We start from the raw sequence: 72,089 nt of genomic DNA on the forward strand, positions 1-72,089 counted from the left end.
TTGTCTTAAACATATATGGATTTATGGGTGTAACAATTTCAAGGCTTGTTTCCAATTATTGTTGCCTATTCTCTTTCAAAACTAAAAAATATCGAAAGTAATTTGGCTTCCAAATCAAAGCAAGTTTTTGGGTATCAAAGTGAATTAAACTTGAGATAATAGAAAAGGAATAGTATTCCTTAAATTAAAAAGATTGAAACTTTTAGAGCTTTTAAGCTTAAATACCTTCATCCAAATAGGTTATCATTTTGGATTCCCTTCTTTGTGTTATTTTGGAGTAAAAAGGATGTCCCAATTTGAGTACAAGTTTTAGTAAAGACTCAAAACACATTTTCATGCCATAAAAATGGTACCTAACCAACTTTTTCTTTACTTATGCTTAATTTCTTGTTCTTGATGGTTTTAATTATCAAAATGAAGTGTTCTTATTCTTAATGAAAACAAAAGTCATATCTATTTTTTTGTTCTTAATGGAATACTTGAATATATACACACATGAAATGTTCAGTCCATCACCTAGTTATATAGAATCAATTAATTAACTAATATATTTTTTTTTAATTGAAGCTGTCAAATATTAAATCTAATTAATTAAATTAAAAATCTAACTATTATGGGTATTTTTAGGTCCAAAGGTTATTTTGGTCATCTTTTCTCATTAGAGACTACCAACAGATAGCCAGGGATATTTTAGACTTTTAAACTAACCTTACATGTTTGATTGACTTAAGGTTATAGTACTACGTTAGCTCAACCACCTTACTAATCTGCCCAACGAGCTCCCTTCAATGTTGACTTGTCGTCCTCTTGGTGGACAATCAATATCTAAGTTAACTTGATACTTTAGGTCATCTTTAACCATGTGACTAACCTTTGGTAGCCTAAGTTGCCCTAAACCCTTACTTTCAAATTATAACTAAAGTCATGCAAGTACTATCTAGACATGACATGTCTTTCTATCTTCTCTATTCTCTTTTCTATTTTCCTCTTTGGCTAATCTTTGACTTGAGCATCAAAGCACAAACTTTAAGGACACTCATAGTATTTAATCGTAATCGCTTTCTTTCTTTCCTTTGTGATTTTAGAGTCTTACCTCTCCAACTTAGCTTGACACAAGCATTTGATGCACCAGGTAGGGGAATTTCTTTTTCTAACTGAGCTAAAACACCATGCCACCAAGCAAGAAAGTTGTCAAGGAAGTAAAACCAACTGCCATAGCTAGAATAAAACCTAAGCCAGCCAGCCAACCAACAAACTGGCCTACGTTAGCAGGCCCTATAATGGATTTGTTTATTATGAACAGAATAACATTACAAACTTAGTTAATACCGATGGAATTTTTTTGTCTATAAATCAGTCAATAATGTTATCATTGACAGAAATTTGGCTTTTACCAATGAAAATTTTCACCAATAAAACCCATTTTTCTAGTAATGTGCTCTATATTTAAAACTTCAGTTTTAACCCATTCTTAGTAATTTTTTTTATGAGATCGTAACTTGGAGATAAAGGAAGGAAGTGCAAAGGTTGAGATTCCAAACCTAAATTTACTAGATGCTACCTATTACAAGTGACTACATGAACTAAGTGAAGCTTTGAATCCTACTCTTAGATTTTTAATAAAGTTAAAAAAAACTTATTTTGCATTTCTATCACTAAAATTGAAGATACCCCAAGGTTCACTTTCATGATAAATACAAATCTTGTGTCTTTAACCTTAATTACCAGTTGAGAGAATTTAATCCAACAATTAATGAAAACAAAAGAACATTTTTCTTTTTTTTTTTTTAATTACACTAAAGTTCAAACTCAAAACCTTCAATTTAAAAGCAATTTTAGTACTATTGAAATAATATTTTTCTTTGGCAAATTAATTAACATATTAATTATCAAGTCAACACACGAAGACTATGTTAATCCTTGATTTCTCATAAAATCACTTTTTATTAGTACCATGTATACATATAATAGTAATAAGGAAATTTTTATAATAAATTTTTTAATATTTTCACCATTCTTAAGATATATTAAAAGCTTAACTTATATTCCCTCTACTTCAAATTGTTTGGGTGTTATTAACTTTCATGGAGTTTAAAAAAAAGAAAAAAAACTTTGATTTTATGTATTTAATATTAAATTTTAAATTTTTTATAAAATTAAAATTTTATAATTTTTAATGTTAAAATGTAAAAAATATATAAAAATAATAATTTCAAAATATAAAATGTAAGAGTTTTAAAAATATAAAAAAATATATAATTTTAAGATATAAATAAATATGAACATAGAAATTAAGATGGAAGAAATAAAAGTTTTTCATAATAAATTATGAGATGCCGGTCTTAAAAGTTTTAAATTTCCAAATCCAAATAAAAGCCAAACGAAGCCTAAACATTAGATTTTTGAGCCCAAACGAAGCCAAAATCTAGATTTTCGAACCCAAACAAAGCTGAAAGTGTCATTTTCGAAACGGCGCCGTAACGACTTTTCCTTCCTTTCCCGGTTAAAAGGAAGAAAAGAATCCTCACTTGTATCTATCAATAAAACGACGCCAGGTAAGAGAGCTCAAATCAGCTTGCCATTGCGGATACAACAGACCCGCAAAACCGGCATCTTCGCGGTTTCTCTCTCTCATTTTCTCTCAAACCAAACAAAAGAAAGAAAAGCCAAATCTCTCTTAAAAACCGTCTTTTTTAAATTATACTCTATTCGACGACTCTCAATTTTGTCTGCAGCAATCAAGTCAAACTGCTCTCTCTTCGATATTACTTTGCTTCACGTCTCATTCATATACTGCTTATACACTGAAATCTGGTAAGTTACGTTATAATTTATTGATTTTTATTTGATTTTTTGCGTTTAAAATTATTGGTTTTTTATTTTTTGCTTCTGATTTTGAAAAAAGAGTAGGGATTGAATATCGGTGATGTTGGGCGCTTTAAGGAGAAAAGTCGCGAGCGGAGGCTCATCATCTTTGGTTAGAACTTTTTATTGTTTAAATTGTAATTTATTTAGCTAAAGCATAGGATTTTGTTATGTTTTTTCATTTTTTTTGTGATTTTTCAGATATTAGGGAAGTCATTGCTGGCGATTCGATCGGGTGTTTCAGTATCTAGAGTTTCTTGTAATGCTGGAAAAGAGGTAAATAATTCAGTTGAAAATGAATTAGATTTGGTAATCATGAACTTAGTTCAGTTTCTTTGAATTTCAATTGATCTTGATGCTATTAAATCTATAACTGATGTCGAAGATGGTTGATTTATTTAGGCCTTGCAATATTAAAATGTTGATATAAAGTAAAAGAAGCGCAAGATCATATGGTAAAATATTCTCTTTTTTTTTTTTTCAAAAATAATTCAAACTTAGTCCTTTGATTTAAAGTAAAAAATCGCACGTTTTATTGTCCATAAAATTTGAAATTTTAATCTTTAGTTAATTTAGAAATAATGTTACTTTTTTTTCATTTTAATCATTTTGAGTTTGAATTTTTGTCATCCATTGGTAAATATTCTCATGAGATTGAAATTTCAAGTGCTTGAACAGATACTATTACTTCAACCGAGAGGAATTGCCCATGTCCGAAACTTCTCTCATCTTGTTCTGCCAGGTATATCTTTTGGGTGGTTTTTCTTCTTTCGTTGGCATAATTTTGTTGATTTTCTTTATTATTAATGAAATATTAAATTATTATTATAGGCTGTTCAGCTGGTTTAACAGAGACAAGGTTAGTTGGTTCTGAGCTTTGTAATGCACATCACTGTTAGGAATTAAACTGTCACAGGGTATGAGTTGACTACTGGATTATTCTGACAATTGTATATCTAACTTTAATAGCAGGCCCATTTCAATGCATAGTCCATCTCTTATTTGTTTATCAGGAACTAGATTACTTAGGGTAACTAGTAAAGGAAATTCTCTTTCCATGATATATATATATATATATATAATTCTTTAAATCAGTTTGCTGCTCCTTAGCACTTCTTTACTTCTTTCCCCTGAAAGCTTTGCTTGTGGGCAGGATGTCATTTCTAGCATTCAGTCAGAGGCTATCATGCAAAAGTCGTGCAGGGCTTTCTCTTCTGGAGATGGTATGTTATTGAATAATTTCCTTAATGATATTTATTTGGCCTAAGGTTTGTTAGCATTTTTTCTCTTTTTGGTCTTTTTTGAATGGTATTAACATAGGGATGTGTGTTTTTGGTTTTTGCTAGAATTTAGATCCTGTGCATTATAATTGTTCATTTGAATCACCACTTATCTGGGGTAGACCACTAACATCTAACAATTGTCAAACCCAATTTTCAGTTAGCAGTTGGGCCGCCCAAGAGGTACTACGTCAGGCAATATGTCAAAAGAAGAAAATAGTTTTAGTTCAAAATTTCTTTTAAAATCTTTCTCTGGAAAAGTGTGAATGCAATAGTTTCAAAACTTTGGCTGCAATTTAGTTGTATAATGATTTGGTGTAAACTTTGGTGGTACTAGACTTGCACCTCCGCCATTTTGGCATTTTTAGTGCATTTTTCACTTTCAAAAAGTACATACTGATTAGGAACAGGTCTGCTTGAAAATAAAGATGAATTCCCTTTTATGATGTAATTATGTTAAATTTAAAGATTTTGACTTTCCTATTTTACTTAACTTGTGATGAAGGGGATCTGGTTGATGCTGTGGTCCCTTTTATGGGAGAATCAATTACTGATGGCACTTTGGCAACATTCTTGAAAAGTATGTTTTCCGCTATTGTAATTTCCATTCATTCACTAGAAATATTCGTTTTCAGGGTTGTAAGTGTTTGATTGTGTATGTATCTGAAATTTGAGAGCAGAACCCGGTGATAGAGTAGCAGCTGACGAACCAATCGCTCAGATAGAAACAGATAAGGTACCATTCTTCTCCTTTTCCTCTATCAAGAAGATATTATACCCTTCATACCTGTGGTGTTTATTTCCATCAGGTAACAATTGATGTTGTCAGCCCCCAAGATGGTGTGATACAAGAGGTAATATATCAATAAATCTGGATCTTTGGGTCAAACATGCATGCACGCATGTATCTAGCTTGTTGGTCATTCCTAGACTCCTCCCTTCTCATTTCTGGGAGGAAGGGAAGTGGATTGGATCCTGAAATATTAATGTCATAATTCTTGCCAGTATATAGCCAAGGAAGGAGATACTGTGGAACCACGTACCAAGATTGCTGTCATTTCAAAGTCCACTGATGGTGTTGCACGTGCTGCCCCCTCTGAAAAGAAATCAGAAAAAGCTGCTTCCAAGCCATCTCCTCCAGCTGAAACTGTAAAGGAGGATAAGCCAAAAGCTAAAGTCGAAGTCTGTCCTGCTGGGGAGAAGCCTAAAGCTCCTTCTCCACCACCTCCAAAACGAACTGCTACTGAACCTATACTACCACCCAAGGAAAGGGAAAGAAGAGTAAGTCTTTTCATTTGCTGTTTGCATCCAAATGTTATCCAAAGGGTATGCTTAGAATTTTCTGATGCCTATTGTGAAAAATGATGTTAGCATCTTAGAAAATATCCTGAGTGTATGGCTTCATGATTACAGGTTCCTATGACAAGGCTTAGGAAACGGGTTGCTACACGATTGAAAGATTCTCAGAATACTTTTGCGATGTTGACAACATTCAATGAAGTTGACATGTGAGTTCAGTTATCTTCATATTTTAGTTCTTTGCATCAGGTGTTTGGCATCCTGCCGTCTGTGCTACTTCACTTTCTAAACATTTATATTTTGGTTTTTTTTAGGTTCAGATGATTCTTTGACTGTACCTAACTACTTGCTTCCCTTTTCTGATACAAGTTTTCTGTGAAATTAACCAGATCATTTTACTTTATGAAGGCTATGCTGATTTGTTTCCTTTTCTTTTTGATTTGCTTCTCATTGCAGGACTAATTTGATGAAGCTCCGCTCTGATTTCAAGGATGCTTTTGTTGAGAGACATGGTGTCAAGTTGGGATTTATGTCAGGATTTGTTGAAGTATGCAAAATTTGTTCTTGAAATGGTCACATATGCACTCATGGCCTGTCTTCACTAACTTTGCTTTCTCTTTTTTCCCTTATCATTTCTTCTATTTTATTTGTTTCAGGCTGCTGTTAGTGCACTTCAGCATCAGCCTATAGTAAATGCTGTAATTGACGGGGATGATATTATTTATAGAGATTATATTGATATCAGCATTGCTGTTGGTACTCCGAAGGTAATCTTTTTTGTGATTGATTTGCCAATTGATGGGGATGATATTATTTATAGAGATTATATTGATATCAGCATTGCTGTTGGTACTCCGAAGGTAATCTTTTTTGTGATTGATTTGCCAAATTGCAATTTATCCATTTAATGGCTTGCTGACACTTGGATTGTTAGTGTTTCTCTCAGCATTCTTTCTTGGCTTGTTTTGAAAGAAATTTAAACATCATGTAAAAATGTATTGAATTTAAGAATTACCTATGAACTTAGAGCAGTTTCTAAAGTTGAAATGAGTAATCAATAGGTTCAAAACTGTGTCCTTTGACAATTAAACATTATAGATTTTTTGAAGGGTTTTTTTTTTTTTACTTGTTTTCTTTATTTGCTGAGCTGAAGTTGCTTTATTTTATTTCATGACAAATGAGAAAATGAGGTATCTAGAAGATTATATCAAGTCTTTTCTCATTTTGGTTTGTTGCTAATCTTCAAAGTTTCCCCACCAATCAAATAGGCCTCTATTGATAAATATATGCATAGATCACCTCACCCTTCATGGGCACTGAAAGCTAAGAAAAAGAAAAAGAAGAATGTGATTCATGTTTCTATGTTAAGCTTTTTGTTTCTTTATCTTTCCTGTCAGGGGCTTGTCGTTCCAGTTATTCGAGATGCTGATAAGATGAATTTTGCTGAGATAGAGAAGACAATCAACAGCCTCGCAAAGAAGGCAAATGATGGGACCATATCAATTGATGAAATGGCTGGAGGCTAGTTTACGATAACCAATGGTGGTGTTAATGGAAGTTTGTTGAGTACCCCAATTATCAACCCTCCTCAGGTTAGTGGTCACAAACTGAATAATTGTGCATGCTTGTTTATGTATGAGGGTTCCATACACTTGTGACATCCATATTAATAGAGATGTTTGTGCTCGCTCTACTGTGTTTCTAATCTTCAGCTTTTGTTTGAGACCAGAAAGAGAATCTCACGTGATTAAACAATTTTTTGGCAGTCGGCTATCTTGGGTATGCACTCAATAGTGTCCCGACCAATGGTTGTCAGAGGTAACATAGTCCCAAGACCAGTGATGTACATTGCCCTTACTTATGACCATAGGCTGATTGATGGAAGAGAGGCTGTCTTCTTCTTGCATCGAATCAAAGATGTTGTGGAAGACCCTCGCAGGCTGCTACTTGATGTATGAAGGCCTAGTAGCAACTGCTGTGATATTTTCATGGTTTGCTGGTACGCTTAGCATTGGATATATACTTCCTATTTAAATGAGCAAGAATAAGTTCCTGAAGTTTTGTAGGGTTTCATTTGTTGATTCACCCTTTAACGAGTTCTGAAATTACAGCTGGCCATTGTTGAACAAGAATAAATACATATTTCCAGTTTCTGTTGTGCAAATACGGTTTTTACTTTTATTTTACACTAAGTTCTTTAAATTCTGGTTTAAAGGGTACACATTTTTATGACACTTTGAATGTGAAAATCAGACATGGACAGGTTGGTTTCTTCTTAGATTCATTCAGTCTCTAACATGAAAATTCTGTTTCCTGGTTGTGGGTGCTTATTCTCTCCTAAATTCTTCATTTGGGGATTATATAACACTGCTTGAATTTGATCAAGCTTCATTTTTCATGCTTGAATTTGATTCATAATTTAATTGAATCATTTGAATTCAATTTAGTATGCTCTATTTAATTCGGTAAAATTATAAATATTGATATTAAATTATTCAAACTCGATTTCATTTGTTATTTGAGTTTTTCTTAATCGAGTTAGAATAATTCATAAGTAGGTTGACTGGTTAAGACTTTATTTGTAATAGTATTTGTATTGATGTTTTACAATTTTTTTTTCCCACAATTTGTCAAGAGAAGGCTGGTTCCCTTGTGATGCAGTTGATCGGTACCGTATTCTTATGCTGCTCGGATCTGAGTTCTAGCTTCACAGTTCACACATGGCATGGATGCCATTGGGGTAATTCAAAGTTTCTTAGTTGATTAAAATATATGTAGAAGTTTTATATTGACTCATGAGAGTGAAAACTCGTTTCTAATCATCACCGCCCTCGCCTGGCCGGCGCGGTGACTGCCGTCTAGGCATAGACAGCAACGAGTTAAATTTGTAATAATATCGAATGAAAGAACCCGGGGCTTAGGGGAGAGCAAACATTCGTTTGTAAAATTTAGTTGTAAAAAATGAATAACTGACTTAATCAATTTAATTTATATAAAAATCGAACCAATTTAACTAATTTAGCCGAATTAAGGTAAATGGATATTTTATTAAATTTTAATTATAAAAATTAGTTTTTTTTTATTGATTCGATTTATAAAATTTAAAATAAAAAATGAACCGATTAAATCATTTAAATTGAAAAAACCAAATAATCCAATAAAAAAATATCACGATTTAATTGGATTATCAATTTTAAATTGGTTTAATTGATTTGAACCGAATAATGCTCGCCTAGATTCAAAGATTGTTGCACTGACAAAGACAACACATGTTGCTCGAGGAATGAAGACTGAAGAATATTATTGGTATGGTTGGTCATATTTCATCGTCGTTATGTAGTGAATGCGCGTCGACTTTCCTCCTTTCAATCTTAAACTCAGTAATTCTGGTCTCCTTGAAGCGTAGAACTCTGGGCTTCAAAGGGTGAAAAAGGCTAGGAATTGGGGTTCACATTTACCTGTTTTGTTTCGTGACCATCCGAAAATTGAAAAAGAACGGGAAATTTGCTTGCTCTATGGAAAAAGAAATCAAGATTTACCCGTGGATGTCATAAATCAAACTTTATTGTTTTCGTCAATAATTTAAATCATGATATAATAATATGATATAAAAATGATAAAAAAAATATATAAAAATGATATGATTTAAAATTTTAATAAAAATTATAAATAAATTTAATAAAATCAAAAAAATATATTTCGTATTTTTTTATTATCCTAAATTATAATATGTAATTTTTTATATAAAATATAATATAAATTATTAAATTATTAAATTTTATATGAAATAAATATATGAATTATCAATTAAAAAAAATAAAGAAAGTAACAGTCTGGATAGAACAAAAAATTAAACACCATAAATCTAATATTTTTAACTCTTTCCAATAACTCTTCGAATAAAAAATGGTCGTAGACGGTGAAATTTTTACAATTAAATTTAATTTTCTGAGGATATCTGTATAAATAAACTTAAACTTGGGATTGATTATTCTAATACTTAATTCTTAACGTGATGATCTCTTCAAGTTCCTACTTCCTCTGTACTTTTTATAATGTTAAGGTATTGGGATCGCATTGATTCACACCTTTCTTTAGCAATGAAAATGTAAAAGCAAAATGTCAAGTAAAAATACCCATCAAGAAGCAAATAATGTCAAGTGAACCAATCAAGTGAAGTTTTTAACCCGCTCTACACTTCTATAACCGTAAAGGGAAGTCAAATATAATTACGTTGAAAATGAAACCATGGACAAGTTCTGTAGAAAATCCTCCAATTATTCTGGCATAAATACATCAGATTCTCACTCGTATTACTGCAAAAAGCCTTTGAATCCCAAGCAAAGTGATCATGGCTATTCTTCAAGCTTTTTCACCAATTTTCTCTTGTAGTTCTTCCTCAAGTTCCTTTGGAAAAACCAAAGCTAATCTTTATAACCCAAATATTTCAGTTTCCAAATTCCTGAATGATGAGTTTAACAGAAGAAAAGGGTTGAAAACCTTGAAAACAACCAATCCCCTTATAGAAATTAAGCCTGAACTTGAAAATAACAGCGTAAACAAGGCAGAAATCTCTAATTCAATGGTGTTGCAAGAGACGTATGCTATTATGGATATTGTAGCAGAAATAGTTGAAATGCGCAAGAACATTGGACTATTGGAGCACAGCGTGATAACTGGAACTGGCTTCTGTTGAATTCTGTCAATGAAATGACAGTCACAGTGGCGACAATGACTGGAATTGCAGCTGTCGTTGGAGGTGGAGCATCATTTTTGGTTCTGAAACTATCTTCCAGTTTGCTTTACATTGCATCAACCAGGGTTTTGCTGGTTATGAATAAGATACAGTTGTGTCAGTTGGCTGAAGAACAAAGAAATGCTTCAAGATTGTTTAAGCAGCTTCATGAGGAGATAAATACAATCATTGCTCTTGGAAACCCAGATTCAGATGATGTGAAAGACGGAATGGAGAAAGTCTTGGCATTAGACGAAGCTTATCCACTTCCCTTGTTTGGAACCATGCTTGGTAAGTTTCCTTCACTGGTAAAACCAGCTATGTGGTGGCCAGAAGCCAAGACTCAACACGAAAAGCTTAACTGGAAAGTGTTATAAAAAATAAATAAGAGAAAAGAAATAATATAAAAAAATTTTAGCTTTGAAACGAGTAAAATATTTTTTTAAAGGTAATTGTATTTTTAAGATACAATAAAACTTTAAAGCCTCAAATACTATAATTAGAAGTAGTAAAAATAATTATATTGAAATATTTATTTATAATGAATAAATAAATATAAATTTTTATTCATATAATTATGAGCTTCTGTATAATTAAAACTTATATGAATAATATTTTATTTATATTTAAATAATTATGATAATTTATCATATGATAATTATTTTTATTCAAACATAATTATTTAAAATATAAATAAAATTAATATAAAAATTAATTTTATTCTTCAATAATTAAATTTTTTTTATCTAACGTGATATGCATCACATTCGAAACTACAAACAAATGGGTGGGATGAAAATCTTAAAGAAGAAATGAAAGAAATTGTTATGGTTTTGAAGAGAAAAGACACTAAAAAATATATCAGACTAAGCAAAGTAGTGTTGAAAATCAATAAAATTCTCTCTATTTGTGGCCCCTTGTTCACCGGCATAGCTGCAGTTTGTTCTGCCTTGATGGGATCATCTTTCTGTGGCTTATTTGCTGTGATTTTTAGTGTGGTTTTCGGAACTATGGCAATTGTTGTTAAAAGTTTTGAGCATGGTGGGCAGATTGGTACGGGGTTTGAAATGTATAGGAGCTCTGCTGGATTCTTCAGGCTTAAGGGGGAGACTAATAGAATTAACCTTGGAGGAAGGAAAAGCTGATGACAGGGAAAATGGAGAATTGTTTGAAGTGAAAGCAGCTCTTCAGCTTGGAAGAAGTTTGTCAGAGCTCAGAGACCTTGCAGATGATGCATCCCATCCTCATTCTTCAACACAAGAAGAGGATGAAGAAGAGTTTGCAAGCAAACTCTTTTGATTCTTATTTGAATCAATTTTATCTTCGATGGATTTTGTATTGTTAGAAATTGAATGACATGAATCTCTGGTCAATCAGTTCATTTCATGTAATGATATTAACAACAGTATTATCCGATTTGATCTGAAATTCTCATGATTTATTAATTTCCTTAAGATAATAAATAAAAACAAAGAAAAAAAATCACAAAATAACCTATCTAGTTCAATATTTATTGTTCCATTGACCTCAAGTAACCATTGTCTGCCTCTCTTTACCACCATTTCTGGATTGTTTGGACTAATGAGCTTTGTGGATTTGTTACCAGCCCAACTGTTCCTATCTAGAAGGGAAAGGATTGGGGAGATATGGGCCATGCCCAAATGTAACCATAGTTGGTTAAGTTTCACCCCAAATAGATCATTCATGAGGCTTCTAATACTTTCTCTTTTTTGTAAAGAACTTATGCTTCAGCCCAAAATGGAGTTTAAACATTTTCAAACCAATTAGCTTTATGGATTTCCTAATTCCTAGGTTTTCTTTTGAGTAAACATGATAATAATTCACATTTTTATGTAAAATACATATAATTTATATATTCTTATTATGTGTTATATAAAAATTATGTATCATAAGTAATATCAGCATAAAAAAAGGTAATATTTTATATAAAAGTTATGTATCATAAGTAATATTAATATAAAAAAACATAAAATATATTTTTTAGTTTTTGTTAAACTTATATATGAATTTTATTAAAATTTTAGGTCATGTTATTTTAGTGTTTTTTTTTTTTGGTGTTATTTTCATATTATATGATTATATTGTGTTTTAAATTACTATGTCTATTTTCGAACTTAAGACAAGGAAAAGATAAGGAGAGATGGATTATGATGCCCAAGCCCAGTTTTAGCCCAAGTTATCTCACAACGAACTCATTTGCTATTCATCAACCTGATAAATCGTTTACTTAAATTCACTATATTTTGACATGGGAATGTAGGAAAATAAAAAAATAGAGAAAGCACTTTTGCTGCTTCAAAACTGAGCCTGCAAGTTATTCTGTTTCTCCTTGTTAATACATGTTGTGTCCATTCCTGTTAGTGAAGATATATTCTATTCTTCCGATAGAAATGTAAAGTGTAATTCCTTAATTGAACCAAAACTGAAGTTTTGAAGCAGATACCAAAATTTTAAACATGTTGTTAATATTTTCTATTGTAGACTTGGGTTTTGACTCCATTTTAACCCCATAAATTGTATTATAATTTTCTCAGAAACCATTGCAGTAGTTTTTTGAATGCTTGATTGAGATGATTCATCTCTTGATTGCTCGTTTCTGCTGAAATGGCTCTTGTTCTGGTGCTTCTGTTCAGGTCTCCTCTAAGAAACCTGGTGACCAAGGTATTGGACAAGATGAAGGAAGGGAGAGGCCCTGTGATTGCAAAGACTGTTGCAGGAACTTTGTTTGTTGTTTTTATCTCTATCTCATACAATATTATTGAGATCCAGAAACGTTCATTGGAAGGTGGTGTTCTCAATCCAACCGATGAGGTTCTAATGGCAAATCAAATTTTGGAAGCATCTCTAATGGGTAACTTACCATCATTAACTTCATTTGAAGTTCCTAAGGTGTATGAGTTTTAAGGTTTAACTATATATACTAGCAATTCCTATATCTGTGTCTATTTATTTCATATTAAATATGTATAAAATATAAAAGTTACTGTATTATAATTCATATCGCATCAAACACAAAATCTGACTTAAAATTACACAATTTGACACAAATTTAATATGTTAGATAGCAATTAATACTAAATTTCAATTAGGACTAAAATCCTGGATTAGTTTAACAGAGATAAAAAATGTATTTTATATTTTACGTTAATACGAATTATTACACGTAATTTTTATATAAAACACAATATGAATACAAAAATTATCAGATCTAATATCAAATTATCAGCTCAATGGTGTATGTTTTGAAATAGTTCCAATTACCTTTTAAAAGAAGTCTTCTAACATTCATATTAAAGGATTATATTTCAGGGTTTGCTCTATTCCTTGCACTGGTTACGTATAGATTACACTACTATATCAAAGAGCTTCCAAAAACAAAGAGATTGGAGGCAGCTGAAGAAACGAAATTAAAGCCTGATGTAAAGCATCATGATCTGAAAGAACATCCAAAGAGGGCAACAGCTTCAAGATGAAAAATTGATGTTAGAACTTAGAAGTAAACAGAATCATAAACATACCTCAGACAGGGTCATATGTTGTAATAATATAAAAAATGAGAAGAATGAACTTCTGCAAATCTGCAATTTGACACATGGCGTTGGCTTAAGTTTTCAATATCTGTCCTTCACTGCCTTAACATCATCTAATTGCTCAAATTAAATGGCTATACACAGTTTTTCTGTTGTCGAATTATCCTGCTAACTTTTGCCAACCAAACATTTCTTGAATCAAAAAAAATTTTTTTTTTTTGTTTCATGAGAGAATAAACCAGACCAGACCTTTCTCAGAATTTGAATGAATTTTAACCTGAAACTGGAAAAATGGCACGAACTGGACCCAAACCAGAAGGCTACTATTGGATATATACAATTAATCAATTCATGAATAGTACTGGAAGAATGATTAACCTGCAGTTGATGGTTTTCAAAAGATGAGAATCTTCAATTTTCATAGCCTCGATTATAAATTACCAGGCTTTTTTATGGAACATAAAAGTTCAAGGTAAGAGGAGGCTTCCCATTTCAAGGTCAGGATAAACCGCAGAGAGAACTTGAATTAGATTTACAGATTTTCCATAAAGAAAAATTACTGGCAACGGGATTTGAATCTAGGCTCTATAAACAAAATATTCCAACTTTACCAACTCAACCAACCCCGTTTGACAATTGCCAAACTTTTTCATAGTTTCATTGCTCATATAATTATCTGACAAAATTTTTCTTTTTCTGAATGTGAAAGGCTAATACTTGGTCTTAACAAGTAATTCGCCTACCAATGATAGAAATGATGACATTGTAAAACGCTAATGCTGCTGAGTCTTCATTTCTCCATCAGTTGACTCAAACAAAAGTTGGCAAACTGAAACCATGTTGGTTTCTCCAACTTGTTGCACATCAGAGAAGACTTGACTTTGTTAAAAGTCATTGCCTGATAGATTGAAAAATGGAGTCAACCCCCTCTTCCAGTCTCTCTCAAGCACCAATCCTTCATTATCATCAGCCAAGTTGATCACCGGCCGGTCATGTCTGCCTGCGAAGGAAATTTTGGAGAAATCAAATATGGAAGATGGGATTGGAATAGAACAAGAAATTTCATTGAATACTGTCTCAAAATTGAGATTGTCTGATACAAAAAAATCATCTGTTACACTATCAAATGCCAAAATACTGCTAAAATCAATAATATTTTCTATAGAATTTTCTAACAAAAAATCCCCACCTAAGATTGAGCTTTCAATTTCAAGTTCTTCTTCAAAGGGATCCAGGAATGATGGAGTTGCAAATGCAAAATCATCTTCTACCATGTCATTGGCACTGCTTCTAACTGTTATCCAATCTTCACTCCACGTCCAACAAGAAGCATTGGAAGACGGTGACAGAGTGCCTTGAAGCAATTTCTTGATGGTGTCAGTCGGAGACTTCAAGGAAATCTCTTGAGCAATCGAGTTCTCAGGACTTTCCACCACATCCAGTGAATCTCAGAAACCATGATCTAGCACAGAACTTGGAGAATTGATGGTCGATTCCTTTACTTCCTTTAAAAGTGTATCCAGTTCTTCTAGAAATGGATGTTGAAGCAATTCTTTAGCTGTCCATCTGTCTTTTGAATCCCTTTTCAAACACTTTCTCAGAAAATCCTTGGCTTTCTCAGATAACCACTTTGGAATCTCAGGTATTTCACCCGAAAATCCAATCTTATAAAGAGCTGAAACCAGATCATTCAGCTCTGGCCATGGGGAATTCCCAGTGCTTATCTCTATAATTGTGTATCCAAGAGCCCCTATATCAGCTTCAAAACCCTGATCCTCACGTGCCATGAAAGACGGTGTACCGGAAAATGCTGACGTGTCAAAACCTCCATTAGAACCAACTTTTCCCATCAATTTAGCACAACCAAGATCACCAATCATTGCACCTTTCTTTACCTATCAAAATATTTTGGCTCTTGATGTCACAATGTACCACCCCATTATCATGAAGATAATTCAAACCTTGTAAAATCTGCTGACAGCACAATCTAACTTTCTCTTCATCCAATCTCCCTCCTACCCTTTGAATTTCCTCGAAAAGCGTGCCACCGGGGACATACTCCATGCAAAGATTGTACATAGGCTTGTTATTTGTTCCATTTGTAACATTATAGCCTATGTATTTAGCAATACGAGGACAACTTAATTTGGACAAGAAATAATGCTCTCTTTGTAAGAACATTGAGTGACATAACTCAGTGGACTTAACGGCCAAAAGCTCACCAGAAGGGTTTGCGGTGGCGAGCGATACGGTAGCTGTGGCGCCACGGCCTATGGCAGGTCCTCTAATCCACCTCATTAGAGGAACACAAGAAACAAGAAAAACAAAAAAAAAAATTTGTTGGGTTTAATATCGATGCCATGGCATATAACATAACGTATATTATATATAAACTTTGGAGGTACCTTTGATTTTGGTGACTTAATCCAAAGCATATGCAACAACTTAGGAAGATTCTTACAGACAAAAATCTCTTTCTTACTTTGTTAGACTTGGTTTTTGAGTTCATACAGCAAGAATGTGCCACGTGGTAAGATGTCATTGCCTTGTTTGACAGCTCTGTCCTCCAATGGTCGGCGGTTGCTTTAGCTTGTAATAAAGCCATTCACATGACGATACATTAGCACGTGCCGAGATTGCTGTGTTAATGACATATTATTGGTTAATTAATCCTTAATTAAGGTTGTGATTTTTGCGGCGCAAAGGTGATTAATCAACACCTGACAGTGTGAACCGAGCTGGTTTTGTATTTTTGTTTTATCTTAGTTTTCAAGCTGTCAATACAAGGAAGAAATATTTAAGTTTAATTCAATTGATTTATTCAATCATTTCAAAAATGATAATTCGATTTAATCTAAAATTAATGTAATTTGAAAATGTATGCAATTTTATCGATATTTTGTAAGAAAAAAAAAACATCATTTTGGTAATTTAAACATATTGGAGTAATCTTAATGTTGTGCCAAACTGTGAACTCCTTTTTTACGTCCATTAAAACGTGTAATCCTTTAGGTATAGGTAAGGAGAAATTGAGTCCACACCCATTCTTTGCAATGTGAAATCAACAAAAGCTTTTACCGTAAAGAACATGTTTGCTCCAATGGCCATGAAACTGCAGAGTTGGCCTATTGATTGGAGGAATCAAAGAAAAGTAAACAAGCCAACAAAAGGGGCTGCAACCTATATGAAAAAAATTAGAAGTTAAAAAGAGTCATCATTTTTTTTTTTTTACAAAAAAAGTCATAGTTTAGGAATAAGAATAGAGATTATAAATATTAGTATTTGAATTCTTAAATTACTGGATGTCATCGGGTAGTTACATGAAGCAATTGAGTTTCGAACTCAGAGTGACAACTATTTTTCCTAGTCTGGATTGGAAAGTGAGCTTGAGTGAGAGGTTGATGACCGATTTTTAGGATTTGGATGAAACATTTGAGTGAAGATCAAGCAATTTCATACTGTGAAAGGCAATTTTTTCTTGAAATCCCATTTCTAATTTCAACCCAAATTCCCTTCTAAGTTCCAACCTTTGCCTTTTTTTTTATTGAGAATAGTGGGAGAGTCTCTTATTGTTTAGACTCTCTCAGCTTGTCAGTGCCAACATTCTTTACTGACAGTTGCTTGAACTTTAAACCTCACCCTTTACAGCTAGGTTCACTAGTTGAAATATGATTTCAAGACCCATTTACTTTGATCCGAATTTGGAAAAGGCCAAAAATCCCACCTCCAATCTTCCATTTTCAGCCACTTTCTTATTTCTTAACCTTAATTTTAATTTCTTTTATCTAAGATATTTGACTGTCTTTAGTGTAAAATTAAAACAAAAGATATTTTTCAATTATAACAATCTATTATTTTTTGTTGGGCATTTAACTACCTAGTTTTTAAATATTATAATTGATTATCTTTAATCTGACAATCGATTATCATATTTAATTTCATCGTCAACATTATATTTATAATAAAAAACATATTTTCATCATTAATTTTAATTTTATTAATATCCATTCTAACTACTATAATAACTAATTTTATGATCACTATTATTTTTAATTTCACTAGAATAAATTTCATTTATTATTTGAATGGATCTTACTGATTAGAAAAATTGCTTTTCCATTGAATATGGTTCATTACAATTTTCATCTACCTGTGCCAGCCTAAACTGAAGCAAAACTTCAAGACAACTGACCCTTCCATTAATAATCAAAACAGCTCTCACTAATCAATATGTTATCCACAACTTTCAGATAAATTATTTGTGTTTAATTGTCACCTACTTTTCCAGTTATTCTTCTGCTTTCAACTCGCTGGCTGTATTAATTCCATTCCATGCTCACGACTGACAAATCAAGATAACAGCTTGACGTCCAAAACCTTATCTAACATTTTGCTAATGATTGTTCCAATCAATGTAATCATTGTTTTTTTTATTGAACATTATATATTCTTTTCTACCCAATTATTTGAATAACTTTCATTGTTTATTTGATTTAATTCATTGATTTTTTAACCCTCCTAAGCCACCATCCAATCTCGGTCGACAATGAAATAGGTTTTTCTCATCCTCAAACCCACCTGTAATCTAAAATAAATTTTATATTATTAAATCTATTTACTAAATACACATATATAAAAATATATATAATATGGATATGGATACATGATAGATATTATATTATTCTTTTTCATTTTTATATCCAATAAAAGATCAAAACTATACTTATATTATCATTCCAAAATTTATTACCTATTTTTATCTTCATTCGAATAAAAAATCAAATCTTCTATCGAATTTGTATAAAATTGACCTCTCCAAAAAAAAAAAAAAAAACGAAACATTTTAGCGCAAAAAGTTGGGGCAAGATTTTTTAGTTTTTTTTTTTATTTTGTATTTTGAGCACATAATTTTTTATAAATATATAATAATATATTTTTAAATAGAAATATATTAATTTTAATGAATTTAAAATAAATTTATATTATTAACAAAAACTTATTTACTAAATATATATATATATATATATAAAGTATGGGAATAGGTACAGAACAAATGCTATATTATTCGTCTCTATTTTTGTATCCAATAAAAATTTAAAATCATATCTATCTCATCCTCATCTCAAAATTTAATATCCATATTCATTCTCATTCAAGTAAAAAAATCAAATTTCTAATTAAATTTGGATAAAATTGACATCTTTAAAAAAAATCAATATTTTATGTGGAAAAAGTTGGGCATATGCCTTTGAATTGGGGCAAGATTTTGAACTTTGAGATATTGAATCCAAGTTATGTATAAGCTGACCTAAACCCCGCAAGTCTTTCTTTTCATTCTGTTTAGGCCACGTGAAACATTTTAACAAAATATAATGTTCCCATGAGGTGCCTCCATTTTCATTCTTCAGTTCTTCTTCATTTACATTCTCAGCTCAAACACAAGCAGAAACTGAAAGGTAAAGAACAGCTTTGGCTCTTCAGCAGTGAAGCTCCAAGGCAGGTTTTACAAACACAAAATGCTAGTAATTCAGTTGTGCCTTTGAGGACAACTGTTTTGGATTTTGAGCTAAGAAAATTCGAACTCGGCTTTTTGAACAATTATATATATATATAAAAAAATTCGAACTCAACTTTTTGAATAATTATATATATATATGTGTGTGTGTGACTTCTATTAATATTACATTATTGTCTACGGAAAAGATTTAGATAGAATTATTCAAGTGAAGTTTTGGTTAAATGAATTTATTTATGAAAACTTATCACATCCATTAACAATAAAGTTTTTAAACTTTAAGGTAAAAATTAACTTTTAAGGTAAATCAAATAATTTGTGTCATCGTGTCATGTTTCGTATCAAACTTAAGTTCAGATATAACATAATTTTGACATGAACACAACATAAATATTTAAATGACATAAATAACTTAAACACAAATACAACATATTTATTATATATGTTACACATGACACGACATGATTAATATGTTTAAAGTTAATTTATTTAATACAACTCAGGTAACATAACACAACACGACATAATTAATACGATTAAACACAAATAATACGATTAGACACGATTAGTCTATTAATTTAAATAAAAAATCATTTAAAATAGTATTTAAATAAAAAATTATTTAAGAATTAAATATTTATAATCTATTTAAACATCAAAACAATACAATAAATATGATTATTAATTTATTTAAGAAATAAATTAAAATAATTTTTTATAATTTTTATGTTATATATGCTTGCATAAACAGTATGTGTTTTAAGCGTCTCATCACTATTTGACATGAATACAATACAAATAATATTGTGTCTTAATCTATTAATACAATTAAGACACAAAACACGATTACACTAAACTCATACATGATTTATTCTATATCATTTTATATTGTGTAATTGCATCATATTTAAAATTATCAAATCTATTTTAAGATATAATAAAAAATAAAAAAATAAAAAATGTGTTAACTTCTTTTGTGGAATTAAAATATTTCAGTGTCAATGTATAAAAATGAATTCTTTAATTATCTTTCAATATTATTTTTTCTCAACTTTTTAGAAACTTTATTTTGTTGTTGATCTTATAAGTGTTTTGTTAATTGACTTTAAGGGGTTTAGAATTAGAATTTAGAATAAGCCATTTTTTAAATTTATAAATCACATTCTAACAAAAGTAATTAGTATGTATATCTTTTATATTGATTGAAATAATAAGATAAATTATCTCTTTCCCATGAGTCTTTAAAGAAGGGGGCGGGGGGGGGGGGGGGGGGGAAGCTTATTTTGACAAATTTCCATTTCATCCTACCATAAATATTCTAATATTATTAAACACTCATACCAAAAAAAAAAAACTACATTACCAGAAAAAGGGCCCATGCAGGACCATGAAATTTATATTTTTTTCAACGATAAGAGGGATAGGCTATTATTGGACTCTGGTATACAAGATTCACAACCATTTTAAAAGAGGGGAAAATAGAAAAGGAAACCCCACAAATGAATTTTTCTGTTTTGATAGAGAGTAGATATAAGTAAGTTTTATATTTTTCTTTTATCTTTCTATCAAATTAAATATATTTAAAATATATAACATAAGGATTAAAAACTCGTACGTAACAATTATAATAATGTAAGTGAATCCCTCTCCATAGATATAAACTAATTATACAATCGTATTTAGTTTTTGAAATAAAAAATCAATTAGGAGATATAGTTTGCAAGGTTTTTTTTTTTCATTTATTGATATCAATCCAATAAATAATTAACTAGAAAATATTAAATACACATCATTTTTTTGCAATATAAAAATTTTAAGACTATACAATTTGAGTTGATAAAACAAGCCATATTCAACAAATTTCGATCTGTTACAATTTGATAAGAGTGGATTTTTTTAATTGGAGTTGGAAATGGAGACAGATTTAGAATGCTCTGCCTCTACTCGCCTAAAGCTAGTATAAAATATATAATTTACTATTTATTTAATTATATACTAATAAAATTATTATTTAATATGTTATTGAACATGAAACGAAGCATTGCTATGATCAACTTCAGTATTGCTTATCTCCTAATATGACTTTTGTGTTGATTTTGGCTAACTTACCTCCACTAAGATCATTTCTTTTTAATCTGAAAATTAGTTTGTTTCTCATTCATCAATGAATGGATCCATATGTAACTATTTTTATTGGTGGTAAAGGCTGCTTAAAGCTCACAAAATAGACAAAGACTCGAAGGATGCTCCAAAAATTTGCTTCATCTTTTCAGATTACATATTGTTTCTGCAAAGGGTAGATGTTGATTTCTGTATATCATTGTTTGAGAAAACCATTTTCCCTCTATTTTCCATTTTAAAATTCAAAAGTTTTTGTAAAAGGGGCATCAATTGTGAGTTCTGGTCAAAGGATAATAACATGTAGGAACTAGGGAAGAAATGATTTTGCTGAGAGCTTTCTAAAAAACTATGGTTCTATGTTAATTGAGCTTTCTGTAAAAACTATGATTTTGTCTAACTACATGGTTCTGTCTTAATTCTATTGCAGATACAGAAATAGTGGTTAAATATGAAGGCTCTGTTTTCTTTCCCCCTCTAGATATCAAGTTGATTTATCGGTGACTTGTTCACCTGTTGTGGGCAGTTTCAGATAGGAACTGCTAAGAGTTCAGGTGCTCAGAGAAGTTTCAGAGGTTCTCCTTTAATTATTGATTTGTCAATGATATTCCATGTACTAACTCAGCATGTCTTCTAAATTTCATATTCTCAGGCATGGCTAATACTGGTCTATCTGTGACATTTGTGGTGAATCCAAATTTTTTTTTTCGAGAGTGTCCACTTATAATATATATATATATATATAAATTATGGATTTATCAATTTTGCTGATTGAAAAGGTGGCCACAGAAAAATTTGGAGGTGTGCAAGAAATGTTTTTCTGTCAAGCAATCTTGTTTTCCAATCCATGGACACCCTATTTCAAAGCATGGATCCGCCTCTGCTTCTGGTGGCACCAGCAATCCCTCATCTTAGTTATGTTTTTTGTTGTGCCAGTAATGTTAAAGACCTCAGGAAAGAGACAGTGGCACAAGGGCGTTTGCAACATGATGTCAATGAAGCCATCTGGCAAACTGAAGAAATTGAAGAGGATGTTGCCCAAAAATCAACGAATTGCTGGTATAGTGACAAAATTTAGTATTAAATCAAAATGTAGTGACAAATTTGATCTTAATCCCAAAGTTTTTGATTAATTTACTGTTAGGAAGCCTCAAATGATATTCGGAGTATTTGATGCATATATACTAATTATAATTCTGTTTAGGAAAAAAATTTTCTACCATTAGTTGGAACCTTTGTAATCAAGCTGTAAAGTATATAGGCAATCTTGTTTCTTTTCTTTGTCTAAAGAAAATGACAGAAAAAATTAAAGGATAGGTGTGGCATGTGAGGGTTGGGAGTGTTTGGATTGTAATTGCAGGTGGCAACTTAGTGTTGATTACAGATCTAATGAAATGGAATATTGTTTTTAAAGAAGTAAAGTCTTCAAAGAGAACTAGAATTGCAATCAATTTAAAACACAAGGGAAACAATTCCTAAATTTTCCAGCCGTCCAATTTTAAGAGATTGAAAAAGTTTTCTTACTCACCCTGGCTTGAAATCTGCCAAAACTGAAGTATATGAGTGTTTGGGAATGTGAGGATTTGGAGCAAATCGTTGCCAATGATGATAGTAATGGAAGAGATAAAATGTCATCATCGTGGTCGCCGCCATCATCATCATCAATAGGTCATTTTCAACCTATATGCTCTGTTCACTACATGAAATCAAAATCCGAAGGTTCAATTGGCTGAAAAGTGTCTTTCCAGTTAGTGTTGCTCCACCATACTTGGAAAAACTATGGTAGATGGTGCTTCTGAACTAGAGCAAGTAATGATCAAGAAGGTTGTGCCATGGAAGAGAAGGTAATGGTTCTCCCTACATTATGGATGTTAGATCTCCTTCATCATTCATTGGTTTTACTCTTAGTGGTTTCATGAAAATTCCATTCCCTAACACTGAGTCCATGTATTTTAAGAACGGAAAAGAGTAAATGGTTAGAGAGTTGAGATGGGGAATTCTGCATTTGTGTGAAAAATCTATGTATAACTATTAATTATCAAATAATTGTTACCTTATAAAAGATATAAAATCTTATTATAAGATTTTAATTCTAATAAATCACTTAAGCAGTGGAGTTTCATAACAAATACAAAAGAAAATTTGATAAAAAAAAGAGGGAAAAAAAAAATAAAGGGATCAATCAACGGTATGATTTATTGATAGAATGATAAATTTTTTATTTTAATAATTAAGATTTAAAATTTGATAATCTTAAAGCTTCCAGGACTAAGAAGTATGTTTGGCAAGCCCTTTCTAGCGGTATTACACTAAGGATTTGAATAAGAAAGATGGTAATAGTCATAATAAAAGAGACTCCAAAGAAATTAAAGAAAATAAATAAGTCTTTGATGCAACTTTTCTCTGTAGTTTCAATTGGTCACTGAGATTTCAAGTAGATTTTTCCATCTCCAAATAATCGTCTCTAATTGATTTTTTGGTTAAATTAACTCATTTTTTATCATTATTTTTTATAAAATTGTACAATTAAAAAATTTTTAAAAATAAGATTTGTAAATTTTGAATTTCAAAATTGTCAAAATATATTTTTTAAAATTTTAATTCAATATAATATTTTAAAAAATGAAGATCAAAATTGAATAAATTTAAACGGAAATCAATAACGTACAATTATTTTTGGGCGGAAGTGTTAAACCATAATATTCAGACAAATTTGACTTTAATCTCAACGTTTTTAATAAATTTACTATTAGCAAACCTCAAATGGTATTTAGATACAGAAAAAAATTTATTTATGAAATATTTGACGCATATATACTAATTGTGTTTAGAAAAACTTTTCTACCATTAGATATGACCTTGCGCATTCATTTGACTTGATATATTAATAAGAGTTGAGATTGTAATTGCAGGTGACAATTTAGTGGTGCTTACAGATATAATGAAATGATATTTAGTCTTATACAAAAAGGAAATGTCGAATTATAAAATTTGTCCTTGTACTATAATTAAAATGAATATTTAATTAATATATAACATTACTAAAAAATAAAGTGATGTAACGGATGTTTATTTATGATAAAAATATTTATGATGAGATCGAATTAGGATTGAGCTTAAACATATTAATAATAAGTGTTAGAATTATTAAGCTCAGATCAAAAATTGGGTTTTGATTTTAATTTTTTTAAATAAAAATAAATTTTATAATAAATATTAATTATAACAAAATAAAATTTTAAACATAATTTTATTAATTTAATTTAATATTTGATTGAAATCGATACATGTAGGTATAAAAAATTAATATGCATGTATATTATTTATATAATTTAATTATAAATAATATATATAAGTAACTATCAAACGGACTAATATATAAAAACTATAAAGTTAAGCTTAAACCATTAATGTTTTTCCCAAAGCTTATCCATTTTTTAAGTGAACCTTCAATTTAAGTTTTGATCCATTTGGCAAACTTAATATTTATGCTTAAATGCCTCTAAATTTTGAATTAATTTCAGACGTGAATGAATAATTTGATTCTTGAAAACCAAAATTTTTTTTAAAAAATACAGAAAAAATTAAAAAATAAAGAGATTAATAATTTAATTCTATTCTTGAATAGATTTATCTACGAAGGTCAACCAAAAATATTATAAAAAATGCAGAAAAATAATTGAAAAAAAAAAGGGTCAATAACTCAAAAGTGCATCAATGATGCTATGTCCTACCAAATGACAGCTGTGAATTATTAACTCTGGCAATTCAGATAAATGATAGATCAGTTTCCTTCAACATTTCTAACGTGCAAAAAAATAATAATATACGTGTGAATTAAAGTCATTGCTCCCAACTCCCAAGTAAAGGATAAGAAGCCTGGGCCATTGTCTAGTTGTCTTCCATGAAGGATTTGAACAAGGAAAATGATAATATTTACAATCCAAAAAATTAAAGAAGTTTTTGATGCAACATTTCTTTGTAGTTTCAATTGGTCACATGATTTTAAGCAGAATTTCCCTTTATTTGTGTCATGTGAAGCAAAGTTGATTTTTTACTTCAGTTTTCTTTTAATTCCAAAACTTTTTTTATGGAAATAAAAACTCCATCTTGGATCTTGAAAGTTCATTTTTTTAGGTATATTTATTATAAGGTATAAGTAGGTAAATTTAATTATTAAATATAAAATCATAGAATTGTCATTAATTTTTTATTTAAGAGTGATTGATAACTTAATCAAATTTATTTCTTTTTAAAAATTTTTTAAACTCAACTTAGGTTTTTTAAAAGAATAAACTATATTCTATGAAACTAGATTAGATTCAAGTGTACGATTATGTGGAAAAAAAAATATAATACTCTTACAACGTCCATTCAAAAAATAATACCAATTGATTTTGTTCTATTCATTAAGTCTTAAAAACATCTAAAAAATATCTCAAAACAATTTTTGTTTTGAAAATTGTTTTTAAGTTTCTCTAAATTTCAAAATTAAAAAAAAAATTGATATCACAAATTTTTTCTAATCGTTCAAAATTTTATTTTAAAAAAATTGATATTTTAACTTTTTTTTTCTAACATTTTCAAAACAATTTAATTTCAAAGAAAATTTTTCTTAAATTTATTTTCAAATCAATAAAATTTTTAATACATTAGTAGGATTTATTTTTACAAAATCAACATATGAATCAACTTTCGTGATATGATCAATGTAGTTGATGTTAGGAATATGTGGGATCCAGCCCTAATTGATTAGCCAATTAAAAGGCATAAAGTTTTGTGGCCTTTGACCATGAAATAAAATCCTACATATAAAAGTGAGGTAGTTTTTGGTTTGAAAAGAATGTGTGGTGGCATCGAAACTAAGTAAAAAAGAAAAGTAAAAAAAAAAAATAGAGAGAAAAGAGAGAAGGGAGAGTTGATTGAATAGAAATTGATTCGTGGTCTGATTGAACTAAAATTTTGTCAACAAGTTTATGATTTAGAGTTTTACGTTCTGAACGGTGAAGGTTGGATTTGAAATTTTCTAGGATTAAATCTAGGGTGTATTTATTGAGTCACCTATTTGATGAGATTTTTTCAATTATCTTTTTAGTTGTTAATTAGTTCTAGTTTTGATTAGAGGAGAACTTTGTATATCTATTATTTGATAGTGAAGATTTTTCTAGTGATCTATGATTGTTTTCCTCTACACTGGAAGGTTTTTCATATAAATCTTGATATGCTTTTATTTTCCTTGCATTGTTGATTATTGATTATTGTGTATTGCTATGGGTTTATTATGATATATTGCTTTTGCATTGTTGTGTTTGTCACTTTAGGCCCAACAAGTGATATTAAAGCGAAGGTTATTTTTGAGACATCAATACAGAAGCAACTCAGGATGGAAGTAAATTCTATTTGAGATCATAAAGGGTGATACAATTTCCATGATAAAATTGACAATATCAAATTATTCAATTTGGAAAATCATTTATACTACAAAGATTTGTATGAGTTGATATTAGGTGATCTGGCTAAACTAACAGCTACGAAAGATGAAAAAAGTTAAGCACTGGCCACAATAAAAAAATGAGTTGATATCAACGTGTTCTATTATGTAGCACAGGAGAATATGCTCACACTGTTTGAAAAAATTAACAGCGTTGTATGAAAGAAAAATAGGCATGAATAAAATTATGCATATTAAAAAGCTTGCAACTTTATAATAAAAGGATGAACGATAAATTACAGAGTACTTAAGTGATTTTCAAAATATATTTAATCAGATGACTACCATAGAGGTTAAGATGGATGATAAAATAAAGGCATTGTTTCTTTTGGGTTCATAGCCAGACAACAAGAATACTCTAGTTATGATTGTTCTTAATTCAGATCCTAATTACAATGTGACATTGGAGATGATAAAAGACAGTATGCTTAATGAAGAAGCAATGCAAAAAGACTCAGACCCTTGTATCAAACTTTTGTCATAAAAAACAGATGGAGAAATATTGACAAAAACCAAAACTCAAAAGGTCGTAATAAGTCTAAACATAGATTCAAGTCCACAGATAAAGTGAAGTGCTTCTATTGTGGTAAAGTAGGTCATATAAAGTGATACTGTAAAATCTTAAAGCAAGAGAGGAAAGATGATAAAAGCAAAAATTTAGATGATGGTAATGTTACAGTAGTGAATTTAGACAGTGATTCAGTTATTTTAATTTGTACACAGGGTAATTGTAATTATATTGGTAATCTCGACATTGAGTGTATGGTTAACATAGGAGTGACATATCATTGTGTTCTTAAGAGAAAGTTGTTTATAACTTACAAAGCATGAGACTTTGGTTATACTAAAATGGATAACAATAGTATATATTATGAGTGAACATTTCCCCACAAAAATCTTGAATTAATCACTGTTCATGTATTTATGATTTCCTCAATCAAGTTTCTTGTTTAAATTCTTATTGATTCTTTGCCTCAGTGATAGGTGGTTGATACTTGATTGTGCTCTATCATCATTTGAGCTTTCTATTTTATGGTGCCATCAACTAATTTGATGCCTGCTTTTTTAGCTTTACTTTGCAATGAAGAAGTAATTTACTCTATGTTGCATTGCATTTGTTTGTTTGATATTGTGAAATAAAGCCATATTTAGCCATTCATTTAAGAAAAACTTCATGTATTTTTTTTTAAGATTTGGATTGGAACTCAAGCTTACATATTTTATAAATCCTCTTCTTATCACTTGGCCAAGAGATTGGTGGCAAAATTCAAGTACTCTTAAGAAACATGATTTTTTTTGTGTTCAGTTTGGTTTGCCGGTTCTTTAGTTCCTTGTAGCAGCTTGAATGGATATGGATGAGTAATACATAGTTATGTCTACTTGCATGTCATAGATAGTTTTCCATGCTTGTTTTTATTGTGGTGATTTGATAATTAACTCAATGATAAATTATTTATACACTATGTTATATGGACTCGTCAAATATGAATAAATTTTGTTTTGATAATTTTTTATATTAATTTTGAAAATCAAAGTATCCTATATATATACATATAAACAGTAAAATATTCAAAAAAATCAAAACCCATACCGATATCTTAAAATATAATGAATCAAACTGAATTTGAAGTTAATTATACCACAAATTTACATACAATATACTTTGTGGAGATTTTTTGCTTTAAGTTGTGGCAAATTTTGCAGAAGCAGCCCCAACAATAATACCAAAAGATATATATCATGCAATAATGATGATGAATTCATGACATTTAAAAAGGAAAACTAAAAATATAAACCAAATCAAAACATGTAAATGGCAAAAATACTATTATGTAGTTCAACTTTTAGGTTATATAATTTTTTAAATTCTGCTGAGATCTTTAAGATTTTTTATAATTCATCTAATTAATGGGAATTTTTGGGTGGTTCATTTGGAAGAAGACAACATAGCACTCCAAGGCCATCACTTTCCTCATAGACCAAGGGATAAAATATTGTTGGAAGGTGCATCATTCTGAAAAAGGACAAAAGGTTTTGGCCTTTTTTTTCATTATATTTTCATTTAGTTTTTATTGATGTCAGCGATGTAAATACATTTTCTTTGATTTGTTAATTAATTTAAGATTGGCCATATTTCATCCATATGCTCATGTCTTGATCCAGCCATATATTAAATATCATTTTTTTAAACAACGTGAAATGAAATTAATTAATGAAAATGCATTTGCATACATGTGAATATTTTAAATATCATTTTTTTAAACAATGTGAAATGAAATTAATTAATGAAAATGCATTTGCATACATGTGAATATTTTCTCTAGTTTTAAAATTTGAATTATTTGATTAATACATTTATTTATTTATTTATTATTTATTTATTATGAAAAATGCATTTCCATAAACAAAAAATCAAAATACAAACCATTTGTATTTTAGGCCAATAATGTACAACTAACCGCTTAACGCTTACATACTTTTTTTTTAATCCTTTTCATTTTCATTTTTTCTTAATATAATTAAAAAAATTTCATTAACCATGCTTATCATAAGCAGTGATTATGGTATATGAGTCATGGGGAGAGGGGATTTTTAATTTCTAGTTTTATATTTCTAATTAAAACCCGAAAGTCATTCTCTTTATTTCTATTTTGGATTATATATGACTTTTTCCAGTTATTATAAACAAAAAAAATGCTAGTCTCGTTGCAAAGCGTCCAAGAATTCCCAAAAAAAAAAAAACAAAATGCATGCCAATGGAAATTTTGGGAAATTCTTTAGTTATAAAATTTTTTATGAACTTAATAGTATAAGAAAGTATTATAGTCCTATAAGAAAATCTTTGATTTAAATCAAACAAATAAATCGACACATAACTAAATAAATTTAATAAAAAAAATGAAATTCATATATGATGAGAATTGAACTTAAAAATTTAATATTATCGGATTTATAAATATTATAATGTTGATAATGCACAAAGGTTACTTCCAAAAACACAAATATTTTCATTTTATCACTAAATATTTTAAAAAAAAAACAACAATGAAAAAATAAAAAGTGATAAAGTGAAAGATTTATAAGTTGAATTAAATTGGTTATTTGTATCTTTTTGTTTATATTTGCATCATTAATTTGTTTTATGTTATGTAACATACATTTTGCTATTCTCGAAAAATATAGAAAGCAGTCAAAGATGATTTAAAAAAAATAGTTTTTATAAATAAAATAAGATAATATCCTAAATAAAATATTTCTTGAGATCCTACCTAAATATTGGAGGCATTCTCAATAATTATTCCTTATGAAAAAAATATTATCTTTGATTTTAAGGATTATCATGAAAATACCCAAGTGAAAAATATTTTTCTAAATTTTACCAAGATATTGAGAAATTCAAAACAAAAAATTTTTATTTTATTTCTAAATAAAGTGATTCTAAAATGGATGGAAAAAAAGGGGTTTTATTATAATAAATGAGATTCAAGAAATTATTTTTGAAATTTAAAATTAAAGTCATTTTTTATTAATAATAAATGATAACATGTTATTAATTAGTATCGTTTTTTAATGGGTATTGTGAGGTATTAATCCTTTCTCATACATAATTGTATTCTTGAATCTAGATGTGTTTTTGCATATCAAAAAGATTTTTTAATATGTTTTAATTAAATTAAAATTTTTAAAATAATTCTATAAAGGATGGCAAAAAAAGGAGTTTTATGATAATAAATGGGATTTAAAAAAAATTTTTAATCTTAAAATTAAGGTAATTTGTTATAAATAATAAAAGATAACATGTTATTAATTGATACTGTTTTTTAACGAGTATTGTGGAGTATTAATATTTTTCCACACATAACCATACTTCTGAATTTAGATGTGTTTTTACAAAAAAAAAAAATTTTTTAATGAGTTTTAATTAAATTAAAATTTTTATTAAAAAATATTATTTAGGTGATCGATCATACCTAATAAAAAAATTGATAATAACTCTTTATTTTAATTTTAAAATTTTGTCTAAGTAATGTTAACGACCTCGGGAAAGAGACAGTGGCACAAGGGCGTTTGCAAGATGATGTCAATGAAGCCGTCAGGTAAACTGAAGAAATTGAAGAGGACGTTGTCCAAAAATCAACGAATTGATGGTATAATGACAATATTTAATATTAAATCAAAATATAGTGACAAAGTTGATCTTAATCCCAAATTTTTTGATTAATTTACTGTTAGCAAGCCTCAAATGATATTCAGATTATTTGATGCATATATACTAATTATAATTCTGTTTAGAAAAAACAATTTCTACCATTAGTTGGAACCTTTGTAATCAAGCTGTACAAGTATAGAGGCAATACTTTTGACTTAGAAACTCTCTCTCAACCTTCCTTCTCAGAACTTTTCTCTAACACAGTCCCTCAATTCTCACTCTGTTCTTAGTTTTCTAATCATGCAACTCCCAAACTTTTGCTATCTCTCTTTAAGCCTCTCTGCTTCTGTTTCAGATTAAATGCCCATGCCCTTCGGAGATGACAATTTCTTATTTCACCTTCTGCAGCTTCAGAGAGTGAAATAGGAAATTGCTGAAGCAGACTTCAGTCTTGCCCGGTCCAACCTCTACTTCTGTTAGTAGCCGCTAGTTTGGCAATCACATTATAAGCAGCATTCAACTCTTGGGAATCCCACTTTTGTGGAGAATTACTTCAAGGTATTGAATAGATTAATGATTGCATATTCTCACATTCTCGTGCCATGTATTAATTCTCTGTAATCCTCTACCATTACTTTAAGTCATTAGTGTTTTTTTTTTCTTTTATTTATTAATGTTCAATTTTTTATAATAGTAACTGATTCACTGGTATTGAATAGATCTTTAGTTTTTGCTGTTGGTACTTTGCATCCTTTCTGCAATTTTTTGTCACATCTAATTAAGGCATTTTATATGATGCTTGTTACTTGTTCAATAGAATGCTTCAATGAAAACTTAGCGTATGAGTTTCCACCCATTTAGGTTTATTTTTTCTTTCGTTGTAGCCTCTGAGTTTTAAAAACCATGAACCCTGGTCTTTAAAAATAGTTTATTTTAAAATCATGGATAAATTGATGAACCTCGTGGAGTTAGCTGTAGCTTTTATAGTTAAATGTTCAAGCCTAAGCATGAATGAATTTGATAGATCACTTTCTTTCAGTTTTTGTAGTCGGTATTATTTGCGCCGAGGAATGGATTAAATTTTACAGTTTAACTTTTCTTTTTTTGAGGTGTTTGAGGTGGGGGTGTAGATACCCATTCAGAAGGAGACATGTCAAAATTTACACTCTTTCATATAGTTTTTTGACCCTTAACTGCCACCATCACGAACCAATTAGTTGATATTTTGTTAGCTTATCTTGACACATTCTTTGGCCGATTCCCTTCATGCTATGGAAGGAGCTTTATTTTTTTGACTATTCCTTTAAGCACACTGGAATTAGATAAAGGAATTACATGCGGTAGATGTAATTATGAAAGCATGATATTTTAGATCTGTTTAGTTATTTATTGAATCCTCTTTTATGTAACTATGATAGTCACTTAATATTTGATTTCATTGTTTCTTTTGGTAGCTGGGCCAAAATATTCTACCTATTAAGGATGACTCTATCATTGCCCACTTGCAGTTTGTCTGCACATGTTGCCATAGACCTATATTATCCGGATGGCGAAGGTTTTGCGGTCTTTTTAAAAGCTTTTGGCTATGTGAAAGGTAATCATTCTTTATCCTCTTATTTATTAGAATATGCTCTTTGGCAGTTTTTGTGCGATTTTTTCTTGTTGACTTCTGGTTGGCACTTTATTTCCTTCTTGGAACTCATTGAGGCATCAAGTTATGAGTAAACTCGACTGGCTGGACCCTTAACTTTTAGATGGTTATAACCTGTCTAGAAGTAAATATGAGAATATAAAGCACGCAATAAGATGATAACTATGTTAAGTTTCTCTGTTGATTCAGTTTGTGTATAAATATTCAGATTGGAACTATGTAGAGTTCAAAACTTTTTAAGAATGCTTGAAAAGCAACTTATCACCTTTGTGAAATGATTTGTTAGCAAGTTTAGTAACAATAATGCATTCATAGCTTACAAATGGGAAATGTTTTATTATACCTACCAATAAAAAGAAGAAAGAATTGCCCTTTTGCTGCTCGATAACTTTTAGCATCATACATGAAAATTGTCTCGTAATTTCACCATGGAAGATTGCCTAGTGCTACTTTCCCATTGCTTTTCATGGTCTATAAAAATAGATAGAGAACAAATTTGATATACTGAATAACAAATTACTTTTAAAATATTGATTCCTTTTTGTTGATAACTTTGTAAACAATGAGGTTTTAATTGTCAAAGCAAGAATTTTTTTTTTTTTGGAATGACCAAGTAAAGAATGGTGTAAGAGGCAGAGAGATACAAGGTAGAGGATGAGGATGTGAAAAAGCTGGAGGCCAAGAATGCCCTTGAGAACTACGCATACAATACGAGGAAAACCGTGAAAGATGAGAAGTTTGTTGGAAAACTTGACCCGGCAGACAAGCAGAAGATCAAGAAGGCCATTAATGAGACTGTTAAATGGCTTGGTAGGAACCAATTAGCAGAAGTTGATGAATTTGAGGACAAGTTGAAGGAATTGGAGGGGTTATGCTTTTTCCCATGTACAGAGGCGGATTTACATGGTATTGCAGGGTGTCCATTTAAAAAAAATTTAAGGAAAACTGTGTTGATACCCTTAAATTTTTTTCTGGAAACTCTTAAAATTTAGAAAATAAAAAAATTTTAAAGAAAAAATTTTCATGAACGTCCAAAACTTTCTTCTTAACACCTTTTTTCACGGATAAAATTGATAAATTCATCAATAGTATTTTATATATTGTAAGTAAATACTTCCTAACAAAAATCTTGAATCCGTCTCCATCAATATATTTATAATTTCCTTAATCAAGTTTCTTATTTAAATTCTTATCAATTTTTTGCCTCAATGATAGGTGGTTGATATTTAATTGTGCTTATCATCGTTTGAGCTTTTTGTTTTATGATGCCGTCAACTGATTGGATCTCTACTTTCTCTACTTTTTGAGCTTTACTTGCAGTGAAGGACTAGTTTACCCTATGTTGCATTGCATTTACTTGTTTGATATTGTAAAATAAAGCCATGTTTAGCCATTCATTTAAGACAAATTTCACGTTTTTTTTTTTTGTATATTTGAACTCGAACTCAAGCTTACATGTCTCATAAATCCTTTTCTTATATCTTGGCCAAGGGATTGTTGGCAAAATTCATGTACTCTTAAGAAACATGGTTTTTTATGTTTAGATTGGTTTGCTGGTTCTTTATTAGTTCCTTATAGCAGCTTGTATGGATAAGTAGTACATATTTTTGTCGACTTGCATGTCATAGATGGTCTTCCATGCTTGTTTTTGTTGTGATGATTTAATAATTAATTCGGTGGTATGCTATTTATACATTATGTTATATGAACTTGTGTGATAGGACATCGAACATGAATAAATTTTGTTTTTGATAATCTTTTATATTAATTTTAAAAATCAAAGTATCCTAGAAATATGAACATTAAAGTGTTCAAAATGTGTCAAGACCCATATCAGTATCTAAAAATATAATGAATTAAATTGAATTTGAAGTTAATTATACCACAAATTTACCAACAATATACTTTGTGGAGAGTTTTTGTTTTAAGTTGTGGCAAATTTTGTAGAAGCAGCCCCAACAATAATACCAAAAGATATCATGCAATAATGATGATGAATTCATGACATTTACAAAGGAAAATTAAAAATATAACTCAAATCAAACACATGTTGGTTTAATGATAAAGGAAATCCAAAAACCACAAATTGTACAGGTACAGATGAAAACCCATGTTTAAGGTTATTGATGAAGTTAAAAGAAATTTTTTAGACAGAAATTAAAAGAAAGTTATTTATCTTACTTAGGTTTAATTCGATGATAAAGGAATATTTGCACATATATAGGTTCAATAATTTGTTCGAGTAATTAATTTGGATCTATATTGGAAAACAAAAAAACAAATGTGATACTGACTAAAATTTTAACAAAAATTATATATGCTTTAACAAAAATTAAAAAAAAGTATTTTATATTTTTTATGTTGACATGAATTATGATATATAATTTTTACGTAAATATGATACGAATATACAAAATATTAATTTTTACATGATACGAATACATAAATTATCAAATATGCACGAATTAAGAGCATATAACTCAAGGAATGGTACATGGGATTCAAATTCTTTCTTTTTCAATAATAATAATTATTATAATAAATTAGTGAATCAACATAAAACCGAACAAATCGAATATACAATTAGATCAAATCTAAAAATAATCGAACTTGAACTTTGAGATTTGAATATTTCAAGAACCTCCTCTTGCAACCAAGATAAGATCATTAGCAATATTATAAGAGTTTTAAACTATCATAAAGGGATTCAACAATGCAAGTGAAATTGGCTTGTATGTTATTTTTTCACCAATTTGGTTATTGATACAATAGATCAAGCAGCATAGCCTTATAAGGTAACTAATTTATGTAATTTTGGTTACCAAAGAACTTAAGGTTCCTCACGAATGAATAATTAACTCAAATCATAAATTTATTTATCGAATGAGATCACAATTTAAGAATAGAAGTTACAAGTGCTAATAGCTTAATATTCGAATTTTAAAATTGTTGAATGTTACTTTTTAAAAACGATTACATGAACCAACTAAACTAAACTTCATGTTCAAATTTACGGTCAATTAATCAATAAACATTCTACTAAAGATTTGTACTTCATGAAGAGGCTGTCGAGGTGGTGACAGCGAGGTGAGATTCTCAATGATGAATTGGTAGAAGAATGGAGGCTAATCTATAGCAAGGTTTAACCCAGTGCAAGAGTTAACCTGAGTTTTAAAACAAACAGGGTTCGGGAAAAACCCCCCATCATGATTTTGACATCACAATCATTTGCAAACATTCTCCATAGCCACTGATGATTTTGTATTCCATTAAAGACATTTAGTTTCCACTTAATTGACCACATCACAAGTCCCGTGCTCAATGCTTAGATGATCTTAATATAAGGAAGCCGCATATATTTAATAAGGGCCGTTTACCAAGTGTCCAACCATAAAATGCGTTATGGGGAGCCCTCCAGTCGGACTCCTAAATGGACTCTAAATGATAACAAAGCATAAAGTAAAATGAAGATAGATTTTCTATAAATCTATGAAGTGACAAAAAAAAAAGCTTTAATTCCAAGTAATGGTATCAGTTTTGATCCTCAGGTTAAAGGATAGAAGATCCCGTGCAGCATTTTGTGCTTTAAGGTCATAACCGTCCAGGGATCATTTAGCTCCTTCGCCTAGTTTAGGATCCAAAACATTTTACAGAATCTATCTGATTCAACTAAAACACTCTACAAAATGTGAGACATGATGAATAGAGCACAAATTAGGGTGATTATAGGATTGGCTCTACCCTTTAAGCTCTTCATCACCTTCTCGGGGGTTATATCTAAGGGCAGGGGGTGTAGAATAGGGCGAGGTTTTCATTATTATCAACATCAATAGCTTCTGCTTCCTTTTCACCTTCGTTTTCTCTTCAATTTGGCTGGACCTTTTGATCTATTCAACTCTGAACCTGATCATCATTAAAAGCCTCACTACTCATCAGTTTGACTTTAGAAGAGTGAGCAGACCCTTAAGCTGAATAAGAGCTAAGACCACCACGTCAAAGGAAGAAGAAGTTAAGAAAGAATTAGAAGACTCCTTAGACTCAGAGGTCAAGTTAGAGCTAGACTCTGAGCTTGGATTATTGACAGGTTGGGAAAAAGAAGAAAGGTGAAAAGAATAAGAAAGGTAAGGATAGTTGAGGCAAGAATAGAAAAAGAAAAAAGAGGGTTATATGGAGGAGTTAAACTAACCATGGCTATGTGAACTCAAGGGTTTTGGAAGTTGGAATAAATTGGGGCCAAAAGCTTGTCCATCCATGATAAGCCTTTTTCCCCTTGCTCAAGCGTTGTCCTCGATCTATTTTTAGTCCTCAGCAAACATTGAGTTTAAGCAATAGGTAGCTTGGTGATAGTTCTTTTTTGTAATGACATAAGGGATCATCCAGATAGAAAACCTTATGATTGAGTTGACCTCTCATTACTTTTACCCTAAAGTTATCAAACATGCTAGACTCAGAAGACATAATAAAAAGGAAATGAAACATATTGAAGAGTTTGAGAAGAAAAGGATTGAATGAAAGGAGGCTAGAAGATTTAGAGGTTGCTTAAATCTAGTTGGCTTGAGAGCTTAAATGTCTTTGTAGTCAAAAAATGGGACTTTAGAGGGCCTTTTATATAGCCAAGTCCCATCTAAGATAAACATCTTAGATTAAGCCACATCACTATAATAGTTACCAATGATAACCCTTCACGTTCTTAGCCTTAATTCGTTGAACTGCCAAAATTTCTTTCTTCAATAGATGCAAATTCAAATGAATCTACATAAGTTATACATTGGTCCTTTCACCATGAAAAACTCACCATATAAAACCCATTAGTATCATCTTAGCAATGTATTCACAATACATCAGACCTTTGTGACCCATTGCAAAAAATTTTACAAGTGTCCCTTTGATTATCAAAAAAAGGAAACAATGAACGAATTGTGAGTATCACAAGCATGACATCAACCACAACAATACAAGTTAGCTACTTCACCTTGAACCTAAATAGTGCTACCATCTTACTCACGTTGGTACTCCCGTTCACCACCTTGGCAAAAATGAGGTCGGGACAACCATTATATAGAATCTCCAAAAAAATATCTGTGCTCATTTAGCAGCCTAATCCAACTAAGGATAGATTGATCGACCTTATTGTCATCAGTTTGACATTTTAGATTGCTCAAAGGAGGGACAAAATGTTAGGGATATAATTTGACATAAAATTGATTAAAAGTGCCTTAATATCCTAAGAAAAAAGTTATGAAAATTTTAATATAAAAAGTTAAAACTAATGTAAAAATCTAAGAGTAATAATACAATTTATATTAATTGGAGTAGAATAGGTTAAAAGTGCCGTAACACTTTGAGGAAGAGTTATGAAAATTCTAAATGTAATGGAAAGTAAGAATAAATGTAAACAGATTAGAGTAATAATGAAATTCGTACTAATTGCTGTAAAATTGATTAAAAGCAATGTATTACTTTAAGAAAAAAGTTATTAAAATTCTAAATGCAATTGATAAGAAGACTAAACTTAAGAAGATATTATTTTAACATAAATAATTAAGTTGATAATATAAAATTTAAATTATTTATTTTTTGTAATTTTTTTAGGCTAATTACTAAAAAATACTTTAAAGAATGACAAAGAAAATACAATGTTAAAATTAATATTTGAAAATATTTTTTTTAAAAAAAAATTACGTACATAAACATGTGACAAGAGTAATAAAATTTGCGTATCATTTGATTAAAATAATTTAGAAGTGTTGTAACACTTTAAAAAATAGTTATAAAAATTCTAAATGTAATAAAATGTAAGAATAAATGCAACCAAATGTTATTTTATTGTAAATAATTATGTTAGTAACATAAATTTTAAATTAATTATTTTTTATATAAAAATCAATACATTTAAACAATTTTAAAAAAGGAAAACAGTAACATGATAAAAGAGAATCCAAAGAAATTAAAAAAAGTCTTTGACGAAAATTTTCTCTATAGTAAAGTTGATTTATCAATGTCTATAATAGATTGTGCATGATGGAAAAAAAAGCTCCATCTTGGATCCTCAAAATTCATATTTCCTTGTTATATTTTTGTCTTTCTTCTGCGTTGCTGACCTACCTTAATCATACTTCTTTCTCGTCTGTCGTCAAACAGTTTCCATTGAAGCAAAGCATCGTCTTCTATCATCCCAACATCTTGGGGCTAGCTACAGTACCAGACACTTTTTTTTCATTTCTGCATTGTTCTTCTTTCTATAACTCAACTAAAAAACAAAAATTAGGTACTTTTTTTTGTTTCAATTCTTTTTTTTTTCATTGGTTTATTCTATACTTATCTCATCAGTTTTTATTTTAATTTTACTAACATGTATATGAAATCCATACATAGGCTGGTCCTTGAATGTCGTTCACTGATCTATGGAGTTGGTGAAGTAAAAAGTCCATATAGCTCTTGAAGATCCATCACGAGTGAGGTATGCTCAAATAAAACATTTCCATTTTATTCCCCAAAATTTTTGCAATGCTCCACTTCTTCAGTTTCTTTATCTTCTGTGTTTATCTCTCTACAATAAGAGAAAAAAAGTTTTGCTGTATTTGTATATGAAAAATAACTGTATTATTTTGTTTCTCTATCTGTTCTTATTTGCTTTTAACTCCATATTTAAATACCAAAAATAAAAATTGTTTACTTGTTTCGTTACAAATGCGATATTTAAATAAAAACTGCATTTTTAAGGAAAAAAATAGAATGAATAGATTTATTTGAAAATTGAGAAAATATTTGATAGAATATTCATGGAAATATATACTATGCCTTTACTCTAACACATGTATGGTATAATAACGTATAGATCCAAAAACTTATAATTAGATCTGACTTTAAGGAGTCGTCACTAATCTTTTTTATTTATGTGTAATTGGTCACATAATTGAATATATCTAAGTGTGTGAAAATCTATTTATAACTACTCCTTCTGTTCCTTTTTTTTTTTTTTTTTGTTATTTTTTTGGGATGTCCCAAATATGTCCTATATTTTTTTAACATTTAAAATTCTTTTTTTATACTTTAAAATTATTTTTCATGTATTTTTTACCTTTTAACAATAAAAATTATAAAATTTTAATATTAAATATATTAAAATCAATTTTTTTTTAAATTTTGTGAAAGTCAATTCAGATAAATATTTTGAAATGTAAATAGTATCAATTATTAAATAATTATTACCTTATAAAAAAATAAAATATCTTATTATAAGATTTTAATTTTAATAAATTTGTGTAAGCAGTGAAGTTTTGCAGTATATCAACTAAGATAATCTAAAAAACTACTTTTATACGTAAGGATGAATCAATGGAGGGAAAAAAAAAAGATTTGAATCATTAAATCTTTCAACGCCTTGAATTTAATCCATGAAAACCAACAAAATAAAGTAGGGGTGAAAGTGATTGTTGAAAAATAATTGAAAAAAGACAAAATAAAGGGGTCAATAATTCAAAAGTGCATCAATGATAATAATGAAAATTCATATTTCCAAGGAATATTTATCTTTTTTTTTTCCTGTTTTTATCACTCTACAATAAAAGCAACAAAAATAGTGTTGCTGTATAATTTTTCTTTCTTTTATTTCTATTTTCTATTTTGTTTTATGCTATATCCATTCTGATTTGTTTTTAACACCAAAAAAGAAAAAAAAAATATTGTTTCCTTTTTCTTTTAATTTCTATTAAGTTTGGTACTCAATTATCCTTTCTCTCTGGAGTTGGTGATGTAAAAAGTTCTCACAGTTCAATTTAGAAGGTCCATCCCCAATTACGTATGCTTCAATAATTATTTTTATTTCCATAATTTTCTTATATGCTCAAAAGTTGTTTACTTGTTTGTTTCCCTGGCATATTTAAACAAAAAAAAAGAATGCATTTATAAGGAAAAAAGTTAAATAAATAGATTCATTTAAAAATTGAGAAAATATTAGATAGATTAATGATCAAAATATATACTATTCCCTTACTCTAACACATGTAACATACATTCTTAGTATACGCATGAACACTAAATAATTTCTTCCATTTGCAGAATTTTCAATTTTAGAGTTGATTTCTCTTCTACTTCACAATTGGCTCCCAAAGCAAGTAAGGTACATTGCAAACATTCACAATTGCATTCGTCTCTCTATCTGTTTTTATGTTTACTAATCATTAAAGTTGTTTTCCAATCTCAGATCATCAAAGAATGGCTGCTGAATTTGCTGCCTCTGCTGCTGCCAATGCTGTAGGAAACCTCACAACAGAATATGCATCACCTTATGTTAGTTACTTTTTCCGATTTGGGAAAATTGTTGAAGAATTCAAGAATCGGAGAAATGAACTTGAATTGAAAAGTGATCGGGTAAAAAATGATGTCGAAGAGGCTATAAGGCAAAATGAGGTAATTGAGAAGGATGTCCAAGACTGGCGAAAAAGGGCACAGAAAGAACTGGAAGAAACCCAGTGTTTGGAACCTGAAATCGAACGTATGAAGTGTTTCAACTGGTGTCCAAGTTGGGGTTGGCGATATTGCTTAAGTAAGAAAGTGGCAAAGAAGACGATCTCTATCGATAAACTTCTTGTGAGTTGTAACTTTCCACGGGTGGGCCACCGTGCTCCTCTAGAAGGAATAGAATTCTTCACCTCTAAAGATTTCATGCCTAATGAGTCTTCAAATTCAACTTTAAATGACATCATCAAGGCTCTAAACACTGATGGTGTGAACATGATTGGATTGTATGGAATGCCACGGGTGGGCAAAACAACTTTGGCAAAAGAAGTTGGGAAGCATGCTAAAGAACAAAAACTCTTTGATAATGTTGTGATGGTTACAATGTCCCAAACTCCAAACATCAGCAATATTCATGACAAAATTGCAGAATTATTACGCTTCAAATTTGAAGCAAGTACGGAGCAGGAAAAGCAGAAGAGTTATTGCGGAGATTGAAAAATGTGAAGAAGATCCTCATAATTATTGATGATGTTTGGAATGAATTTGAATTGCAGACTGTAGGTATTCCATTCGGTGTTGAACACGAGGGTTGCAAAATTCTTCTGACCACACGTCTTCAACAAGTCTGTGTTCGTATGAATTGTCAAAAGAAATTTCAACTGGACATCTTATCCAAAGATGAAGCATGGGCTTTGTTCAAAGATACTGCTGGTCTAAAAGATGTTTCTTCGAGATTGAATGATGTAGCCCAGGAGGTTGCTCGTGAATGCATGGGTTTGCCTCTTGCAATTGTGACAATCGGAAAAGCTTTAAAAGGTGCAAGTCTAGATGGCTGGAAAGTGGCAAACAAGCGACTCAAGGACTCAAGAGATTTAGACAATGAAGAGGTTTCTCATGGATTATTCTCTGATATTGACTTACCTAAAGACTTATTAATTGACGACTTACGGAGGGAAATTCGTGAAGCACTAAGAAAACTCCAAGAGTCTGGTTTGTTACTGAGAACTGATGATGATGATGATGAATTAAACGTAAGAATGCATGATGGTTCGTGATTTTGCTCATTGGATAGCACCTACAGGGAAACATATATTCATGGTAAAAGAGGGGTTGATGGAATGGCCTCTAAGTAAAAGTTGTGGATCCCATACAGCAATCTCCTTTTGGAGCAGCAACATAAATATTTTTCCTGAAAATTTGGAATTTCCTGAACTCAAAATTTTGATTTTTGCAGGAAAGACTACAGTGAAAGTTCCGAATGCATTTGTTAAAGGAATGAAAGCCCTTCTTTGTATCTCGAAAATGTCATTTTCTCACTAGAAGTACTTCAATTCGTATCAAATCTTCGAAGTCTATGCTTTCTAAATTGCGGGCTGGAGAACATCTCATCATTGAGTAGTATGGAAAAACTTGAGATTCTTGCATTTTCTAATACTAATATTTATAAGCTACCTGAAGAATTAGTGGCATTGCGTAGACTAAAATCGCTACGTTTTTCTTATTTTTCTATCTCTAGAAAGAAACAGATCGATTTTCCCCCTAATTTGCTATCAAGGTAATAGTAGATGTCAATTATTTTTTATTATATTGCTGAAAATTAAGTATTTAGTTTTATGTTATTTATTTTTCTTTTATTTACTTTATTATAAGTAATTTGATTTTAGACTATAGGAAATATATCTACCATAAGCTTTTGGTCACTTCCATTTTTATGAAACATTCGAAGCTGTAGTCTTTCCATTTAAAAAAAATGCTAGTATATAAGATGATTGTCACATGAATTATGAAATAGTAAAAAATGCTCAAACCTTTTTAATAAGAAAAGGTACTGAAAAATCATGATGTATTTGCTGAGATAATTAAAATTAACTTATGTTTACTTCTATTTTTATGATTCACTTGAAGTGTTTGATAATAGTTTTTTGTATTTGTGTAACAAACAGGTTGACATCACTCCAAGAGCTACACGTCGGATGTGAAAACAATGTTAACTTATCGGAGCTGAATTCATTATCTCGTTTGACTGCACTGTCATTGAGTGTTTCTACAGCTCAATGTTTTCCAGAAACTTTTGTGTTCCCTAAACTACAAAGTTTCATTATTGCTGTAAATGAATATCATCCATTTATGCAGGGGCTAAACTTTAGAACCTTGGAAATTACTGAATTCTCGTCTTCATTAAGTGCATTCAAGGAGTTGTTTTGCAATGTGGAAGAGTTGGCTCTGAAGAATGTTGTCATGAAACACAAAAATATTGTCCCAAACATAGATCCAAAGGGCCTAGAAGAATTAACTTCTCTTGAGCTTGAAGATTGCAATAATATGGAATGCTTAATGGATACAACACGAGAGAAAGGAGCAACCACTGCGTTCTCTAATTTGGTGAAATTGAGAATGGTGAAAATGACTCGTTTGAAAGAATTGTACCATGGTCCGCCTCCGATTAGCTTCTTACAAAAGTTAAAAGATGTGACCGTTGAAGATTGTAAGCGGTTGAAAGTGGTATTTGAAATGAATAGTCTTCTTAGAAAGGGAGAAATTAGTCAGACACCGTTACTCTCAAATTTAACAAGCTTGAATCTATCATTCTTACCAGAATTGGAGAGTATATGGAAATTACAATCAGCCCATCAATGTCATGCAAGCCTCCAAAGTCTAAAGGATGTAAACATTGGGGAATGCAGTGAATTGAAATCCATCATCCCGCCTTGCCTTGCTCAAAGTTTGTTGCACCTACAAGAACTCGTAATATCTGACTGCGATAGATTAGAGCAAGTCTGTGATTTTCCCCAAGAAATGGTTGAGCTTCAGGTACCTTTTCTCTTTCCATTTCTCCTTCAATGAATGATGAGAAATTACTAAATTTTATATATTGATCATATAATTAACTTTTGTTGAAGTTTAAAAGAAAGAAAGTTTAATTAAATTATATTAATAACTAATCTACATGTATATTTATTACATGGCTTGCAGGTTGAGAAAACAAACACTATATATCTTTTTTTGTCTTTATTAACACACTTTACAAAATCATTGTATTTTTTCTCCTTTTTTTTGTTGTTTATTTAAATAATATATTATTTAATAACTACTATTATTACCTTGGTATGTATGTCTTGTCCATATATTTATTTACATTTTCAATCAATGAATTCATGTCAACTACCACCACTTTCTAATTTAACTATTTTGGAGCTAGAGTTTTTACCAGAATTGAAGTGGATATGGAAAGGGCCCACCCATCGTGTTAACCTCCAAAGTCTTAAGACTATGAGAATATGGGAGTGTGCGAAACTGGCATATCTCTATCTGACTCCCCTTGCTCAAAGTTTGGTGCATCTAGAAGAACTCGAAATAAAAGATTGTGGCACTTTGGAACATGTAATCTTCGGAGAAGCAGAAAATGAGGGTCAAAGTTTGCTACAGAGACTACAAATTTTTAGACTTGAAAATTTAGAGAAGTTGAGTAGTTTTTGTTCAGAAAATGTTGTCATGTCACTATCTTTGAAGGAGTTCAAAGTTCTCAATTGTCCCCAATTATCTGAGCTTAAGACGTTGCAGTCCCATTTAAAGGTACTTCTCTTATACTGTCATTTTGACTCAATTTTGTTTATTTATTTTAGTAATAATTAATTGAATTATTTATCTCATAACACAAATGTCAAAATTTAGTACATTCACATCTACATGTAAATGTATTATACAGTATTATACATAATTAGCTTTTGTTGAAGTTTAAAAGAAAAAAGTTTTATTAAATGTATATTGATTACATGTCTTGCAGGTTGAGAAAACTAACACTACGTATCTTTTTTCTCTTCATTAACACACTTTATAAAATCTTTGTATGTTTATTCTCATTCTTTTTATTCTTTATATAATAAAATATTATTCAATAACTATTATTATTGAATTGATAAAGCTCTTAAATCGTATGATTTGGGGAAGGGAAAAAAAGGAAAAAAGAAAGAAAAAAATAAGAAACGAAAGAAGAAAATGTAGGAAGTAAAAGAAAAGAAATGAAAAATAAGGAAAAATAAAATTATTTAAAAAGTTTAAAATTTTATAATCTATTAGTATTAAAAATTAAATTAATAAAATTATAATTATATCAATTATTTTTTACTTTTACGCATAGCAATAATAAAATTTTATTTTAGTTTTACACACACCATTAATTATGTTATAATTGTGTTCAATTTATATTCATATAAAAATTTATGGATAAAAAATATATATAAAAATATTTTTTTATTGTCATGTTTAATCGTATCCATGTCCTTTATTTTTAAAATTATTGTGTTATTGTGTCCATGTAGTGTCATACCTATATTAGTTATACTCAGTTTAATTTGAATTGTTTAAATTTTTACAGTAATGAACTTTCAGTGAAAAGTGAAGGATAAAAATAATCTTTTAGCTCAAATCTTTCTTTTTCCTAATAAGAGATATCTCATTATATGTTTCGAATTTTGTTGCTGTTTTCCTTTATATTGTGAATCTATCAGGATGTTCCATTAAATTGTTTCAAGGAATTATTATGCAATGTCCAAAAACTTACCACGGATGCAATCATGCATCACAAAAATCTCATTCCAAACGTCGATTCGCGGGGTCTACATGAATTAACTTTTCTTACACTTAAAGATGGTAAAGAGCTGGAATGCTTGATTGATACAACAGATCAAGGCCATGTCTCAACCATTCCACTGCTGCCAAATTTAACAAATTTGAAGCTGAAGTCATTACCAAAATTGAAGTGGATATGGAAAGGGCCCAGCCATCATGTCTGCCTCCAAAGCCTGAAGGTTGCAGTAATTAGTGGCTGCAATAAATTGAAATATCTCTTCTCACCATCACTTGTTCAAAGCTTGGTGATGCTAGAACAACTCAAGATAGAAGACTGCGATGAACTGGAACACATTGCCACAGAGTTGGAAAGCGATGATAGTATAGAATCAGACAGTGGCCTTCTCCATCCTCCGCCCTTGCCAAAATTGGCATCTCTTGAAATACATGGTTGTCCACGACTGCAGTATGTCTTCAATGTCGCAGAAGAAAAGAATGGAGTTGATCATGCCATTGCTCTCCGTCGCCTGCAACATCTACGACTTGAAAACTTGGAAAATTTGAGTAGCTTCTGTTCAGAAAACTATCCCATTATGTCACCAACCTTGAAGAAGTTAATCATTGTGGTCTGTCCTCGATTGGAAAATTTCATTATTCAACTACAAGTCCACAAACAGCTTCAACCAAAGGTATTGTTACACTCTTTTCCTTCAATTGTAGTTCGAGATTTTGCCTTTGGTATTTGTTTTACATACATACTAGCTTTTTTAATCGTGTTATTATTTTCTTAATTTAAATTTATTTTTTAACTTTAATTTTTTATATTTCCTCAATAAAAGAATATGCAAACTTTTATTAATCAACTATATAATCATACATTTATAAATTTTAAGGTACGATTAAATGATAGCATTCACTTATTATCATTTAAAGTATAATCTTTTACAAAATTTCAAAGAATTATGCAAATGCTTTCTTTTTTAACAAAAAATATTTTGTTATTTAGCTAAATATAAAAAATTTTGTTACTAATTATTTATTTTTTGATAAAAAAAAGAAAGGGTCAATCTTTTAATAGTAAAAAATTAATAATTATTTTTATGATAATGTTAATATGGATATAAAAAAGATATCATTTTGTTAAATTATAAGACATTTATATTAATAGAATATTCATAAACTATTAAATCTTATAAAGTTGAACCAAAAATAAAACATAAAATAATAATAATTTCTTTTTCTATATATATTTGATTGAACAATCAAGCATATATAATTATTAATTTGTTCATAACCATTTGCTTTTTATTAATTATTATTTTTTACATACTTCAACATATATATTTGCTTTTTATTAAAACATAAGTCAAATATACATGTATCCAAAAAACCAAATATACGAATTGAGGACGCATATACAGTTGAAATCTCTTGAACTTATGCATAACAAATATCCAACTTAACTAAATATATATATAAATATATAAATCAATTTTTTTAGGATAAATCAAATCAAATGCATATATCATATAATAGAAATAACACCAAATAAACAGTTTGAAGAAACAAACAAATGGAGGAAATAAAAAAATAAAAAAGAAATAAAATATGAAAAAGAAAAGTAATGAACCATACCTATTACCGAGTTGAAACTAATCCAAATGTACTTTCGTTTTCTTTCCATTATTGAAATTTGATAAAAAAAAAATCAATGTCATTTAAGCAAAAATTATATAAAAATAAAACAATCCAACACCATCACATACTTATTTTTGCAAATAAAAAAAAAGAATAATAAAGGCAAAAATGGACTTACTTCTTCATAGTATGATGTGGTTTACTCTTCTTTCTAACATTTGTCCATTCCCGTCAAAACTAATAAATCATAACTGTCAAGTAAAAAAAAGGCTTGTATTTTTCAATTTTTAATTCTAATAACAACAAATAAAATAAGCTTGGCTAGAAGGTGACCTCTCATTTTATAAACTCTTTATTTTCAATTTTAGATTCTGATTTCATCAAATAAAAATTTAATAAATATATATATTTGGAATTATGATTAAATTTAAAAAAAAAAGATAAATTATGATTTAGTATATTTAAATTTGAAACTTATGTAATATTTTCAACCTTTGATAGAGTTTGGTTTGAATTTAAATAATTATGCAAAAATATTAAATTTAAATAATTTATTAAATAGAATTATTTGATGGTAGATAAAAATATATTAACCATATAAATACATATATTTTTGGAACTATGATTAATGTAAAAAGAAAAAATAAATTATAATTTAATATATTTGAATTTAAAATTTATACAAAATTTTTTTTATAGATTTTGATTTTAATTTAAATAATTATTTAAAAATATTAAATTTGAATAATTTATTAAATGGAGTTATTTGATAAACAATATAATAATATAAACATCATCCTACATGTCATAAAGAGAAGTTATTCACATAAATGTACTTATATATATATATATATATTAGATTTTGTACTTTTGAAGTCATATATTATTTGACCATTGTAATTTATTCAAATTTTAATGAAATTATGATATTTTTATATTTATACAGGAGTTACGATTCTCTGAGTTGGGACAAGACAATGTGTGTGACACTATTAATTGGGAGAATATATTTCAAATTCAAGGCGGACACTTGTTCTCAAAGATAGAGATTTTAAATCTAAAGGGTATACATCAGTTGCAGAGTCCCATCCAAGTTGCAAGCCTTCCTTATCTTAAAGACTTAAAAGTGTCAAGTTGTAAAAGGCTGAAATCTCTCTTCTCTTCTATGCTTGCTTCAAATATGCCGCAATTGAAAGTTTTGAAAATAAAGTGTTGTGAGGAGTTGGAAGAAATCATTGAAATGGACCAAACTTCAATAGCATCATCATCACAGAGTCATCTCCAACCTATATCCTTCCCTATTCTTCAATTTATATCTATTTCTGGGTGTAGCAATTTGAAAAGCTTGTTTCCTATTAGTGTCGCCCGTTCTTTTGCCAACCTCGAGAGAATCCAAATTGAAGGGGCTTCTAAACTAGAGCAAGTCTTCGGGTATCAAGGTGAACTAAACATTGAAGATGATCAAAAGGGAATGGTGCTCCCTAAATTACAAATTTTGAATCTTCATGAGCTATCAAGCCTAAAGAGTTTTGCTCCAATGGGTTATCATTTCCGATTCCCTTCTTTGTTTCATTTTAAAATAACCAAATCTCCCAAGTTGACCAAAAGTGTCATCATGGATTCAAAACATCCTATGCCTGCCATAACAGAGGTACCTAACCGACTTTTTTTTCTAACTATTATGCTTAATTAATTAATTTGTTGTTCTTGATCATATTGATACTAATGATGAAATGATGATGCATTGAAACAAAAGTTATGTTAGTAAATAACTACATATTATTATGAATTGGATGATTCTTTTATATACACACAAGTCATATGCATAATTAATTAATTAATTACTTCTAGCATTATTTACTTAATAAGAATTGTCTTTATTTTTTGTGTATCCTCGTGACAAGAAAACGGAAATTTAGTACTTTATGTCACTTTTTTGGGTAATTTGTTGTGAAGGAACCCCAACAAGTTCAGAATAATACAACAGATAATACAACAGAAGGTTTCACCACAATGGAAGAAATAGTTGATAATCAAACCACTTGCAATGATATAATTTGGAGAAGCTGTGAAGATCAAGTACCACAATATATGACTGTGGGACAAACAAGGATAACGTTACACAAGGAAGTGAAAACTTCAGGAGAAACTTGTTAGCTAAGCAGGTAAATAGGGATTTTTTTTTCCATGTACTGTGGTGGATTTACATGGTATTGTGGGGTGTCCCTTGAAAAATAAAAGAAAATTTAAATAAAATTTTGTGTTGGATACCCATAAAATTTTTTTTGGAGACTCCTAAAAATTAAAAAAATAAGAAAATTTAAAGGAAATTTTTCCATGAACATCCAAAAATTTCTTCTAAACATGATTTTAATGGATAAAATTAATAAACCCATCGACGGTATTTTATATATTATAAGTGAACATTTTTTGACAAAAATCTTGAATCCACCATTGTCCATGTATTTATGATTTCCTTAATCAAGCTTCTTGTTTAAATTCTTATTGATTCTTTGCCTCAATGTAGGTGATTGATACTTGATTGTGCTCATTATCATTTGAGCTTTTCTGTTTTATGGTACTGTCAACTGATTGGATCTCTGCTTTTTCAGCTTTACTTTGCAATGAAGAAGTAATTTATTCTATGTTGCATTGCATTTGCTTGTTTGATATTGTGAAATAAAGCCATATTTAGCCATTCATTTAAGACAAACTTCATGTATATATATATATATATATATATATATATATTTTAATATTTGGACTCGAACTCAAGCTTGCATATCTCATAAATCCTCTTCTTATCACTTGGCCAAGAGATTGGTGGCGAAATTCATGTACTCTTAAGAACCATGGTTTTTTGTGTTCAGTTTAGTTTGCTGGTTCTTTATTAGTTGCTTGTAGCAGCTTGAATGGATGACTAATACATAGTTATGTCTACTTGCATGTCATAGATAGTTTTCTATGCTTGTTTTTATTGTGGTGATTTAATAATTAATTCAATGATAAGTTATTTATACGTTACATTATATGAACTCACGTGATAGGCCAATAATGTACAACTAACGGCTTAACACTTACATACTTTTTTTTATATTCTTTTCATTTTCGTTTTTTCTTAATATAATTAAAAAGAATTCGATTAACCATGCTTATCATAAGTAGTGATTATGGTATATAAGTCATGGGGAGGGGAGATTTTTAATTTCTAGTTTTAAATTTCAAATTAAAGCCAGAAAATCATTCTCCTTATTTCTAGTTAAGATTATATATGACTTCTTTTGGTTATTAGAAAGCAAAAAAGCTAGTCTCATTGCAAAGCGTTCGTGAGTTCCAAAAAAATGCATGTAAATGGAAATTTGAGGAAATTCTTTACTTACTAATTTTTTTTTATGAACTTAATAGTATAAGGAAGTATTATATTCCTATAAGAAAATCATTGAATTAAATCAAACAAATAAATCAACAAATAATTTAATAAATTTAATAAAAAATTAAATTAAATTCATATATGATGAGAAATTAATTTAAAATTTTAATATTATCAGATTTATAAATATTATAAAGTTGATAATGCATAAAGGTAACTTCCAAAAATATAAAAATATTTCGTTTTATCACTAACTATTTAAAAAAAAAACAATGAAAAAAATAAAAAGTGATAAAATTAAAGATTTATAAGATAAATTAAATTGATCATTTGTATCTTTTAGTTTATATTTGCATCGTTAATTTGCTTCATGTTACATCACATGCGTTTTACTATTCTCAAAAAATAGATAAAGAAGTAAAAGATGCTTTTGAAAAAAATTATTTTTTAGAAATAAAATAAAATAATATCCTAAGTAAAATATTTCTTGAGATCCTACTTAGATTTTGGAGAAATTCTCAACAATTATTCTTTACCAAAGAATATTATCTTTGGTTTTAAGGATTATCATGAAAATACCCAAATGAAAAAACATTTTTCTAAATTTCATCTAGTTATTGAGGAATTTAAAAATGTTTCGAAACAAAAAATTTTCATTTGATTCCTAAATAAAGCAATTCTAAAAAGGATGGAAAAAAAATGTTTTAAGATAATAAATGGGATTTAAGAAATTATTTTTAAATTTTAAAATTAAGGTAATTTTTTTATCAATAATAAAGAATAACATGCTATTAATTGGTATTGTTTTTTAATGGGTATTATGGGATGCTAATCCTTATCCACATGCAATTGTACTTCTAAACTTAGATGTGTTTTCACATACAAAAAATATATTTTTAATAAGTTTTAGTTAAATTTAAATTTTTAAAGCGATTCTAAAAAAATTGACAAAAGGGGGGTTTTATAATAATAAATGGGATTTAAGAATTATTTTTAAATTTTAAAATTAAGGACATCTTTTATCAATAATAAAGGATATTATGTTATTAATTGGTACCATTTTTTAATGGGTTTTGTGGAATGCTAATCATTCATCACACATAACCATAATTCATGAACCTAGATGTGATTTTTTAAGCAGATTGTGTATAGTTTTGACTTTGTTACCATAATTGCCATAATTGAATAGTGTTCAAGCATGGAAGTTGAAGGTGGAATACTGTTCTATACATCCTCCTCATACCCTCTTTGGCAAGAGTTTCTGCAACAATTAGAAGAAAAAAAGGTCCTGAATGAAGTTGCTCATTCAAGTATACGCTAACCGAGGCAGGATGGATGAATGTAACCATGGCTGACAAAGCAGATTTTTGTAAATCTTGAGGGAGTGGAGAAAATACCAAGGCTGTGTTGACAAGCATTCATCTGGACAGAGAAAGGAATTATGTATTTTGCGCATGTGACGCCGCGGATTTTGAAAGAGAAATGAAACTTATCCAACATGAAACAAAGCATTGCTATGATCAACTTCAGTATTGCTTATCTCATAATATGACTTATGTGTTGATTTTGGCTAACGTATCTCCACTAAGATCATTTCTTTTTAATCTGAAAATTAGTTTGTTTCTCATTAATCAGTGAATGGATCCATATGTAATTATTTTTATTGGTGGTAAAGGCTGTTTAAAGCTCACAAAATAGACAAAGACTCGAAGGATACTCCAAAAATTTGCTTGCTTTTTTCAGAATATTGTTTCTGCAAAGAGCAGATGTTGATTTCTGTATATCATTGTTTGAGAAAATCATTTTCCCTATATTTTCCATTTTAAAATTCAAAATTTTTTGTAATAAGGACATCAATTGCAAGTTCTGGTCAAAGGGCAACAACATGTAGGAACTAGGGAAGAAGTGATTTTGCTGAGAGCTTGCTAAAAAAACTATGGTTCTATCGTAATTGAGCTTTCTGTAAAAAATATGATTTTGTCTAACTACATGGTTCTGTCTTAATTCTTTTGCAGATACAGAAATAGTGATTAAATATGTAGGCTCTGTTTTCTTTCCCCTTCTAGATATCAAGTTGATTTTTCAGTGACTTGTTCACCTGTTGTGGGCAGTTTCAGATCGGAATTGCTAAGAGTTCAGGTGCTCAGCGAAGTTTCAGAGGTTCTCCTTCAATTATTGATTTGTCAATGATATTCCATGTACTAATTCAGCATGTCTTTTAAATTTCAATTCTCAGGCATGGCTAATTTTGGTCTATCTGTGACATTTGTGCCGAATCCAAATTTTTTTTTTATCGGGAGTGTCCACTTATATATATATATATATATATATGACGGATTTATCAATTTTGCTGATTGAAAAGGTGGCAACAGAAAATTTTGGAGGTGTGCAAGAAAAGTTTTTCTGTCAAACAATCTTGTTTTCCAATCCACGGACACCCTATTTCAAAGCATGGATCCACCTCTGCTTCTGGTGACACCAGCATGCAATTCCTCATCTTAGTTATGTTTTCTGTTTTGCCAGTTATGTTGAAGACCTCAGGTAAGAGACAATGGCACAAGGGCGTTTGCAACATGATGTCAATGACGCCATCAGGCAAACTGAAGAAATTGAAGAGGATGTTGTCCAAAAATCAATAAATTGATAGTATAATGACAAATTTTAATATTAAATCAAAATGTAGTGACAAATTTGATCTTAATCCCAAAGTTTTTTATTAATTTACTGTTAGCAAGCCTCAAATGATATTCAGAGTATTTGATGCGTATATACTAATTATAATTCTGTTTAAAGAAAAATTTTCTACCATTAGTTGGAACCTTTGTAACAAAGCTGTAAAGTATAAAGGCAATACGTTTGGCTTGGTCTTGTTTCTTTTCTTTGTCTAAACGAAAATGACAGAAAAAAATTAAAGGATGGGTGTGGCATGTGGGGGTCGGGAGAGTTGGGATTGTAATTGCAGGGGGCAACTTAGTATTGCTTACAGATCTAATGAAATGTAATATTGTTTTTAAAGAAGTCTTCAAATAGAAACAGAATTGCAATCAATTTAAAACACAAACTGTCCAATTGTAAGAGATTGTAAGCGGCATTCAACTCTTAGGGATCCCACTTTTGTGGAGAATTACTTCAAGGTATTGAATAGATTAATGATTGTATATTGTCACATTTTCCTGCCATGTGTGTTAATTCTCTGTAATCCACTTACCATTACTTTAAGTCATTAGTGTTTTTTTTTTTTTTTTACTGTTGTAACATTTTATGTCTGCCCAATGAATTTGAAAACAAAATAAAAAATAACAACGGAGTCACCACTAATCTTTTTTGGCAAGGTGCGATTGGTCACCTATTAAAACATATCCTTTTAATGAAATATTAAAATTTATTAAAAGGATAATTTTAGGATTTGCATAACAGTCTGAGTTCGGTAGTCAGTTACACGTGAAGAAAAATTAGCACCTCCACAGTGCCCGCTTAAAAACGGTATCACTTAACTCTGTGTTATCATTTGATTTTGATAAAAACAGTCTTATTTTTAATGTTTGAAAAAAATAATTTTCTCGATTTTTTTATTGATACTCAAATTTTATTCAAGGAAAATAAATTAAGACCTTTTTTATTGAAATAGTTCTTAAAATGTTCCATTACATTGGTAACATTAGAAGAACTCTTTCTCACTTATAGATTTCTTAGGCATTGGTTCTTGGAATATCTTAGAATCCCATCCTTGGATGTCCGAATTTATTTTTTGTAAAAAATATGTCATGCATGCAATGCAAATAATAACATGTTGATGCACACATTTTATTTTTTTATTAAAAAAATTTATTAATTTTTATTAATATTTTTCGTTTTAAAAAAATGAAGAAAAAAAGAATTTTTATTATATTGAATATTTTCTATAGATATTCCAATACACTGGTAATATTTAAAAAAAATATCTTCTCACCTAGGGATTTCTTAAAACATCTTTACTCGAAATACTTTTAGAATCCCATCATTGGATAAATTTTCCTTTTTTCTCATTTTTTATTACTTATTCTTAATTTATTAATTAATTTTTATTTATTATTTTATATATATATAAATTTTATTGTATTGAAAATTTTTTATAAATATTCTAATACACTGGTAGTATTTTTAAAAAAATCTTCTCACCTAGAGATTTCATAGTTATCACTACCCGAAATATTTTTGAATCTCATCATCGGATAAAATTTTTTTTTTATTATATATTTTTTATTAATTATTATTATAAAACAACAAAAATTTATTCTAGTAAATTTAAACATTTTAACATGCATAAATATTAAGAATAATAATTAAAATAACAAAAATAATATATAAAAAAATTCAAAAAAAATTTTTTTTACCTAATTTAGACTGGTCAATGCGCTGTTTAATCTAGCAGTTCGATTGCATTCAGCGGTTCTGTTCGATGATTCAACCGCATTCAACTGTTTGGTTTCGATCTAGATCGGGTTCAATGGTTCGGTTCCAGTTCAGTCGGATCGATCAGAGTTAAAGGTGAAGTCGGGTTAGCAAGTCAGGTGCACGGACCTTGGGTCGAGTCATAGGTTGACACACGGATCCTTAGGGTCTTAAAACGATGTCATTTTGGGGTTTTATTGAAACGGCATCATTTTGGCTTTGGTAGTTTCTATAAAAGGCCCAATTTTTTTTGTCATTTCCTCCCTTTTCAGAAAAAAAAATCTTTTAGCCTAAGCGCAGGGGACCGACAGCCGTCGTCGTCGGTGGTCACTGACCGGTCGTAAAAAAATACCCAAAAACACCAAAACGTTCCCCTCAACCCCCTCTTTTCGGATTCAAACTCCTTTTCACCAAAAACAGCCCCAATTGATGTAGATCAGAGTTTAAAGTTTCAGTCTCCTTTTTTTTTAAACTAAAACTAACTTTTTTTTTTGTTTCTGCAAGTCTTACTTAGCACTGGGTTCTTCGCCAATTCAACGAGGATTGTAATTTTTTTGGTAGAAAGCTTTTCTTTTTTTTGGGCAATCTTCTCCTCCCCCTTTTTTTTTTGGGTTCGACCAAGAGTTCTATTTATAGAGCACCGGCCATTCCCTATGCCTGAATAGGTGGCACAGTGCTCTGCATAGGGGTGTAAGCACGAGCTCCTCACTCCTTTTATTTTCTTTATCTTATCCGACAGTGGTAAGGTACAATGGTTATAAGTATAGGGTTTGCAGGGTATGGTTGAAGGATGGGTGATCAGAGGGGTGGGTGGCCAGTGGTGCCGTGCAAGGCACCACTGCCATCAGCCCCCCCCTTTTTTTAATTTTTTAATATTTTTTTGTATTTTGTATTTTTGTATATTTTTTTGTATTTTTGTTTAATTTAATAAAACAAAGAAAATAAAAGGCAGGCTGGGCTTGAAGAACAAAATGGGCTTCGAGCTCGATTGAAATCAGACTTTAGGCCCAGTCGAATTGAAATTGGGCCTGAAGCCCAATTGAATTGAAATCAGGCTTGAAGTCCAGTTGAATTGAAATTAGGTCTCGGTCCGATAACCCGAGAACTATTAAATAAAATATGGACAAATTTAGTGTCTATAGTTGCCCCTCTTTGCGCATTGTTGAGAATTAGGAATAGGGCAAAGACAAAGATAACAATTTTGTCTAGAATTCAAAGGGATTTTTCTTTTCTTTTCTTTTTTTGTTTTTGAACATAAACTACTTAGAAAGTTTTTCTCATCAAATAAAAAATGCTCCTCTCATTTGAGGCTCAACAACTTAAAAAGAAATTCTCATCTTGAAAAAGCGACTTTTAGCATAGGCTCAACAACTTTTAAAAATTTAAAATATGAAAAAGGCTCATCTCAGCAAAGGTTAAAAATCTCATTTGGAAAAGCTCATTTCAGTAGATGCTCAACAATTTTTAAAAATTTAAAATCTGAAAAGCTTCTCTTAGCAGAGGCTCAACAACTTTAAAGATCTCATCTGGAAAAAGCTCATCTCAGCAGAGACTCAACAACTTTAAAAATCTATCTTTTATTCTCAAAATCGAGTTCTCATCTTTGAACAAGTAAATTTTTCTTTTTTGAAATCTTATGTTTGATCATTATCTTCATCCGAATATCAAAATCTTGTTTTTCATTAGAAAATGAAAAGTCTCTATCCTTATTATAACTATTGCATGTACTGAGTGCTCTAAATGTAATGAGTGTAATGCAATCAAAATTATTATAGTAAAAAAATTCTTGAAATCTTTTGCTTTTTAGCTTCTTTTATCATAATTCTTCATAAATTACCATATAACCAATCTATTCTTAACATCTGACCATTGTATTCTTCCTTAACAATATTTTTCTTCTTTAAAAGTCTACAACATCAATGTCTCGTCATGCTTTTCTCATCCTTTTTCATCTGCCTTTGTTAACTTTTAAAAAGTAATGCTTAAGATCTTTCGTGTTTGTTTTTTTCATCATTTTAAGGTCAAGACAAGCAAAATACAATCACACAGTTCTCTCATTCATTTGTAAGGTGAACAAAGATATCAAATGAGGTAAAAGAATGGATAGGCATTATTTCCAAAGGAAAGCTAGCATGTTTCATTAGATTGATAATAAGTACATGACAACAAAAGTGTTTAAGTCGAAGCAAAGATGTCCAAGTAATGATCACAAGATAGTCATGAACAAAATATTCCTAGATTCTTTTTCTAAAACTAAATCAGATGACTTTCTTAATTCTTCAGAATTCATCAAACTCACTTGTCCCCTATGTTATTAGTACATCTAAGCTGTCTTTTCAGGTTTTCAGCTTAGATGAATCATTAATTTTCATTTCATTTTTACTTTTTTCTTTTTCCTTTTTTTCTTTTTTTTAAGCAAAATATTTGTTCACAGAATCTAAATTTATTGGAGTAGGTAAATCATTTCCGTCCATTTCTACCAAAATCAATGCCTCACCGGAAAGAGCCTTTTTCACCATATACGAACCCTCCTAATTTGATATCCATTTTTCTCGATTGTCATGTTGATTTGGCATGATCTTTTTCAGCACTAAATCTCTTTCCCTAAAGCGACGGGGATGGATTTCTTATCATGTGCTCTCATCATCCTCTTTTGATATAATTGACCATGACAAAGCGCTGTAAGTCTTTTCTCTTCAATGAGGTTCAATTGTTCATAGCAATTTCGAACCCATTCTGCTTCCTCTAACTCTACCTCTATCAAGACTCTTAGCGAGGGAATTTCCACTTCAACCGGTAACATAACTTTCATTCCATATACCAAAGAGAATAAGGTGGCCCTAGTAGATGTTTGGACTGATGTTCTATAAGCATGCAAAGTAAAAGGCAATTTTTCATGCTAATCTTTGTAAGTATCAGTCATTTTCTCCAAGATTCTTTTAATATTCTTGTTTGCAACCTCCACTGCCTTATTCATCTTTGGATGATATGGTGCCGAATTACGATGATTGATTTTGAATTGAGTACGCACTTCATTCATCATTTTGCTATTCAAGTTTTTGGCATTATCAAAAATAACTCTCTGAAAGCCCATATCTGTATATTTTCTCTTTTTTTATGAACTTGCATACCACAGATTAGGTCACACTAGTGTACGATGCAGCTTCTACCCACTTCGTGAAATAATCAATATTCACAAAGATAAATCTATGCCCATTCGAAGCTTTCAGGGTAATAGGCCCAATGACATCCATGCCCCACATAGAGAATGGCCATGGAGGAGCCAAAACATGTAATGCTGATGGAAGAACGTGGATCTTATCAGCATAGATTTGGCACTTATGGCATCTTTTAGCATAATCAATACAGTCACTCTCCATTGTCAACAAAAAATAATCGACCCTCATAATTTGTCCATCATATGACCATTTGCATATGCCCCACAAGCTCCATCATACATTTTTTCAATAATCATCTTCGCTCAGCTGCATTCACACATCTTAAGAACACTTGATCTTGACCCTTTTTATAGAGGATATCTCCATCTAAGAAAAAACTCATAGCCAACCTTCTGATAGTCATCTTATCATTTTCTGTTACATGTTCTAGGTATTGCTGGCTTTTAATGTATTGTATAAGATCATGATACTATGGCTTTTCATTAACTTCTTCTTCGACACCTGAACAATGTGCTAGTTCATCCTTCACATTCAGCTTAATGGGTTGAATTTCAGTATTTGCATCTATTTTAATCATTGCAGTTAGGGTAGCTAATGCATCAGTAATTTGGTTCTCCTCTCCATGCAGATGCTCAAATTGAACTTTTTTAAATTGTTTGACCAACTCAAAGATGTATTTATGATACTAGATCAACTTAGAATCTCTTATTTCCCATTCTTCTCTTAACTGATAGATGACTAGAGCTAAATCTTCAAACACGTCCAACACTTTGACCTTCTTTTCAATTGCTGCTGTAGACTTATAGCATAAGCCTCGTATTCAGCCACATTGTTTGTGCAATTGAAATTTAACCTAGCTGTGATTGGATAATAATGTTCATTGGGAGATATTAAAATTGCCCTAATACCATAGCCTAAAACATTAACTGCTCCATCAAAATACATATTCTAAGATTTCCCAATAGGTTTATTTTCTTCAATGGCCATCACATCTTCATCAGAAAAATCCAGTTTCATTGGCTCATAATTTTTGATTGCATGATCGATAAGAAACTCGGCTATTACACTTCCTTTAATAGTCTTTTAAGTCACATAAATAATATCATATTCTGAAAGCATAACTTGCCATTGTGCTATTCTTCCTATCAATGATGCCTTCTTGAAGATATACTTAATGGGATCTAACTTTGCTATGAGCCAAGTAGTGTGATAGAGCATGTATTGTCTAAGCTGTTGAGCTGTTCAAGCCAATCCATAACATATCTTTTCTAATGGTGAGTACTTGGACTCATAATTAGTAAACTTCTTACTCAAATAGTAAATTACTCATTTTTTCTTGTCAGTTTCATCTCTTTGCCCTAGCACACATCCCATTGAATTTTCATGCACTGTTAAGTACAAAATCAAAGGTTTTCCAAGATTGGCGGTACCAACAGAGGTGGATTTGACAAGTATTCTTTAATCTTATCAAAAGCTTCTCGGCATTCATCATTCTATTCTCTTGGATCATGTTTTCTAAGAAGCTTGAAAATAGGATCGCACTTATAGGTGAGTTGAGAGATGAAACGAGCAATATAGTTTAATCTCTTTAGGAAACCTTATACTTCTTTTGGGGTATAAAGAGGAGATAAGTTCTGGACAAAGCCCAATAATTTTTTTAATTTGGCACCGAGTGTACATTTAGCAGAATTCGACTTCAGCTAAAATTTTTCAACCTATCAAATAACTTTTTGAGATTGACTACATAATTCTCTCATTCACGAGATTTTGCAATCATATCATCCACATAAACTTCTATCTCTTTATGCATCATGTCATGAAAAAGAGTCGCCATTGCTTTTTGATAAGTGACACTAGCATTTTTTAACCCAAAAGGCATGACTTTGTAACAGAATGTCCCTCACATGGTCACAAATGTAGTTTTTTCTATATCATCTTAGGCCATCTTGATCTGATTGCAACCTGAGAAGCCATCCAAAAAGGAAAATGTGGAATGCTTAGCAGTATTATCCCCTAGAGTATCAATGTGAGGCAAAGGAAAATTATCCTTAGGACTCACCCTATTCAGATCTCGATAATCGACACACATTCTCACTTTTCCATCATTCTTGGGAACTGTCACTATGTTGGCTACCTATTAGGGATATTTCACCACCTCCAAAAATCTAGCATCAAATTGCTTCTTCACTTCGTCTTTAATTTTCAATAGCATCTTCAACTTCATACGTCTTAGCTTTTGTTGCACCAGCTTACGTTCTGGTTTTAAAGGTAACTTGTGCTTTATAATATCAGTACTGAGTCCTAGCATATCTTGGTAAGTCCACGCAAACACATCTACATATTCTTAAGTAACTCTTCTAGCTTTTTTCTTTCAACTGGTAAAAGAGATATACCAACTTTAACCTCTTTTCTGTTTTCATTGTCCCCTAAATTCACTACCTCAATAATTTTCTAGTAGGGTTCAATTGGTTTGTTTTCTTGTTCTATTAATTGTAACAAATCATAAGACAGTGTGTAGTTATCTGAATCTTTTTTATTATCAAGTTCGTCAACAAGAATTAAGTTTTCAAAATCAAATCCGAGATTATTGCCATGAATATTATTTGGGACCCTGCAAAAGGTAATATGAAGAGAATATTGGCACACAAAAATGGAATGGCAAGAAAATGATGGAAAGATAAAATGGAAAGCAAAATGAAGATGAAAACAATAAAAAAAATACGGATACATCTTTTAAGTCTTTTATTAAAACAACAAACATAAAGACACCATGAAAGATCACCCAATGCTCATAGAAAGCAATTAGGGATTTAAAGTTTCACATTACATTTCAAGAGTTTTAAAGACAACAGGCAGCTCTATGACTAGTTAATTATCTAACTCAAAATCAAGAAAATAAAGGTACATGAATAGCTTTCCATCTTGATTCTTCTTTTCTTTGTCATCTATCATTTGAATGGCAAGCTCCGAAAACTCTTCCACGAATCCTACATTTAGGGCCCCAGACAAATTTGGGTAAATATATCCTCTTGAAAAAAAAGAATCATGAAAGTATGAAATGACCATAAGCTCTGACTCTGGCTCATATCCCCCAAGATTAACCATTTTTTTATCTTTTTTTTCATCCACCATTTTCATTTTGTCCTCTTTTATTGGCTTATATCCTAAGTCGAATATGTTTTTCTTGTCATATACTACTAGTGGCTCTATGATTCTTTGCAGGTTCTTTCCTAGTCTAGTTCCAGGTTACCATCCCATTTCAATAAGCTGCGTAATGACCATTTAGTAGTCGTAGACAGGTGCAATGAATATAATTTAGATCTTTCAGTCATATAGGTTACGTTAGCAATCTCGAAAGATCTATAAGAATACTCCAGTGCTTCATCTACTGATTTCACATAAAGAGTATTTACTGGTTGAATTACCAGTAAATCTTTTTCCTTTGTCACACATGTTAATTTTCTATCAATAATGAATTTGACTTTTTGATGTAATGAAAATGGAACAGCACCTACCATATGAATCCATGGCCTATCCAATAAGTAGCTGTACGAGGGAGAGATATCCATAACTTGAAATTTCATGTTGAAAGTGCACAGGCCAATCTGTAATGGCATTTTTATATCTTTCAGTACCTCTCTTCGGGTCCTATCAAAGGTACACACTATCATATGACTAGACTTTATATAAGATCCATCAATAAAGAGTTTTGCTAGAGTAGTCATAGGCATAACATTGATGGATAAGCCATTATCAATTAAAACCTTAGCCATTATATAACTCTTGCATTTCACAGTAATATGAAGAGCTTTGATACTTTTTCGACCTTCAAGAAGAATCTCTTCATCACTGAAAGAGATATAATTTGAAATTGTTTGGTTGCCAATAAGCTATTCTACATACTTAGTAGAAACATTGTGAGACACATATGCTTGATTGAGCATTTTCAGTAGAGCATTACGGTATGACTCTAAGCTTAGCAATAATGATAATAGTAAAATTCTAGCTGGCATCTTGTTCAACTATTCTACCACACAGTACTCATTATGTTTTATTAACTTTAGAAATTTACAAGTTTCACTCTCAGAGACTAGCTTTTAACATTTTTTTTCTGAGACTATAACAGGATTATTCTGATTTCCCTCATCTTCTCTCATTTTTACTTTCTTTTTTTTGGCTTTCTCTAGAGCTTCTAGAGTATAACACCTTCCACTTCAAGTTATACCTCCTATGCCCGTTATGTTTGCAGTTTTTGGATTGACTATGACATTACAATCGTACTTCTATGACACTACTTTGTCATTCTGGTATGAAAAAGGGCCAGGAACTTTAATTGTCACTATTGGTTGGGAGATGGGTTTTTCTAGCCTCGGTGTTGACTTCTCATCATAATAAATTATTATTGGTCTACGCACAAACTTATTCTTTGAATCAATGGTAGACACTTCAGCTTCTATCTACTCTTTTTTTTTCGTAAAATTTTATCCGACCCATATCCATTAACTTCTTCACCTTTTGATGAAATTCATGACAACTTTTGATAGAATGCCCCAAAGCACCTTTGTGATAATTACAGTTTTCAGTTAAGTTAATTGCTTCAGAGCAATTCTGAGGTTCTGTTAACTTTAACATATCAACCTTAACCAAGACTTCAAACACCTTAGCCATTGGAGTCTTAACTTCATCTATTTTTTCCTTGACGTGGCTTCTTTGCCCATCAATTAAGGCATTTATTGATGGTCTAGTATGGTTCAGTAAAGGGTTCCCATTAACATTTGAAGTCTTTCATTGGCTGGTCTCAAAGTTTAATACTCATTCATTAATTAACCCCTGCACTTTACGCTTCAAAGTAGTACAGTTCTCAGTGAAATGACCTGAGTTTCCATAATGATAATCACAATATACATTGGGATCATACCATTTAGGAAATGAAGGTTTTAGAGGTTCAACAATAACAAGAGCAAGTAAATGTTTCTCAATAAGTCAGGGATATAAATCTATGTATGTCATGGGAATGGGGTTAAAGGTGAATTTTTCTTGGGTATTTTCTAAGGCTCTTGGACCATTACTGGGTCTCTATTCTTGTTTGATAGGTACAACAGGATAGTTGTAGGTGGATGTTCGAAAGGATGGCTGAAACTGAGGTGAATAAGTTGGTTGTGGTAATGATTGGTATGGCTGATATGGATGAAAAGTGGATGTAATATTATTTATGGAAGGGTAATGGGTTTGGTAGATTGGTGTAGGATAGGGCGTGAAACCTCTGGACTATTACCTCACGTAGTTCACCACTTGAGCTTCATTCTCTTTCTTTTTGAGAACTTTACCTTTCTTTACTCCACTCATCTCTCTTATATCAAGCTTGTCATTCTTTATGCCACTTTTGATAATCTCACCTGATATCACCATATCTGTAAAGTTCTTGGTTGTATTGCCTATCAATCACTCATAGTACGATGCCTTCAGAGTGTTCACAAATAAGACAGAGGAGGTTAAACTTGTGCAGCCACATCTCTCCATCTCTGTGCATACTCTTTAAAACTTTTGTTACCTTTTTTTTCAGACATTGTAGAGATAGACGATCTAGAATTAGATCCATGACATGCTGATATTGTGTAAAGAATGCCCTTGTGAGTTTTTGCCAAGAATGAATATGAGTCTTATCTAGTTAAACATACAATTTGGTTGTTGATCCCGTAAGGCTATCTTGAAATACGTGCATTAACAACTTCTCATCACGAGCATGTGCTACCATCTTACGACAATACATGGTGATATGGGTTATCGAGCATTTTGTACCATTATATTTTTCAAATTTAGGGACTTGAATTTAGGTGGAATGACCACGTCTAGGACCAAACAAATGTTAGCTGCATTCGTGGAGCCATAAAAATTCATTCCCTCTACGACCCTAAGCCTTTCTTCCAATAGCTTCATCTTTTCCTAGGCATTATTATCTTCCACTTTTTTAAGTATTTTCATCCCTAGCATTTCTCTCTTTTTAGGATCATCCAAGTCAGGAACCAAGATTGGCTCGGGTGGTTTTTTCATCATAACAGGATTAACAAAATTTTGAAATTATCCTAGAATAGGTGTGGATATCATTCCTGGATAAGGATTATGATATCCACCGGGAGTAGAAATTTGTACTCTGATTTCTTAAGAAGGGTGGATCAGTCGTGGCTTAAACCCTGGATGGCAAACAAGATCTGGCGATTGCTCTTGAAGCTAGGATTTTCTTCCACTACTTTTTCCTTGACAAGTTTTTTAAGCATATCCATTATTGTACTGAGAATCCCTCTTAATTTTTCTTGAGCTTTCTCGATTCTCTCAAATCTACTAGCCTGTTCTCACTCCATGATTCTTATTTGAGTCTTGGTATTGTATGAATGATGAGTAGGTTAGGTCAAAAATTTTGATGGGTGAGCTATTCTTGAATCTTTATTACCATAAATTTTTTTTGAAAAAGAGAAAAAAATCATAATGCTATATGTTGAAAATTTTATTTTTTCACTTATTTTATGAAAATGATGTACATGATACATGAATGCAAGTGAGAGATATTTGTTCTTGGACGATTTTCAACACTAGAAATTTTTATTGATTTCATATAACTTTTATTACATGGGATTTATCATTTTAGAATTATATCTATATAAGCACTTGACTTATTCATAATGGTCCTTTGCCTCATCTAGAAAGTTTACTAGGTGTTGTCCATATTCTCCTATGGGATTGACTTCTTTTTTTAATGCTTCTACTTTTTCAACCATCTCCCATGCTTTTTTCACTGCCTTGCAAACTTGATTAGCTATGTGCTTTATGTACTATTGCCTCCCTAAACTTTTTATTTTACAAATTATGCGAGCATCTCTTTTTGAATCACATGTGAAGATCCAATATTTTTCCCTTCTATGTCACTCATCTATTATTGCTAAACTATGGATTTTATGGTCTTGCAGTTGCTTCTCTAATCCTTGGATCACTTGGTGAAGTGATTTTTTTTCATTCAATACCTTAAAGTGCTTTCTTCTTTCTTTTACGAGCATGGCTTTCAACCTTTCCTTTTCTTTTTGGTATTCCACCAATCTTGCTGAGGTTGTAGAGTATAACCCCTTCTAATTCTGACATTCTTGAGAAATTTTGGTGGTTTCTTCTTGTTTTTCTTGAGCTTTACCCTTCCATTGGTTCATTTCCTCTCGGAGCTCATCCATTTCACGTTGTTGAGTAAGTAAGACTTGGTGACTTGGTGACTTTTTTATTTTGAATTGAACTCATAATCTCTTATTTTCTTAATGTAGATCTTTCAAATCATTGTTGACCACATCTCGTTCTTTTATGATCTTTGTCAATCTACTCCCTTGTATTTCTACTTTATATTTCAATTGTCCCATCTTTTCACGAAGTCTTAAATTTTCTCTTATTATTTTTTCTTTTTTAGCTTCTAACTCTTTTTTAACTAGCTCAACTTCTGATAATTGCACTTTTGTCAAAGATTAGCTGATTAATATGAGTTATCATCAGGAGAAAGTACTATGTTTTTAGGCCGCTTTGCTTTTCAAATCTGATAATCAATAGTGACTTTGTCGATGAAAGGTCTTAATCTCATTCTTTGCATTTTATTTCATTCTTGGATCAATTGCTCTGAAGTTCTTGGTAGATTTGGTTCCCTATAAATAATTCTACCTGAACCAAGCCATAAGTAGTAGGAACAAACTGCTTTGCACCAAATTGCCTAAGCACCATCAACGGAGCGTAACTTACAACACCTTATAGCCCTACCAATGGTATCCATGGCTCGATTCCTCCATGATACAACAAAGGCACACGAGACATCCAAGGTACCATCCATTCAATTTCATCCCCGGTAAGCCTTCGTAAGAAAATGACCCATTTTTCCTTCATTTTCAATGTTGGCCATCAACTTTTGTAGAACTCTTCAATTGGTGTCTTATTTCGAAGATACAGCTTTGAGAAAGCATTCTTTCTGCACTTGAAATGACTTCTAACCTATGCATATAATAGCGATGCACATCCTATGAATCATTTTTTTCTATTTTGTCAATAGAAATTTAATGACTTGATGGTTTCAGCTAGGACTGCTGAAGCGAGATTAATTGTTTGGGTTTCAATTTGCTCAAAAAAGTCTACTATAGTTATCTCAATGTAACCCAAAGTCTTTGTAAAGATTACCATGCCATATAATGCTAGAGCAAACACAGCCATACCTTGATCATCATTTAAATGCCCCTGAATGAAGTTTTGAAGAAAGTCCCAATGGACGCCAAGATGTTCACCTTTAGGCTTCGTAAAAGAATCAATGGTTTTTACTTTAACCCTCATAAGCTTAGCCAACTTTTTATGATAACTTGATTTCGATTTTCAGGTAAATACTTTATCTGGACACTATAGTTTTATTCCAAGCAAAATCGAATACTCTTCAATAATTGGCACCAAATCTTTCTAATTAAAAGTGAAGCCTCTATAGGATGGATCCCAAAACTGTATAGCTATCCTTACCAACTGTTCATCGATCACTACTGGAATGAGGGATGCAATCTACCTATACTTCTTGCAAAAGCTTTCTTTTTTTTCTTCACTTAACTGACTCCAAATAGTAGCTAAGTCTTCTAAATCATTTTGTGTGAGATTCAAATGCACTTTCTCAGGCAACTCAAACACATAGCCAATAAGCAAGCAATCTTTATTCTTTTGTTGGGCTTCTTTCGACCAAATATATGCTTCATTATACGGCTCACATGAGACACTGGCTAAAGATAAGTAAATCTGTAGTTTTACGAGATCCATGAAAACTTCTTGAAAGAAATATGTCATAGAGCAAATATCTTGATGCAGAACTGTATGTTATGATTAATGCAAAAAAGAAAAAAATGAAACAAAATTGAGTTAAGTGAGGATGTGGTTTGAAAACAACATTTTTTTTTTAGTTTTGAGATTTTTTGTTTTGTTTTATTTTGTTTTATATTACACACAACTTTTATTCTTAAGTATTTCCTACAAAAAGGTGGATGAGGCTGTACGTAAGGCTGGTTTCCTAAGCTTATTATATGCTCGGTTTGGATTGACACGTGTCTAAAGGTTCCCAAATTGTTCCTCACTGTCATCCACACTGAACTAGTCAGGCACCCCAATCCTCATCCATTATAGGCTACGAATGGAAAGGGTTCAATTTGAATGGAAGTATTTTGCTTGCTATTACGGAGGTTATCACCTCATGAGGGCATAGGTACTCTACTTCCTCCTATAAAAAATGGAGCCCAATATAGAGCTCATGCATAAGATGCACCATGTCATTGTGTGTGCAAATATATCCTAATTTATTGAGAGTAAAAAAATAAATAAATAAAGCATAAGAGGCATAGTAAAGAAACATGTGTGAATTTTTTCTTTTTGATTTGTTTGTTAGTTTTTTTTTTTTTACCTTTTTATTGAAAGTGAAAAATAAAAAACTAAGAAACCGAGTAGGATTATTTAAATCAAAATTTAAGGATAACACGTAGTTAATCTTGGCTTGACTCTCAAAAATAAAAGGCGTCCCCAGTGGAGTCGCCAAGCCTGTTGTAACAGTTTTATGTCTGCCCGATGAATTTGAAAACAAAATAAAAAATAACAACGGAGTCACCACTAAACTTTTTTGACAAGGTGCGATTGACCACCTATTAGACATATCCTTTTAACGAAATCTTAAAATTAATTAAAATTTATTAAAAGGATAATTTTAGGGTCTGCATAACAATTTGGGTTCAGGAGTCAGTTACATGTAGGGAAGAATTAGCACCTCACAGCGCCCGTTTAAAAATGGTACTACTTAATTATGTGTTATCCTTTGATTTTGATAAAAACGGTCTTATTTTTAGTGTTTGAAAAAATAATTTTCTTGATTTTTTTTATTGATACTCAAATTTATTCAAGAAAAATAAATTAAGAACTTTTTTATTGAAATAGTTCTTAAAATGTTCCATTACGTTGGTAACATTAGAAGAACTCTTTCTCACCTAAAGATTTCTTAGGCATCGCTTCTTGGAATACCTTAGAATCTCATTCTTGAAGGTTCAAATTTACTTTTCATAAAAAATATGTTATGCATGCAATGCAAATAATAACATGTTGATGCACACATTTATTTTTTATTAGAAAATTTTATTAATTTTTATTAATATTTTTCATTTTTAAAAAATGAAGAAAAAAGAATTTTTATTATATTGAAAATTTTCTATAAATATTCTAGTACACTGGTAATATTTAAAAAAATATGTTTTCTCACATAGAGATTTCTTAAAGCATCTCTACTCAGAATACTTTTAGAATCCCAGCATTGGATAAATTTTCCTTTTTTCTCATTTTTTATTTCTTATTCTTAATTTATTAATTAATTTTTATTTATTATTTTATATATAAAAAAATTTTATTGTATTGAAAATTTTTTATAAATACTCCAATATACTGGTAGTATTTAAAAAAAAAAATCTTCTCACTTAGAGATTTCATAGGTATCACTACTCCGAATACTTTTGAATCTCATCATCGGATAAAATTTTTTTTATTATATATTTTAATATATATTTTTTATTAATTATTATTATAAAACAACAAAAATTTATTATGATAAATTTAAACATTTTAACATGCATAAATATTAAGAATAATAATTAAAATAACAAAAATAATATATAAAAAAAACCTAAAAGAATTCAAAATAAAATTTTTTTTACTTGAACTAGACCGATCAACAGTCCAGTCAATGCGCGGTTCAGTGTAACGATTCAATCACGTTCAGCGATTCGATTTCAGTTCAATCGGATTGGTCAGAGTTAAAGGTGAAGTTGGGTCAACGGATCAAGTGCGTGGACCTCAGGTCGGGTTACAGGTTGACACGTAGATCTTTAGGGTCTTAAAATGATGTCGTTTTGAGGTTTTATTGAAACGACATCGTTTTGGCTTTGGCAATTTCTATAAAAAGCCCAAAATTTTTTTTCGGCATTTCCTCCCTTCTCAGAAAAAAAAACCTCTCAGCCCAAGCGTAGAGGGGGTCGGCCAGTCGATGTCCGGCAACTATTGCCGTTGCTCCTATTGCCATCGGTGGTCATCGATCGATCGTCAAAAAATACTCAAAAACACCAAAACATTTTCGTCAACCCCCTCTAGCAGATCTGAACTCCTTTTCATCAAAAATAGCCTCGATCAACATAGATCGAGGTTTAAAGTTTCGGTCTTTTTTTTTAAACTAAAACTAACTATTTTTTTTTGTTTCTGCAGGTCTTCCTTGGTGCTGGATTCCTCGTCAATTCAGCAAGGACTGTGATTTTTTTTATATTTTTTTGGTTGTTTTTCTAGCAAAAAGTTTTTTTTTTTGCAGTCTCTTCCTCCCCTTTTTTTTAGGTTCAGCTAGGAGCTCTATTTATAAAGCTTTGACCATGCCCTGTGCCTAAGTAGGTGGCATAGTGCTCGACATAGGGGTGTAAGCACGGGCTTCTCACCCTTTTTATTTCCTTTATCTTATTCGACAGTGGTAGGGTACAATGGTTAAGAGTATAGGGTTTGCAGGGAATGGGTGAGGGATGGGTGATCAGAGAGGTGGGTGGCCAGTGGTGCCATGCAAGGCACCACTGCCATCAGCCCCCTTTTTTTGTTTTTTTATTTTTTTTGTATTTTGTATTTTATATTTTTTTTGTATTTTATATTTTTGTTTAATTTAATAAAACAAAGAAAATAAAAGATAGGTTGGGCTTAAAGAACAAAATGGTCTTCAGGCCCGATCGAAATCAGACTTTAGGCCCAGTCGAATTGAAATTGGACTTGAAGCCCAATTGAATTGAAATCGGACTTGAAGCCCAATTGAATTGAAATCGGACTTGAAGCCCAGTTGAATTGAAATCAGGTCTCATTCTGATAACCCGAGAACTATTAATTAAAATCTAGACAAATTTGGTGTCTACATTTACTAATAATGTTCAATTATGTGTAATAGTAATTGATTCACTGGTATTGAATAGATCTTTAGTTTTTGCTGTTAGTACTTCGCATCATTTCTACAATTTTTTGTCATATCGAATTAAGGCATTTTTTATGATGCTTGTTACTTGTTCAATAAAATGCTTCAATGAAAACATAGCAGATGAGTTTCCATCCATTTAGGTTTATTTTTTCTTCTGTTGTTGCTTGTGAGTTTTAAAACCACGGTTTTTAAAAATATTTTATTTTAAAACCATGGATAAATTGATGAACCTTGTTGGAGTTGGCTGTAGCTTTTATAGTTAAATGTTCAAACCTAAACATGAATGAATTTGATAGATCACTTTCTTTCAGTTTTTGTAGTTAGTATTATTTGCGTCGAGAAATGGATTAAACTTTATAGTTTAACTTTTCTTTTTCTGGTGTGTTTGAGATGGGGGTGTAGATACCCATTCAGAAGGAGACATGCCAAATTTTACACTCTTTCATATAGTTTTTTGACCCTTAACTGCCAGCATCATGAACTAATTGGTTGATATTTTGTTAGCTCATCTTGACACATTGTTTGGCTGATTCCCTACATGCTAGTAAAGAGCTTTATTTTTTTTACTATTCCTTTAAGCATAATGGAATTGGATAAAAGAATTAGATGCAGTAGATGTAATGATGTAATTATGAAGACATGCTATTTTATATCTATTTAGTTATTTCTTTTTATTGAATCTTTTTTTATGCAACTATGATACTCACTTAATATTTGATTTCATTGTTTTCTTTGGTAGCTGCACCTATGAAGGATGACTTTATCATTGCCCACTTGCAGTTTGTCTACACATGTTCCCATAGACCTATATTATCCTAATGGCTCTTTGTAAAAGGCTTTCAGCTATGTGAATGGTAATCATTCTTTGTCATCTTATTTATTAGAATCTGCTCTTTGGCAGTTTTTGTGCAATTTTTTCTTGTTGACTTCTAGTTGGCATTATATTTCTTTCTTGGAACTCCATCGAGGCATCAAGTTATAAGTAACCTCAACTGGATAAACTCTTAACTTTTAGATGGCTATGCCCTATCTAGAAGTAAATATGAGAATATAAAGCTATAAGATGATAACAATATTAAATTTCTTTATTGATTCAGTTTGTGTATAAATATTCAAATTGGAATAATGTAGAGTTCAAAACTTTTTAAGAATGCTTGAAAAGCAACTTATCACCCTTGTGAAATGAGTTTTTTGCTACCAAGTTTAGTATTGTAGCTTACAAATGGGAAATGTTTTATTATACCTACCAATAAAAGGAAGATAGAATTGCCCTTTTCCTGCTTGATAACTTTTGGCATCATACATGAAAGTTATGGAAGATTGTCTAGTGGTACTTTCCCATTACCTTTCATGGTCTATAAAAATAAATAAAGAACAAATTTGATATACTAAATAACATATTACTTTTAAAATATTGATTCTTTTTTGTTGATAACGTTGTAAACAATGAGTTTTCGATTGTCAAAGTAAGATTTTTTTTTTTTTTTTTGGAATGACCAAGAAAAGAATGGTGTAAAAGGCAGAAAGATACAAGGTGGAGGATGAGGATGTGAAAAAGAAGGTGAAGACCAAGAATGCCCTTGAGAACTACACATACAATATTAGGAACACCGTGAAAGATGAGAAGTTTATTGGAAAACTTGACCTGGCAGACAAGCAGGAGATCAAGAAGGTCATTAATGAGACTGTTGAATGGCTTGATAGGAACCAATTAGCAAAAATTGATGAATTTGAGGATAAGTTGAAGGAATTAGAAGGGTTATGCAAT

General features: G+C 30.5%; 4 protein-coding genes and 3 pseudogenes across 6 annotated transcripts; 6 read left to right on the plus strand and 1 right to left on the minus strand.

Annotated features, from left to right (window-relative positions):
- The first annotated feature begins 2,533 nt into the window (after positions 1–2,533).
- LOC111288844 (dihydrolipoyllysine-residue succinyltransferase component of 2-oxoglutarate dehydrogenase complex 2, mitochondrial-like) lies at positions 2,534–7,608 on the plus strand. The gene is made up of 15 exons (XM_089759530.1): positions 2,534–2,814; positions 2,906–2,977; positions 3,067–3,141; positions 3,544–3,607; positions 3,697–3,724; positions 4,018–4,088; positions 4,651–4,725; positions 4,826–4,881; positions 4,955–4,999; positions 5,151–5,426; positions 5,559–5,653; positions 5,901–5,991; positions 6,101–6,304; positions 6,842–7,036; positions 7,211–7,608. Exons 2-14 carry the CDS (start codon positions 2,927–2,929, stop codon positions 6,968–6,970), a joined length of 1,260 nt encoding a protein of 419 aa, XP_089615656.1. The 5' UTR covers positions 2,534–2,814; positions 2,906–2,926; the 3' UTR covers positions 6,971–7,036; positions 7,211–7,608.
- A 2,187-nt stretch (positions 7,609–9,795) lies between these two features.
- On the plus strand, positions 9,796–11,478 carry LOC149519132 (putative F-box protein At4g22030 pseudogene; annotated as a pseudogene).
- A 1,152-nt stretch (positions 11,479–12,630) lies between these two features.
- Positions 12,631–13,874, plus strand: LOC111287313 (uncharacterized). The gene is made up of 2 exons (XM_022877785.2): positions 12,631–13,051; positions 13,510–13,874. The coding sequence occupies exons 1-2, from the start codon at positions 12,805–12,807 to the stop codon at positions 13,671–13,673; spliced, it is 411 nt and encodes a 136-aa protein (XP_022733520.2). The 5' UTR covers positions 12,631–12,804; the 3' UTR covers positions 13,674–13,874.
- A 75-nt stretch (positions 13,875–13,949) lies between these two features.
- Positions 13,950–16,267, minus strand: LOC111287312 (mitogen-activated protein kinase kinase kinase 18-like; annotated as a pseudogene). Its single transcript, XR_016341929.1, has 2 exons — positions 14,920–16,267; positions 13,950–14,730 (listed from the first exon to the last, which is right to left on the minus strand). The product of XR_016341929.1 is annotated as a mitogen-activated protein kinase kinase kinase 18-like (transcript).
- A 14,820-nt stretch (positions 16,268–31,087) lies between these two features.
- On the plus strand, positions 31,088–34,205 carry LOC149519133 (heat shock 70 kDa protein-like). Of its 2 annotated transcripts, none has more exons than XR_016341930.1 (3): positions 31,088–31,562; positions 32,459–32,598; positions 33,288–34,205. XR_016341930.1 is itself a non-coding variant. In XM_089760334.1 (3 exons), the coding sequence occupies exons 2-3, from the start codon at positions 32,487–32,489 to the stop codon at positions 33,645–33,647; spliced, it is 468 nt and encodes a 155-aa protein (XP_089616460.1). In that variant the 5' UTR covers positions 31,088–31,562; positions 32,459–32,486; the 3' UTR covers positions 33,648–34,205. The 2 variants fall into 2 exon arrangements, 1 of the variants encoding a protein (XP_089616460.1); XM_089760334.1 differs by having other exon boundaries at positions 33,292–34,205.
- A 6,660-nt stretch (positions 34,206–40,865) lies between these two features.
- Positions 40,866–44,461, plus strand: LOC149519134 (putative disease resistance protein At1g61300; annotated as a pseudogene).
- Positions 44,462–45,490: 1,029 nt separating this feature from the next.
- LOC149519135 (uncharacterized) lies at positions 45,491–50,027 on the plus strand. Its single transcript, XM_089759531.1, has 3 exons — positions 45,491–46,376; positions 48,272–48,976; positions 49,282–50,027. Exons 1-3 carry the CDS (start codon positions 45,693–45,695, stop codon positions 49,480–49,482), a joined length of 1,590 nt encoding a protein of 529 aa, XP_089615657.1. The 5' UTR covers positions 45,491–45,692; the 3' UTR covers positions 49,483–50,027.
- Positions 50,028–72,089: the final 22,062 nt, after the last annotated feature.

The sequence above is a fragment of the Durio zibethinus genome, chromosome 4 (genome assembly GCF_047325235.1).
Source record: "Durio zibethinus cultivar Kanyao isolate XHJ-2024 chromosome 4, ASM4732523v1, whole genome shotgun sequence".
In the NCBI taxonomy this organism is placed as follows: Eukaryota; Viridiplantae; Streptophyta; class Magnoliopsida; order Malvales; family Malvaceae; genus Durio; species Durio zibethinus.

Excerpts from the sequence above, each read along its gene's own strand:
- LOC111288844 (XM_089759530.1), top strand. The coding sequence starts at position 2,927 with ATGTTGGGCGCTTTAAGGAGAAAAGTCGCGAGCGGAGGCTCATCATCT. Across the intron at positions 2,978-3,066 it reads GCGGAGGCTCATCATCTTTG|ATATTAGGGAAGTCATTGCT; the intron begins GTTAGAACTTTT and ends GTGATTTTTCAG. Across the intron at positions 3,725-4,017 it reads GCTGGTTTAACAGAGACAAG|GGATGTCATTTCTAGCATTC; the intron begins GTTAGTTGGTTC and ends TGCTTGTGGGCA.
- LOC111287313 (XM_022877785.2), top strand. The coding sequence starts at position 12,805 with ATGGCTCTTGTTCTGGTGCTTCTGTTCAGGTCTCCTCTAAGAAACCTG. Across the intron at positions 13,052-13,509 it reads TTTGGAAGCATCTCTAATGG|GGTTTGCTCTATTCCTTGCA; the intron begins GTAACTTACCAT and ends ATTATATTTCAG.
- LOC149519133 (XM_089760334.1), top strand. The coding sequence starts at position 32,487 with ATGACTCTATCATTGCCCACTTGCAGTTTGTCTGCACATGTTGCCATA. Across the intron at positions 32,599-33,291 it reads AGCTTTTGGCTATGTGAAAG|AGAGATACAAGGTAGAGGAT; the intron begins GTAATCATTCTT and ends TGTAAGAGGCAG.
- LOC149519135 (XM_089759531.1), top strand. The coding sequence starts at position 45,693 with ATGCATCACAAAAATCTCATTCCAAACGTCGATTCGCGGGGTCTACAT. Across the intron at positions 46,377-48,271 it reads ACAAACAGCTTCAACCAAAG|GAGTTACGATTCTCTGAGTT; the intron begins GTATTGTTACAC and ends ATATTTATACAG. Across the intron at positions 48,977-49,281 it reads CTATGCCTGCCATAACAGAG|GAACCCCAACAAGTTCAGAA; the intron begins GTACCTAACCGA and ends TTTGTTGTGAAG.